Below are 66,461 nucleotides of genomic sequence, written 5' to 3'. Positions count from 1 at the left end.
CGAAAAAGCAGCATTTTATTAGAATATGTTTATATTAGGAAAAACACACATTTATTTATTATAAAGTTAATGAGAACAGTGAGTTGGTTTTCTTGAATCCGTACATTTAAGATCAGGTTACAGATCCTTACTGTGGCTTTACAACCTCAGAATTCCAGTTCATTTCTGTATATTCTTTGGGTTGCAAATATTGTGAAAATTTCAATCCATATGAATAAGTAGTTGCAAAAGGTAGAAGATTTTAGATAGCTGTTTTTACAACTTGGAATGTATTTTAATTAAATAGAGGTGAGAGAAGATTATTCTGAATTTTGCACACAAAGAAATTAGTAGTATGAGTCTGTGTCAGTGGTCTCCCAGATGTGTTAAAATTTGAGTTACTTGAAAGTTAAACTAGAAAAACCTTAGTTTTTAACCACAGTAATATCTTCACAGTTAAAACATTAAATTACAGAAAACTTATAATACAGTTTAGTAGTTCCTTCCTCTAGCTCTTGCCTCCCAATTCCATCTCACCAAATACAACTACTTTTAACCACTTTAAGCTGCTTTTTTGAGTGTTTACCACTACATCTCTAAATAGTCTTGTTCTACTGTTCCTTGAGTCACCTGTTTTAAATATTATCTGCTATGTAATTTCTTTTATGGTGACCCCTCTTATCTTCTACATTATTGCTACCCCTATTATCTTAATGGTACAAAGCTTGGCTAAACTTAGCATTTACATTATAATGACAATGCAAATATTGTTTGCTGCTGACCAGATAGTTTACTATGATCATTTCTGCTACAACCTTTATTTTTCCTTGAGTTGATAATTGCTTTGTTTATTTATTTCATTTACTTAGTTTACTATGTGATTGTTATGGGCTAAATTATGTCCTCCCCAAATATGTATGTTAAAATCTTGGCCCTCAGTACCTCAGAATGTGACTGTATTTGGAGACAGAGACTTTAAAGAGGTGATCAAGTGAAAATGAGGCCATTATAGTGGGCCCTGATCTAGTATGACTGGTGCCCATAAGAAGGAAATTAAGAAATGAGGACACAGATATATACAGAGGAAAGACCACATGAAGGCACAGTGGGAGGGTGGTCGTCTGCAAGCCAAGGAGAGAGGCTTCAGAAGAAACCAGTCCTGCTGACACCTGGGTCTTGGATGTCTAGCCTCTAGAACTGTGAAAAAATATATTTCTGTTTTTTAAGCCCCTTAGTTGGTGGTATTTGTTATGGTAGCCATAGCAAACTAAAGCAATTGACTGATTTTTTCCCCTAAGTGGTCCAATAATTATATCAACAATTTTCCGAAACCCTAAAGAGTTCCAAACATTCTGTCCACTCCTCCTACCTTCTTATCCCACAGCCTTTTTTCAGGGAGGCTACAAGCTAATATGGAACCTTGGGGTACTCGGCCCCCCATCAGACTTGGTGAGCCACGTGTGGGCTGGATTCAGTCCCCTGGAACTTTTGGATGGCGTGTCTGTGGGTAGGACACAGTCTGGACGACCATACTTAGTGCCTCACCTGCAGTTCCCCTGCTATCATCTGCATGACTTTTTTTCCAGGCTCTGGATGAATGACATCCTCCTCTTTCCCCCACTCTCCTTGTCTGTGTCGCTTGTTTCCTAATCCTGTGCTATTCTCTTTTTGGTTTACTCCCTCCTTTTGACAAACCAGCTTCCCAGTGATTTTCCAGAAATGATATATGGGAAGCCACATCTTAAATCCTTAAATAGCTGAAAATTTTTTTATTATACCCTAACTCTTAATCAATAGTTTGGTCAAGTGTGAGGGTATAATAATTTAAGGCTGAGAATAAAATTTCCCTCAGAACTTTGAAGTTACTGCTCTACCATATTCTGTCAGCCAGTGTTGAAAATTTCCATTATATTTCTTTCTTTCTTTTTTCCCTAAGCAAGCAAAGTTTTTTTTTTTTTTTTTTTTTAATATTTATTTACTTGGTTGTGCTGGGTCTTGGGCTTCCCAGGTGGCTCAGTGGTAAAGAATCCACCTATAAATGACAGGATTCTCAGGAGACACAGGTTTGATCCTTGGGTCAGGAAGATCCCCTGGGGGAGGAAATGGCCACCCACTCCAGTATTCTTACTTGGAAAATCCCACCGATAGAGGAGCCTGGCAAGCTATAGTTCACAGGGTCACAAAGAGTTGGGCACAACTTAGCAACGGAGCATTCATGCATGCCAGATCTTAGTTGCAGTATGTGGGATCTTTAGTTGTGGCCTATGGGATCTAGTTCCCTGAGCAGAGATTGAACCTGGGCCCCCTGCATTGGGAGCATGGAGTCTTAGCCGCTGGACCACCATGGAAGTCCCAAGCAAAGCTTTTTATTGAAAGTGACAGCTTTTGCACAAGTGAGTAGGCAGAGGGGAAAAGACGTGCTAGCTGCCCAGGGTATTTCTAATGATCTGATTACCTGTATTGGTACACAAAGAACAATTTTGAAATCCTAAGGAAAGCTCACTTACAAACAGTACTTTGCAATTATATATAGAAAATAATGCAAGAATAACATGATTTTACACTGAGCAATGATACACGTAAAAGCATTTAGAAACTCTGAAGACAAGAAAAAGATTCTTACCATAATTTTGACCCCGGTTGGAGGGTGTTTGCTAATGTGGAAGAGAAAGACTCCTCCAGTGATGTACAATTCTGTTCAATTAGGCTTGATTCAAATTTGGCACAGAGAAATCAGTTATTTTCAGGAAGCATAGAGAAATGGTTTATTTGGTATGATATCTTAGGAGGCTTCATGCTGGAACAGGTCATAAAATTATTGTTGGGGAGAAAAGTGAATATTCTGTGAGTACAAGGAAATTGCCTGATCCAAATTCATTCAACAACAACAAAATTTTTAACAAAGTTTTATTTAATTATTATCATTTTTTGGCCATGCCATGTGGCTTGTAGGATCTTAGTTCCCCGACCAAGGATCAACCCATGGCCCCTGCAGTGGAAGCTGAGAGTCCTAACCACTGGCCCTCCAGGGAATTCCCATCATTCAACAAATGTTCACTAAACACTGCCTTGTGCCAGTTCTGGTGCCGGGGGTTGGGGATGGAGAGCTGAGCCAGATAGACCTGGCGTCTGCAGCCCTAATGTCTGCCCTGAGTGGAGGAAATGGACATTAACAAATCAGAATACATGAAGCAGTTACTTAATTCAACTGAGATGAGGTTTATAGCAGAGAATGTGTGCAGGCAGTAAAGGGAGACTCTGCTGGGGGAGGGTCAGACCCTAGTTCAGGGGTTCATGTGAGTCAGGCCTCTGGAGGAGGTGAGCTTTATCTGAGAGCAAAGAATGCGTGTGGTGAGACATGTGAAGGACATCGGGAAGAGGGCTCCAGCCAGGGGGCATAGTGTCTGCTGGGCAGGGAGAAAAGTGGTATATTTTAGGAACCTAAGAAACATCCATGTGGCTGTACCATGCTGGATGAGAGTTGGGGAGACAAGGATGGAGGGCTCGGCAGAGCCTCAGCTGTGGAGGGGTTTGGTGTTGATCCAAACAACAAGCAGGTATTACAAGCTTTTGCAGAGGGGAGTGACATGACCAGATTCATCTTTTAAAAAGAATGCTTTGAATGGATATGGGAAAGGATGGAGGCAGGGGATCTGTATTGCCATCAAGGGTCGCGATGAGGTAGCCTGAATTTGTGTTGTGGGGTCAAAAGAAGTGGGGGAGATTCTGGAGATACTGGGAGATAGAACTGACTAAGATGCCATTTTATTCTCCTTGAAGAGAGAGGTGTTTTCTGCCACGGGGCTGAGTGTTTGTGGCATGTGGATGAGGGTAGGACAGGGGTGGTGAGACTGTGACAAGGCAGAAGGAATCTGTGGAGACCCATGGGAGTCTCCATTCAGACTGACAGGAGAATCAGGAAATCCTGTGGCAAAGACCCGGGGCTGAATAAGTTTCTGACGTCTGTGTAGACCGCAAGGGGTTGGGGACAGAGCATTAGGAAGACAGTGGTTGGCAAGAAAGTCAGCTCCTGGCCACCGAGAGATGTGAGGTGGCCTTGGTGAGTCTGACTTAGTGGGGTTCTCAGAGCTCTCGATGAGAGTCAGAGTGTCCCACAGAGGGCTGGCCTCACAGAGAGGAAAGGTCAGCAGGAAAATAAAGATTCTCGTCAGCTCTGCTAATTCTGCCCTCAGGATACAGAGATACGGCTCCTCAAAGGTGACTCAGTTCTGCCAATGTGACAGAAAAGCAGTGTTTCCCCAGACCTAGTTCTGTGCACGCTATTCATCAAGGGAATATAGTATGTTCCATTGTTCAGAGGCGTTTGTTCACAGAACCCTGTTTTCCTTGGAGCATCCTATGGAACAGGAAGTGAATTCTCTAGAACTCACTTCGGAAAGTGTGCAACTCGTTAATTACTATTATGGAGATGTGTATGAATTATGGAGGGACTGTGAGGTAAGGGGCAGCCACGCCCACCCCAGGAGGTGAGAGGAGGCAGCATTTCAGATGCAGCTTGGAGGGTAGGCGGGGTCTGCTGGGTGGGTCAGTGTGAGACAGGGAGAAGAGGGCTCCAAGGATGGTGCTGGGTGCAGTGGGACCAGCACACGTGCCCATTACGTAGGATTTATGTGTTTCACCAGCAAAAGATTCACTGTTGTGAATGCAGGGTCTTTGGGCCCTTGTAGTAGAAGATTTCTGAAACAGACTGAGTGAGAAATACAGAAAGATGAAGAAGCTAGGATTAGTTGATAACAGCTAGAAATGTGGACATTTCTCATCCTGTGCACAGCAGGGGGAGAAGGAGCATCACTTAAAGTAGAAGGGGTGTCACTTAGGCCTGCTTGGGTTTGAGGTGTTGTCCTTTCTGGATAGATGAATGGCTTATTAGCATCCCATACGAAACAATCACAGGGGATTGGTTCATGGCCTTTCAGTCTCAAAACTACAAAGTTCCTTTACAAACACTCCAGGTGCTGTTATAAAAATGAAGTGACCGTAAGAGGGCGCCAAAGACAAAAGTATGCTGTTATTTTCCTAAGGCATGAATTCAGCAGAATACTCTCTGAAAACAGGGTATAAAAGGGAAGGAGAGAGATCTAAAGAAGGCAAGGTTTCAAGAATTGGAGAAAGAATGAACTCACTCACGGAGGGTTACAGATTCATTTATAGTTCTAGTAGCAAAGTATGAAAATTACAGAACAAGACAAAATCTATCCATTGTTCAACTAGAACCCGTGTTACAAGATTTTCAAAAGGGACTTAAAAATTTTACTCTAAAGGACAGTTTTGTGCTTTGCCTCCAGACCCCTAAAACTCTGTGGGTGAATAGGCCCTTCTATTTGAAGACAACGCCTGTCTTTCTGTTGTCTCTAAGTGAATATAATCCCTACAGTTTCTACTCCTCAGAGCACAGATCAGGAAGGACTGAACGTTTTTTCCTGCTGTTTCATCCTTGGATGCTTCTAGGGAAAAGATGAAATTCTATTTCAACATGCTTAAATTGTTCAAGAGCCACTTAAACAGTAATTCATGGTTTTTGTTTTTCAGATGATTGAAGCTTGTTTAGTTTCTCTGATTTTATTTCTGCAATGCTAACATATCCACTTGTATAAATAATATTCATGAGTTGAAAGAGCTTTAATAGAGTCATGGAATTTCAAGACTCTTTTGAATTGCTTAAAAATGCTTGTTTGGATGGTGAGAAATTAAATCTTTTTGCCTCTCCCTCCTCAATAGTTTATATTTATGAACAGCTAAAATGCTAACCTTCACTAAAATAAATGAATTTCAAAGAATTCTGTGATCCATGACAGACTATTTGGAGTTTTTATTAAATAGCACATGAATTTATCCTGAAAATTTCTGTTAACCCAGAAGAATAAAGTAAGAATTGTTCCTTGAAGGAAATGGGGTTCTTTCTCTGTGGTGCCAAATTTCCCAATGAAAACAGAGGAATTCAGCTTATAAAAAATCATGCATCAGAAAGTTCAAAGGTCCTGAAAATCTTGGGCTGGCCTGTGGTCCTTGAATACCTAGAAAACTTGAAATATTTCACTCACCAGAGAGTGTAAAAGAATATGTCAGACAGGGAGACTGGTTTCTAGAAAGAGAGCTTGTGCCTTGCTTATCATACAAATATACATATTTTCTCTTTCTTTTTCCTTTTTGGGGAGGGTGTCAAAAGGAAGTTGTATGGTTGTGATGCAGGTAACTGCTTAAGCTTAAAAAACCCCCAGGAAACAATAGATCTCTGAAAGCATTTAACATTGAAAGCTGTTTCCATGGAACTGAGAAGGCCGTTTTTATCTAAGAGAAGAACCGGGGACAGAAACAATCAAGGTTAGGGATAAATGGGTGCCTCGTGGATAGAGAAGTGCTAAAAGTGGGGACCTCTTGGGATTAGTGTTTTGATGCATCTGTAATAAATGACCAGAAAGAGACGAAGGACAAAAACTCTTCAGGTTTGTGGAGGACATCAGATGCACAGAATCACTGCTGGGCTGAAAGTCAAACACACTTAGAAGGGAGGAGAGGAGGCAGAAAAGAGTGTAGTGTAGTGTGTGTGTGTGCATGTGTGTATAGGCCTGTATGGCAGGGTGGGAGATTGTGGACCAGGACTGGACATGCTAAGTTCAAAGTGATGAATGAGGAGGTGCTGCCTGACGTGATAAAGCCAGGGTGTGGCTCTGTGGGCTGTGTGAGAGCTCCTCAGGTAGCCGTCACTGCCAAGTGGAGGATCTGCTCAGCCTGGGCTCCAGAGGGCTTTTATGTGCTCAAAGTTCTGAGTAAACCTTGTAAAATAGATTCTTTGAAATCAAACCAAATGCTCTTCTGCCTTCATAGGCTGTATGAAGAACAAAAGAATACACAGTTGTGTATATATATATATATATATGCATATATATATATATGCATATATACATATGTATATATATAAAACATTTTTTCCCCACTAGCTTTACAGCTGTGAGCATCTCTCAAAGCCCCACAGCATTTGTACTTGGAAGGGATGCAACAAACCCTTGTGTTACTACTGAATGCCAAATGGGTCCCACTGTCCACAGAGGCAGGGAGAACAGGACTCAGGCCTGTGCTGCCTTGCTCCAGCTATCTCATCTCTTTTTGTTTCTATTGTGATGATGTGTGTTCTTTTTGCCTCCCTCCCTCTCTTCTTTCATGAAATATATCAAACGTACAGAAAAAAACTGAGAATAATTTAATGAGAGCATTCGTACCCACCTCTGACATTTCACAATATTAACACTTCATTTGTACTAGATTATTTTTTTGAATACATAAAACATTACATATTCAGTGGAGGACTCCTTGTATCTTAAAATCCTCTTCTCTCTCTCCTTCCTTTTTCTCTTTTCCCAGAATTAACTACTTTTTTCAAAACTGGTGCATATTTCTTCTGACATTAAATTTTTGCTGCATTCCACATGTTTGTTTCAAAAAAGCAATATATGGCTTTTTTGAGGGGGTATTGCTAAAACTTTACTTAAATAGTACAGTGTAGGTGTGATTTTGCTGATTGCTTTTGTCATTCAATACTGTCTTGGAGCAATACCCTGGTTGTATATTTAGATTCAATTTATTCATTTTCATTGCTGTTTTGTATTTCATGATTTAATATAGTAAAATTAAATAATCAAGTCACCTTTGGATGAACATTTAAGTTGTTTACAATTTTTCACCACTCATAAGCAATGTCCTTGTAACACTCTTTGTGATTCCCTTGAGCTTATACAACTAAGAATTTTCCATTCATTCATGGGCCACTAGTCACATTTGGCTGTTGAGCACTTGAAGTGTGGCTAGTCCAAACTGGGCTGTGTTGTAAGTGTAAAAAACATACTGGATTTTGAAGACTTAGTACAAAAAGTAGATTGTAAAAATCTCAGTAATTGAAAACATATGGGCTATAATTTGAAATGGTATCTTAGGTATGTTAAGTAAAATGATTCACTGATATTAGTTTAACCTGTTCCTTTTTATTTGTAGTGTGGCTCCTAGGAAATTTAACATTACACATGTGGCTTGCATTTGTGGCTCATGTATTTCTATCCGACAGTGCTAGTAGTATTAGTATGATTCTCTAGGATTTGGGTTTTGTGTGTTCTTCTCCTTTTCTCTTCACTCCTTCTTTATGTTCTTTAATGGCATTTGATTTTTTGAGCCAGTGCTTACCTATGAAGGAGCTCCTTTCACTGCAAACCCACCAATCATGTCAATCTTCTTGTAATCGGCCCTCTTCCGCTCTCCCTGGCTGTTTAATTTCTGCCTGTGCAGGGTAACTGCTGGGGATACTTGTGTGTTTTCAGATGCTCTGGATGGCTGAAGGTGTTTGATGCTTGACTCTCGGGTAAGGGGAGTGTGTGACTCATTATTTATGGAGTTTTGGGTTATCACAGCACTCCATTACGCCTTCTCAAAATTATTGGTTTGAAATTCTGCTTAAGGACACAGATTTAGCGCTAAGCTATCACGCCCAAACTTATAGTATCTGTGAGTCAGCTTCTCTACCCAAGAAACTGAATAAATCTCTGAAATGCTAATCCATCTTTAAGGAGCACAGTAGTCAGAGTTTCAAGAGAGAGGTTCCCCTCCCTTTCTCCCCCACGAGCCCTGGCCATTATTCTCGCTAAGAAGGCAGGGATTTGAGACACTCTCAATCCTGCTTGAGACAGGGATCCTGTATGCACCATTCTTGCCGCTCTCACAGCAGCCTAAAAGATGGCAGCTAAGTCAAGCTGGAAGGCGCTCTGTTCCCTATAGTGGTGGCTCCCCCGTGTGTGACTCGGCTCTGCTCTCTCGGCATCACCATTTCCAATGAGAAAATAAATTGCCTCTGTGCAGTTGCATGCAAAGCAGAGAGCCCTGTGAGCGGCTGAAGCCGGGAGGCTGATGGAGAGCGGGAGTTCCGCGCACCGATTGTCAGAGGGAAGAGCCACGGACGATTTTTCATTGTCTGCTGAGCTCTGAGCACACCCTCTCGGAGTGGGTCTCAAATTCGAAAACAAATCTTCACAGTGGCTTTTCCAAGCTGCTTGGTTTTAGAAGAATGGCGCTCTGGTCTGAATTCTTCAAAACCCCACAAAGTTGAGCGACACAGCTTAGGCTTTGTCTACACAAACGGAGGGCCTGCGCTGTGGTTAAAATGTGGGCTTTGGGGTCAGGCAGAGCTACATTTGAATTGCAGCTCCACCACTTTCATTAGTCTTGTGAGCTTGGGCAAGGAATGGGTCTCATTTTCCATACGCCCCATTTTCCACAGCTGGATAATGGGAACAACAAGCAACACTCACTTCTCGGTTACTGGAATGATGGTAACTATGAGGACTGTTGTTATACTGTAAACCAGTCTGGAAAGATTTGATTGAATCAAGCAAGTGAATGGATGCTTTGGAACCAATGGGCTGTGTGGTTGACTTTAATCAATTGTTTTCAAGCTTTCTCTGAGATATTTATCTCATGATCATTAAGTCAGTTTTTCCAGGAGAGTGATTTTCCAATGGATACTCTGCCCCCATCTCTAGGATGCTAGATCAGGATATTGAGACAATATGGCCCCCCCGAAAATACATACATTAAATTTTATATTACAGTTTGAATTCAGAAAATTTTATAAAAGCAAAAACTTCTTTATTTTTTCTACCCGTTTATTGCTACCAACCCTCTCCCTGATGCACACATGCTCAGTCATATAATCCCATGGACTACAGCCCGCCAGGCTCCTCTGTCCACGGACTTTTCGAGACAAGAATACTGGAGTGGGTTGCCATTTCCTTCTCCAAAAACTTATTTTTTATTCCACATGACTGTGGCTCAGAAAGTATGACACAGCCTTCTTGGCTGATAAAGCTATGTGGAATATAGACTCTAGGAATGGTCTTCAAGGTGGGGAGAAGGACTTTCCTAGTGGGGAAGTGGATAAGACTCCACGATCCCAAAGCAGGCAGCTGGGGTTTGGTCCCTGGTTAGGGAACTAGATCCTACATACTGCAACTAAGAGTTTGCCTGCTGCAACTAAAAAAATTCTACATGCCACGATAGGGATTGTAGAAGAATCAGTGTGCTGCAACTAACCCGGTGCAAACACACAAACAAAAAGATGAGGAGGGACTTCCATGTGTGATATTTTTGTGATAAACACAAAACCGTTTTAGGGCTGCTTCTCCTAAATAATTTTACTTGTATTCCTGCAGTTCTGTTACTTGCCACTAGATGTACGTGAATGCCATTATAGACTGTCATGATTAGATCAGGATAATAAATCTATTCCTGGCTAATTTACCTGTTGTCCTTGTTCTATAAAAATAGAATTTAATTTAGACTATGGATTGTGGTTACAAGAAGCCATCCGAGGCAAGCTGGGGGAGAAGTGTTAACGGGCCTAGGCTGAGCATCCTTGATGAGCACATCACTCCTAAGGGATTGAAAAACGTTCTTGGGAGGCAACAAAAATGCTGACTCTTTTGACGTAGGCAGCGCAGAGATACATGCATTACACAAACAGATATACAGCAGATCTGTGGCACTGAACTCCATCAGGGGACAATTAGGGAAAAATACCTAAAATGACACCATAGGGGGATTGTAACAGAGGGCGAGAAACACCACCTGGCTTCACCCGGGTCATCTGGGCTCATTCTGATTTAGGGGGAAGTGATGGACCAGTGAGGCCCCAACAGTCACTCTCAGCTCCCCCAGGGGTATGGAGCCTCCAGAATGTGCTCGCCGCCACCCCCCCACCCCACCCCCAGGCCTTCTGCTTAGAGGGGCATGGAGTGAAAACCCTCCAGCAGCTTTTATGCTCCTATACACACATTACCTTAATGTGCTTGCTTACAATAGCTACCTTACCTCATTTTCTTCCTGCTTTTCAGCTTGGCCTTCAAAACCTGTCCCTTTTGTATTTTTTCTGCTGTTGCTATTTAGTTCTAAAAGAAGAGCTTGAGAGAGTCCCACTGATGGGTGCATCTTAGTTTTGCCCCTGACCCCATGACCCTTAACATTCAAACAAGATATAATTAGTTCAATGGGTGAGTTACTGTGTTAATCCCCATTGTGGGCTGTTCTTTCCATTCTTATAACCAACTCCACGCAGTTTTGGGCTCTGCAGGCAATGGAGGTCTTCTCCTCCTCTAGAGGTTGGGGCTGGCTTTTCTTTGGCTCCCCAATCCTCCTGTTCTTTCTTCCACCTGAGGATTTTATTTAGGCCTCTGATGTTTTTGTTCTTATCTCACTGCAGTCAATGGGGTTGCTAAGAGTCAGACATGACTGAGCGTCTTCACTTTCACTTTTCACTTTCATGCATTGGAGAAGGAAATGGCAACCCACTCCAGTGTTCTTGCCTGGAGAGTCCCAGGGATGGGGGAGCCTGGTGGGCTGCCGTCTATGGGGTTGCACAGTTGGACACGACTGAAGCGACTTAGCAGCAGCAGCACTATATGTTACACTATATTTTAAGTGATGCCCCGAATCATACATTGTACACTCCGATCTCCACTTTCTGAGGCGAAGCATTTTCATTTTCATGATTACCTGCATTTCTTTTTTTTTTAACTAGGAAAATTTCACTGAATTTTAGAAATGCTTTTATCAAATAGAGACAGTAATATAAAAGATAGACAATGGAAGAATATTTTGCTCTTTGAGAACACACTGAACTGTATAATGACTTTACTTTTTCTTTGCTGCTCTCTATTTTTTATTAATACAAGTTATTTTTGACTTTGGTTTGGATTTCTGAGGTAATGTAGCCTCAGCTACAATCTACTACTACGTCAGAAAAGGTCAGCACACAGGACTTGGCGCAAGGATCCTCCAAAGGTCAGATGCTGCTGAAACCAGTCTGGGTAGTGGGGACCTTTGCAAGAGAAAGGCAGGAAGTAATCCTAACTGCTGGTTTGGTCTGATTCAGGCACGTCTAGGGGAGTCTTGTCATCACAGGACAAATGGATGAGGGGTTTGGGACTCACTTGATTTTGTTGGAGGAGATAATCATACCCCAGGAGAAAGAGCCACCAGAATTCTGGGAGTGCCTGGGACTGGAGAACCTTTATTTGCTGTCACTGGACTTTCATGTGGGTTTGTGCCAATGAGTGCAGAGGAAAAGCATCTCAGTGTCCAGATTTGTTCACTTGCATGTAAAATTTTTGCTGCTCTCTTCAGATAGATGCACAAAAGGGGGTATAAATATTCTCATAGTATTCTGTGTGTCTGCACATGCTGTTCTTCTACCTGGAATGGCTTTATCCCTACTTGTTTGATAGCTCGATAACTTGGTGAGTTTTTGTGTTTTAATTTACACTTTCCTAAACGTGAACAGGGCTTCATTTCATGTGTTTGTTGGCCATTTGAGTTTCTGCTTTAAGAATTGACTCTCATTGGATTATTCTTGTATTTTTCTTTACATATTTTGATGATACTCATTTGTTGGTTATATATACTTCACATGTTCTCTCATATACAGTAGGAGTTAGCAAATTAATATTGAGATTAATTTTTTATAATAATAATTCATTGTATTTATTATGCAATTGTGGTGTAGGACATAATTCTGGTCAATGAAATATAGGTATATAAGAATTTTGAATATTTAAAAATATAATTTTATAAGGAATTGTCAAATGACCTTTTAAAGTAGTTTTAACAGTTTTTACTTTAGTGAGCAATGCATGAGAATTCCAGTTGCTCCATATCCTTGTCAACACTTAGTATTGTTTGCCTTTAATTTTAGCCTTTCCAATGAATATAAAGTGGTATCTCATCATGATTTTAATTTCTGTTTCATTTCTCTGATGACTAATGATAATAAGCACTTTTTATGTGCTTATTGGCCATTTGGATAACTTATTTTGGGAAGCAGTTAATAGATTTTTAACTGTTAGAACAATCTTTTGAACTGGAGTAAACTCTACTTAGTCATGATCAATTTTTTCATACTTTGTTTACTTTGCTAATATATTTTTTATTTTCATATTTGCTTATAAATGAGATTGGCCTATAATTTTTCCTTCTCACAATCTGTCCTATTCATGAAATGAATTGGGGCACTTTTACTCATTCTTTATTTTGGGGGACGTTTAATAATGCAGGAGTTATCCAAAGCTTGAGGGCTTGATCAAACAATGATAGAGCTGTCAGGATCTAATGCTTTCACTGATTATGGTTCTAACCCAGTATTCTGTTTCATCTTTAGACAGTTTTGGCAATTTATCTTTTTCAGTTCATCTCGATTTTCAGATTGACTGGCATAAAGTTTTCTGTAGCATTTCCTTATGATGTTTAAATATCTACTGAATTTGTAATCGGGTCCTTTAAGAATTTATTTTTATGTTTTTTTTTGGTGGGGGGATTCTCTTTTTATTTTCTTCCTTGATCAATCTTGCTAGAGGTTGGTCTGTTTTATTGCTCTTTCTACTATTTATTTTATTTATTACTATTAATTTTATTATTTATTATTTCTGTCCTTCTACTCTTTGATTTTCTTGTTTCTTCTCCTAACTTGTGACAGATGCTCACTTTGTTGCCTTTAAATTCTTTTCTTTTTAAAAATATGCATTCGAGACTACAAAATCTCCTCTAAGTACCTCTTCAGGCATATCTCACAAATTTTGATATGGAGCTTTTTCATCATTCAGTTCTAAATGTTCCATACTTTGGCATGACCTCTTTGTCCTATGAGTTATTCAGAAATGTTGTATAAATTTCCAAATCCATGTGTCTTTTTGTATGGGGCTTTTTATTAGGTCTTGCCTGGTGGCTTGGATGATAAAGAATCTGCCTGCAATGCAGGAGACACAGGTTTGATACCTGGATCTGGAAGATCCCCTGGAGAAGGGAAAGGCTACCCACTCCAGTATTCTTGCCTGGAGCATTCCATGGACAAAGGAGCCTATAGTCCATGGATCGCAAAGAGTCAGACTCGACTGAGCAACTAACACTATCCTTCTCTTATGAGTTCCAATCTTATTATATTACAGTCAGAACACATGATCTGAGTTGGTTGGTTTGAATGACACACGCATCAGCCTTTCATTCTTAGATCCAAACACTTTGAAATCAGGAAGAACAAGACCAAAAAGAATGAAGAGACCAGACAGAATTAACTTCTTTGATTAACACATGGTAGTGTGTATTTGTCAACGCTACTCTCTCAATTCATCCCACCCTCTCCTTCCCCTGCTATGTCCACAAGTCCATTCTCTAAACAGGTTCATCAATACCACTTTTCTAGATTCCATATGTATGTATTACTATATAATATCTGTTTTTCTCTTTCTGACTTACTTCACTATGTATGACAGGCTCTAGGTCCATCCATATCACAAATGACTCAAATGCATTCCTTTTTATGGCTGAATACTATTCCATTGTATCTATGTACCACATCTTTATCCATTCATCTGTTGATGGACATATGGATGGTTTCCATATCCTGGCTATTGTAAATTATGCTGCTATGAACATTGGGGCACATGTATCTTTTTGAATTTTGGTTTTCTCAGGATATATGCCCAGTAGTGGGATTGCTGGGTCATATGGTATGAGTAACTGAATATTAAAATGGACATTTTAGCTGAAACTCAAAGACAATGAGTGACAGATACTATATGTTACTTTATGATGCCAGTTTGCAGAGAAAATCTTTGGAAAACTAGATTACTCTCTCTCAAGCATACATTCACATCAGCAGTGGAAACAGTTGGGTTTTGGAGATTAGAGAGAATTTTTGAAGAGAAGTTCTTTGTAGAGAGCTTCATCATGAGTAGCCCCTGTCCTCATGATGGGAGGGGTGAGTTATACCCCATTTTGCCTTAAGCCTAGGGAGAGGCGCTTTAACAGGACAACCCAGAGAGTTTTCATGACCCCCACAGAATGGAAAACATAGTGGCTTGGTGTCTGACTCCCACTGAGTACATCTTAGAAGGATGAGAGGTGGGCCAGCTAACTGCTGGTGGATGATTTTGAGGTCACCCTGTGTAGGGGCAAAGGGTCATGAGTGTTTCTAAGGGCTAGATGACTGCGTGTGTGTAAAAGACTTGAGTCGCTTCCAGTAGGGACTTCTGGAGGGTCAATAGGATTCTTCCAACAAAAACTGGAAGTGGACTTCCCAGGGACAGTCCTGGAAGTACTAGGGAAGTATTAGGGAGATTGCAGGAAGTGATTAGTTGTACTAGAAATGAATTTGCTTGGGTCAAGGAGATTGTAGGTGAGAAATCAATAGGAATCTCTGAGTAAATTGTGAAAGTGCTTCACAAGAGGATCAGAGTAGGATCAGAGAATCAGGTACCATCAAGTCATATCTATGGAGCCAGTCAAGTGACAGTCAAGTATCAGCTTTCCTGCTCCCTTCACTCTTTCCTCTGTGAGCCCTCAATCTTGGAATGTCAGAAATGGCAGCTGAGAAAAGGGAAAGAAGCGGAGTAAGAAAGTTGGAAGTCAGTGACTTCCTTTTACCAGGTAGCAAGTCACTCATGGGGTGAGAAAGATCAACTGAACTTTGAATGAAGTTAGAAGATTTGACTATTATGTGGGACTGGACATTCGAATTGCCTCTTTGAAACTGTGTCTGTAGGATTTTTTTTCCTGTAAGTCATTAGAAAAATCATAGGAACAGTCCAAGTTTTACACAGAGGCAGAAGTACATACTCTTGAATCAATGTTAAAGAGATATAGAAAGACAAATATAAAGCTTTTTGATCACATTCCATGAATTGTGATTATTCAATATATAACTTTTATCCAACATAGAGTGGAATTCTTAGGTATTTCAGAAAATTATTTCTTCCTAAGGCTTTGGTGTGAGGAGGCTGATGACCAAAGAGGATAATGGGAAGCAGGTAATAGTATCAGCCTAAGCACACTCTCTTTCATGCCCATCCTTAAGGAGGTGGACTTTTGGGCATCTTTCTAATACTGTTTCTGCATGGAGCCTGCCCCGGGCCACATTAGAGAGGCTCCTAGACCATGACTGATTCTTGAAGCCACCCAATGCCCCTGAATCGTTTCCTCCAAGTAGAGGTAGAGCCCTACACTTGGGCTCTGCACCAGGACACAGAATTGGGGTGACTTGTGACTATGGTGAAACACCATTATTTTGTATTCACTGTAGGAGCCTCTTCTCCTGTGTGCCCATGTGTATACATTCATCATTGTACTTCCTGCATCACATTGTGATTATCTGTTTATGCACTATATTGACTACTTGACTGCCATAACAGAATACCAGAGACTAGGTGACTAACACAAAATAAATTAACTTTCTCACAGTTCTTGAGGCTGGACATCCAAGGCCAAGGTTCCAGGTTTAGTTTTCTGTAAGACAGCTCCCCTTGGTCTGCAGATGGCCGGCACCTTGCTGAGTCCTCATGGCTTTTCCTCTGTGTGCATGCACTGAGAGCAAGAAAGTTCCAGTATCTCTTCTTCTTCTAAGTGAAAAGTGAAAGTGAAAGTCGCTCAGTCGTGTCCGACTCTTTGTGACCCCGTGGACTATAGAGTTCATGGAATTCTCTAGGCCAGAATACTAGAAGATTCCCTTCTCCAGGGGATCTTCCCAACCCGGCATCAAACCTAGGTCTCCTGCATTGCAGGCAGATTCTTTACCATCTTCTTCTAAAGACAGTAGGTATTTGGATTGGGACCCCACCAATATGACCTAAATTTAACCTTAATTCCTTAAATCCTTCCTTAAAGGCCTGGTCTCCAAATGCATTCACCCTGGGGTTAGGGCTTCAACATATGAATTTCAGAGGAACATGATTCAATCTAGAACATGCATCATTTGCTATCATCAGACTACGAGCTCCATGAAGCCAAAGATACAATATATCATTCATTTTGAATCCCCAGGACTTAGCACAAAATCCAACACTTAGTAGTTGCTTTATCAATGTTTGCATGTATGCTGGTCTGATTTCTAGACAGTTTTATCTCCATATGACTACTTCTCCTCATGTCCTTGACTCACACGGACCTGTCACAACAAGTGTCTATACCAAGTGTGGTAGTCGTGGCTGCTGTTTCTAAATATCACCCACTGTCTACTTACTGGACACTTGTAAGAACTGCATTTCTTGGGCTCCGTGTGATTGGATGGGACTTTGGATTAGTACTGAATGAAGAGTTGTGAGTGGAAGTGATGGGAGTCACTTCCAAGATGGAGGATTTAAGTGATGATATAAGACCCTGTAGCCATCTTTTGTTTTCTCTCATGTTGGCAACGTTCCTAATAGAGGCTGCTTCATCACCCTGCATCTTAAAGTGAAAGAGACATGAAGTGGACTCCTCAGTCAAGCATGGTGAACAGGCAGTTAAATAAGATAAGTATTATTTGTAAAATCTACTATATTTTGGGATTGTTTGTTACTATAACATAAACCAGGTGGCTCTGTGTTAAAGAATCTGCCTGCCAATGCAGGAGACACAGGAGAAATGGATTCGATCCCTGGGTTGGGAAGATCCTCTAGAGGAGGAAATGGCAACCCACTCCAGTATTCTTGCTTGGGAAATCCCATGGCCGAGGAGCCAGGTCGGGTGGGGTGGGGTGGCTACAGTCTATGGGGTTGCAAAGAGTTGGACATGACTGGGTGACTAAGCAGGCAAACAAGCCCATTCTGATGGATACATTTTCTCAACCCCTTTAGATCTCTGTGCAATCCAGACAGTGCATGGGCACACTTAGCCAGCTACATACAATGTTTCAGTCAAAGAAAAAGGCCTTGCTATTTCACCCTTTCAGCTTGTTGAAATCTCAGTCACTCTTAAGCTCAGGATAAATTAATTCCTCCTCCATAAAGCCTTCCTCTGCCATAACCACTTGGGATCTGTCCTTCCCTCTTTAGGATCCTACATGACTTTATACTGTAACCTCATCCAGACTTGAAGGGCGGTAGTTTGTGTCATAGTCTGTTTCCGTTCAGACAATGAAGGTGTCTTTCCAATGCGTGTCTTTCCTCACAGAAACTGGCAAAGTTAATAGATGATGGTTAAGCTTTTCCTCCACACTCATCACCAGGCATACTGTTTCCTCTTAGAAATGATGAATTTGGTAGGTATTTCAGCTCCTGAACTGGAAAGAACATGGGATTTGGATTCATACAGATGTATGTTTTAATTTTTGGCTGTGTCATGCACTAGCTATATAGCCTTGGGCAGGTTATTAAACCTTTCTAAGTCTTGGTTTCCCATTTTTAAAATGAGGGGTAATTCTTATGTTACAGATTTGCTATGAAGATTAGATGATGTGTGTCAACCACCCAGGAGTGTCTAGAATGCAACAGGTGCCAGTTAGTGCCAGCTCCTTTTCTTTTTTAATTCATTCACTTGGGAGAGCAGGATTGGATGGTGAGTGAAGGTTTCTGACAGGCTGTGAAGGAGATAGTCTAAAACACTTGGCTTTTGCAGTTTCACTCTAGAAGGACATTTGGGGATCACATAGAATCTTTTTTTTCACTTTTTCTCTAAATTTAGGTAGCCATAAACCTCACACTTGAGCCAGTTAGTGAGGAGTAATGTATGACAATAAAATATTTTGGTGGCATCTGATTAAAAAATGGGCATAGGAGCTGAATAGACATTTTCCATGAAAGACATACAGGTGGTCAACAGGTACACGAACAGTGCTCAACATCACTCATCATAGTGAAATGCAGATCAAAACCATAATGAGTGAGTCATCACCTTAACACTTGTTTAACATGGATATTATCAAAAGACAAGAAATAAGAAGTCTTGGGTGAACCTCCAGTTATAAGGTAAAAGTCCTGGGATGTAATGTACAGCATCATGACTATAATTAACAATGCCATATTGTTTATATTAAAGTTGCTAAGAGAGTAAATCTAAAAAGTTCTCATCACAAGAAAAAATTCTAACCATGGTGGTGGTGGTGTGTGTGTGTGTGTGTGTGCTCAGTTGTGTCTGACTCTGATCCCATGGACTGTAGCCCACAAGGGTCCTCTGTCCCTGGAATTTTCAGGCAAGAATACTGGAGTGGGTTGCCACTTCCGACTCCAGGAGATCTTCCTGACCCAGGGACTAAACCTACATCTCTTGGGTCTCCTGAATTGGCAGGCAGATTCTTTACCACTGGGTCATCTGGGAAGCCCTGTTAATTTATTGTGGTGATCTCTCTCTCCCTCTCTCTCTCTGTTGCATGCCTAATCATTGTTGTAGATGGGGGATGGAAGGAAATTCTGACTGATGAGACTGGATTTCAAGCCCATACTCATGTGATTGAGGGACGAGGAAGGATTGTCCAGTGACTGACAACCTCCCACGTCCTCTTAGACTATGAAAGGGTATCTCTAGAGGAAGAGATACCAGGCCAATAAATAAGATGATTTATTATACAGAACTTCTCAGTTTCCCGTCTTTGCCCTATTTTATTATTCTTTTTTTTTTCTCTAGAGGACTCTTCATTAAGTGTCTTCCTCACATGTGATACATTTTCTTCCACGGTTGTTTTCTACTTGGAGTTTACCAATTATTTAATTAGAATTAAAGGACCTCTTAACCTTTCTCCAATATGTAAGTTCAAATGGTGAACACTTAAGGGATTCCTTGGGAATGTCTCTGAAAGGAAATAATTGAATGTGATAATATCGTCTGAACTGTTAGGATGATTAGTTGCTCATTTTCTAAGCATTTTCTCCAGGATTGAAAAAGTATTTTGGGTAAAGTTTCAGCCTTTATACAGGTAGTGAGGGAGCCAAGCACTGCTGCTCCTGGGGAGCTTGTGGCAGGTGCCGTGACTTTAAGAATATGGGCTTGTGTCTTGGAAACCTAGCGAGAGGACCAATAATGTATTTCTCCCATCCTATAAAGTAAACCTGGTGAAACTCCAATAAGATTTGTGTTATGGGTCAGATTTTTTGGTATATTTAAAAAAATTAATCAGTTGCTAAGTCATGTCTGACTCTGTGACCCAATGGATTGCAGCATGCCAGGCTTCCCTGTCCTTCACCATCTCCCAGAGCTTGCTCAAACTCATGTCCATTGAGTCGGTGATGCTATCCAACTATCTCATCCTTTGGTATATGTTGACAGTGTAACTATATATGCCCAATGCTGCCCTGCCAGTTACCCCTGGTGATGGTTAGTTTTGTGTATCAATTTGACTGGGGCAAATGATGCCCAGATTAAATATTATTTCTGGGTGTATATGTGAGGGTATTTTTGGATGAACATTTGAACCAGTGGATTCGGTAAAGCAGAGTGCCCTCTCCAGTGTGGGTGGATACCAATTAATCCATGGAGGATCTAAATAGAACAAAAGGGCAGAGGAAGGAAGAATTAGCCCCCTTTTTTTTGCTTCTTGCCTGCCTGCTTGAGTTAGCCTGATGGTTCTCTTTCTCTGGAGGACCTTGAGTAGTTACTTACACTGCACACCCTACCCCCGTTGCCCAACAACCCCACTTTATCCCTCAGAACAGCATAAGCAGCTGGCATTTCTATGCAGAGTTCTCTAGAAAAGGATGGATATTATTGCGTGAGGTTGAGACCTAATAAGTTCTACATCTCTAACAAAAACAAAAATCTTGAGATTCTTACCACCCTCTAGTTGGGGATCATATTAATAGCTAGTTCATAGAGTGATTATAGGTTAATTTTGCTATCCAATGAGATAATGTATAAAATACTTAGGACACCTCTGATATCAATGAGTTTTTCTTCTTATTACCAGGGTATTATCATGCCCACATTGAAAAACTAACATTTAAAATGGAATTAGACCTCTTTTACCACTTTCAAAGAAAAATGAAACACTCAACCAAAGGTTGCTCCAGATTTTCTGAATTCTTTCAGTGGCATGTGTTATCCTTTGGGGGAGGCTAATTCCATTTCCTCCGTCCTCCCTCCATTTTTTAATCTGAAGCTCTCAGGCTCTCTTTTCCTTGCTCAAAAATAGAAACTATCTTCTGTTGCATGCAGTTATATTTCCTCAGTATTTATTTATTTGTTCTATCAAATACCATTAGTTCTCTGAGGTAGGTATGTTGCTATCCCTATATTGTAGATGAGGATAGAACTTCCCTGGGCTTCCCAGGTGGTGCAGTGGTAAAGAATCCACCTGCCAAGGCAGGAGACATGGGAAGATCCCCTGGAAGTGGAAATGGCAACCCATTCCAGTATTCTTGCCTGGGAAATCCCATGGACAGAGGATCCTGGCAGGCTACAGTCCATAGAGTTGCAAAAGAGTCATACACAACTGGGCGAGCTGTTGAATGAAAGGAGCTCTCAGACTTCCCTGGAAGTCAAGGGGTTAAGACTCTGAGATTCTACTACAGGGGTCACAGGTTCTATCCCTGGTCCAGGAACTAAGATCCCACATGCTGCAACATGGCCACCCGTGCCCCCCCCCCCACCCCCCCAACCAAAAAATGAGCAGACTGAGCCCAGAGAGTTTAGGAAACTTGCTGAAGGTGCCCAGTTTGTGTGCCATGGCTGAAAGTGAGGGCAGGCTCTCTGCTGCCGAGAGTGGTTGTGCTTACCTGACCCCATGCTGTGGGTGGGTTTGGTCAGCACTGCCGACTGACTTGAGTTGCTTCTCTGTCCTGGATATTCTTTTCGAGGGTTTTGAGTTGAGTATGTCTGGCTGGCTTCAGTCTTCCAAAATCTTCCTCAGGAACTCTGGGAAATGGAGTCTGGCTTGCAGGAAAGATGCACAGAGACAGCCTTTGAGATGTTTCCCTTCACAAAACAACACTTATTTGGACCAATGAAATCATTTTTGGGAAACATGTTATCTATTAAGAAGTTATAGGTACAATCATTTAATTCATATTCTACATCCTGTGAAAGAGCAATTCCCAATCGTCTTTTTCTGTTTTTTTTCTTCTAGCCTCAAAAGTTTTTTTTTTTTTTTACTTCTAAAGGAAAATTTTATTATGTATTTTCCTTCATTTAAAAAATATTTAACAACCGATTTGTGTGTCGCATGGAAGTTACACATTTCCTAAGATTCATTTGCTATTTTATTTTCTTTCATTCAAAAATATGTCAGTAATCTTTTTGTTAACATGAAGATAAAGGATTAGTAATGCAAGATGCAGTTTTCTTGTAACCTTCTTGAAAGCAGACTATAGTTTCTTATCTGGCTGCAACATTCATTTTCCTGAATTGAAAAAAAAAGCGACTTAAAATGAAATAAACCACATTTGATTCCTAAGAACATTGCTAGCAGGGAAATGTACTGTGGAAGCCAGACTTGGTCATATTCCAGAAAGCCCCTCTGCTCCCTAAGTGAGAGAGTTGACTGATTTTGCATTTTAAAGTACAGTTTTTAATGCAGGAAATAATTGTGACTTGTCTTTCATTAATCACTAATCAGAAGAAATATAATTTTATTCCTTGAAAGTTCCAGCTGCTAGAAAAAAAATGAGGTGTAAGTGTTCATAATTTTGGTTTCGAATTTCATTTTATTTATTGAATGCCTCTTCTGAGAAAGGGGCTAATAAACAAGTTGCTGAGAGCCTTCAGAGAGGAAGAGGAGATGGCTCCATCCTTGATGGATGATTTCTACCACCTGCCTTCACTCCTGATGGTGGTGGAGGTATATATTGTGGAGGAAGTAGAATATGTGATTGTCAATTCTCAGCTGCAATGTTGAGGTACAAGCAGAGGGAACTGCTAGATCTCTGATGTGCTTTCGTATGTGGTCTTAGCAAAAGCATTCCTCAACACACCCTTCACCCTTAGTGAAGGTGCATGTGCAGGTGGGGATTCAAGCTGTCTGAAATGCTACCTGAGTGCAGATGGGGATTCTTTTCCCCCAGAGTCTCTTAGATGAATTGATCAGGTTGAGGGGGTTCCTAAAGCTTGTAGTGACCCCTTACCTGTGCCGGTTCCAAAGTATGAATATATAGCTTTGACAGAAACCTGTACATCACCATAAAATATACAGAGCAAACCAGGGTATTTGGTGGTATGTCCGCTAGGACTTTTCCCTCCAGGAGTGGAGATTCTGGACCCTGGAAGGGTGAGTCTCTGGGCAAAGAAGGGGAGTGGAGAGTGTGTGAGGGACATGCCTTCTCCCTGCGGTGTACATTGCTTTCTCTTTTTTTGCAAACCTGGTTTTGATGAAAGTGTTTTTTAAACATTACTTTGAAATGAACCGGAAATTGTCTGGAAGGCAGCTCTGTTAGGCTAGAAAGAGCTCTAAATGTTGATCTGTTTGGGGTAGGAGATGGCTGAATTACGAATAACACCAGTGAGAAGGATCAGAGCAATGAGAGCTGGGAGAGATGAAAACCGGTGTGTCTTGGAAAGAATATTTCCAAAAGGTAATGCCTAACTCCAGGGTGGGTGTTTGACTAATAGTCATTGAATTAAATGGAATTCAGTTTTGACTCCTGGAAGTGGTTGGGCCCCTGGGGGATCTCTGGGCAAGGGCTGTTCTGTGCATAAATTTTGCATCATGTTTACGAGTTCACGAAGCCTCAGCACCTGAGGAGACAGTGTCTTTGCTTTGTGTCTGAATCATGAGCAACTCCTTTGCACACATGTTACCTCTACCAGACTGGGGTTCTCAAGTGTCATCTGGCTTGTTCCCTGTCCCCTGCAGCTTGTAGCCCAGAACCTAGGACATGCTCATTAATGAATCTTGTGCCCAGCGTAGGTTCCATCTTTGAGAATTGGAATTAGAACAAGTAGAGAGGAAGAGAAATCTAGGGGCCAGAAGAGGGTCTGGCTAGGAGGGAGCAGTGGGCTGATTCTATACACCTGTCCATAGAGCTGTGGGTCTGAAACACTTCACAGTCAGTGAGGTCACTGCAGTCAGCAGGCAAGTTCATTCGAGATGCTGAGAGGTGGCATAGTGGGACAAGGGATGTTTTCCAAAGTTTTCTGCCCCTCCCCATGCTATTCCCAGTCTCCTTCATTCCCATTTGCCCCACTTTTCTCAGAATGAGCTTTCTCCATCATCTAGCACAGGTTGCCACTTACACTGAAGGAAGACACAACAAATATAGACAAAAGAGTCAATTCTCTTTTTTTAAACTTCAAAGAGCTAAGCCCTAAAGAAAACTGAATATACAATTCACCATAAACCAGTGGTTTTCAACTGCATCAGACCCAGTAGGCTCCCTTTTTCTTTATTTCAACCTTTCTATTGCCAAAAATTTCAAATATTTCCAACAATTGAGAGAATAGTAAAATGAGCCTGATGTACCTGTCATTAGCTTCAACAATTATTGATCCATCTTGTGTCTTGTTTCATCCCTACCTGGTTCATTCCACCATCCTGATTATTTCAAAGCAAACCATAGCGTTTTATCTGCAAATACTTCTGTTTGCAATCTTTTAAAATAAAAGAGCCTTGTTAGAAAACATAACCCCAATACGATTATTACATCTAAAGATAATTAATGATAATTCCCTAATCACTGTGTTCATATTTCCCTGATGAACTTACACATTTCTAACAATTGGAAGTCCCTTTAATCACTGCTACTTTGCAAAGTCCCCCTTATTTTCCTGAAATGAAAAAAGACACACGTAACCTACCTACATAAACACAAAACAAAAAACCAAACAAAAAACGAACCCGATATACCCTTTCTGAATATAAAGGAGAAATAAAATGCAAGCAACTTAAAATAAAACATATATTTCAATGTTTAAATACTTGGACACTACTACACTAGAGAATATCATGTAGTTTTATTCTTGAACTTGAACTGTGAAAGTGACAGTTTTGAATACAGACTGATATTGGGGTGTCATGTGTTGACAATTACTATAAATAGTGTTGCCATTAGTGACATACTTTTTTGAAATGAACTCTTGAAAAAATTTCTGACAAAAACAGGTTACAGTCTTCCCTTAATTTACAGCATTGTTGCTATACCTCAAAATTCAGCATATAATCAAAGTGTGCAGAAGTCACCTTATTTATAAGTAAAATGAAATTAGGCTCCAGGTATAGATAATTATGCAGCCCTGGTGGTTCAGACCATGGTAAAAAATCTGCTTGCAATGCAAGAGACATAGGTTCAAATCCTGGGTCAGGAAGATCTCCTGGAGAAGAGAATGGCTACTCACTCCAGTATTTTTGCCCAGAGAATTCCATGGACAGAGGAGCCTGACAGGCTACAGTCCATGGGGTCACAGAAAGTTGGACATGACTGAGCGACTAAGACTTTCAGATAATTATAGGTAATACTTTCAGATAATTAGATAGATAATTATAAACTATTTTTATTTTATTTATTTAAAAATTTCATTTGTATTTTATTAATGTTATTATTTGCTTTTAAAACACATTATTGAGGTATGATTGACATATAAAAAGCTGAATATATTTAATGTATATACAACTGATGAGTTTGGACATAAGTGGATTCCTCTAAAATCATCACTACAATCTGTGCCATAAACATATCTACCACCCCTAAAAGTTTCTTCCTATCATATATAAACAATTTATGAAATTGATATGAATGCCTGTAGAAATAGCCAAAAGTCACATGGGACATAGAACAATTTTTTATTGGTGGAACCCTCCCATGAATTTGTGAGATGAGTGTTATTCTTGCTTCCTCTTCTCTGACTTCTATATCTATATGGATGACAGGAGATTCAATACAGCTCAATTCAATGTATGTTCCTTAACTGAATCCTGGGTGGAATTAAAAACTAATTATAAAGAATATTATTGTTATATTTGGAGACTCTTGACTAACAAATGATTATAATAGTTGTACAATAACTATTATATATAATAATTTATTATATATAATACTAATTGTAATAGATAATAGTATTAATGATAAATTTCTCAATCATCTAGATAATTATTATTCTATTATTAGAATTCTTCCAGAGATTTGAAAACTTTGAAAAGATGTTTTGGGGGAGCTGCCTTCACAAATTTTCAAAATTGCCATGAGGGCAGTGCCTCTTGAGAACTAGTGCCCTAAGTGAAAAATCCAGAGGTATGGAGATATAGATGGGGAAGAAAGAAAAGATTAGAAATCGGAGTGAGGTTCTTTCCCATGCACTGCCTTGGGGTGGGTGCAGGGGGGTACCTAGAGATGTCTTTACATGTAGGCTTCCAAGAATAATGACATCTGTTATCCTCTGGGACTTCGGAAGTGGTACACTTGCTAATATTCCACAGGCCACAAAGGCATGGGAGTAGCTTTCCACTGGGAGAGCCTCAGAAAGTCCCCATATCCCTCGAAGTACAGAAATGACTGATCAAGGAAGAAGAGCTCATGCTGGTGATTACAAGCAGATGGGTGAGGATGACTGTGGCCCAGAGGCTTCCTCCATGCCTCCCCAACTCCACCCGTCCTGGGCTCTTGTGCTGTCTCTGGAACTTGGCTGCAACCCTGAATGGAAAGGGAATACAGAAGGGGAGGTGGAATGGAGAACAAGGAACACACATCATTTGATTGAACTAAGCTTAAAATGTCTGAGTGATCAGCAATGTGACTAAACTGTTTGCTGCTGCATCAAATGGAAATGGAGGTTGAGACTGAGTGGAGATGTAGAAAATGAAGTTGTGCTTCTCTAGGTAACTTAAATCTGTTAAAATAGTAAAGTGTCAAAAGTGTCCATGGATGTGAGTATTCACTTTCTGAATTTGATGGGGTGTTCTTTATTTTATTTCATGTTTTTCAGTGTCATTGTTTCAATTCTCAGAGAAGTGGAAAAGTCAGGGGCATCACTGTGTAAATATTATAATAATAAAATGTATCAGAAAGATCATGAGGCAGTAGACAAGACTGTGCGAACACAGAAGTACCATTTTGATGGAGGCAGGGCACTGTTGGGGAGAAGTCATGTCTGAAATTGTGAGGATAGGAAAGTAGCAGAACTCTTTCCCAGTTGTCAAATTAAGAAGCGACGAGGAAGACAATTTGTTCATTTAGTTAAAAAAATCAGTTTGAGAAGAAAATCATATTCCTAAATGAGGTGAATGAAGAATATATGGGCCCCTCTGAAAGAAAACCCTGGTGCCTTCAGCTGTTTCCCTTTGTTTAATCAGGGGATGTGGTAGGTACCAGCAGGGGCAGATGGCCGAGATCCTATCGCGGCAGCCCCAGGAATTAGGAACATTAATTTTAAAGGAGGATTAAAGCACAGAAGAACATTTTTAAAACATCATGCATTTTCATAAGCATCTAGGCATGCTGTCTGGCTAGCTGTTTATATGATGGGTCTTTGGGACAGAACCCGTGACAGAAGCAAGGGGAGTCTACGTGGCAGGGAAACATCAATATTTGTCTTGCTAAAGAACCAGGAGGGATTCTTCTCTTGTCTCAATTTTGGTTGCTTGGCCCAAGGAATGGAGGAAGAGGCTGGCATCAATCCAGCTTGGCAGATCACAGTGTCTCTGGGGATTGAGGCCTCTCTTGAGACACCATGGCTTCTGTGAGGGAGTTCTAGGTATCTAGGAGCAGCAAGGCAGTCTGTCCATCCTGAACCAGCCTTCTACAATATTTCACTGCCCTGCACATGCAACATCAACTGAGTCTGGTGTTGCAGGCTTCAGGCTGGTGAATGCATCCCCGGGGATACGTAGAGACCTTCCATATCACACGAGGGCACGGGATAGCTTAGATGCTCAGACTTCACAGGTCTTCTTTCTTAATATTTATCTGCCTGGGGGCGTGCCTGTGGTCTGCAGATTCTCCTTTCTCATCTCCCCTCCTGCTCTCACTTTAGAAAACATCTGTGTACCTCCCTCCTGCCTCCTCCCTCTTGACCATGGTGCTTTGCCTAATGATGGATAAACACCCAGGTGCAACAAACAAAAGGCACAGCCTTGAGAAAGTGACTGGCTCTGATGGTGGTGGAAAATCCTCTCATTACTTGGCTGGTTTCTGACTCTTCCCTTTCATCAGAGTTGATGTACGTCCCTTGTCCTTGACTTGTGCCTCCTTTATTACCAGGGTAGCATAATTATTATGTCTAAGAGAGCCTTAATGGTGTCTGAAATCAAGGTGTGTCTCATAGTCAATGGCTTCTTGTAATGCCTTCAGTTAGGTTTCTGTCATGAAGTGGTTTTATTGCCTGGCAATTTCAAGTAAGAACCAGAGAGAAGACTTAGAGAATGGCATCCATGTCTTGGAAGAAACTCCCAGAGACAGTAGTGGAACATCATAAGAAATGTTTCTTCTCCAATGTTCTTGATGGCATAGAAGATGATCCTGGGTAGAAAATTGTGGTCATTACATCTCAGTTGAAAATTGATTCATAAGAGCTGGGACTCAAAATGTGAAGATGTAGTAGTACCATAGCAAACTTATTTCATTTATATTACCCTTTTTATGAATGCTTAAGCATAGTGTATAATTACAATCTATGTCTAAAGTCTACAAAGGTTTTCTAATCTAAAAATTAATCCATTGTGATAAAAAAGTCTTGCATCATGGTTTAATTGGCAGGATATTTCCCCACTCTAGGTAAGTAAAAGAATGTATCTTAAAATCAATAATGTATTAGATTCAGAGATACAATATGTTTAATGATTATATATAATAATGTGTAATATATTTCAGTTCAGTTCAGTCGTTCAGTTGTGTCCGACTCTCTGCAACCCCATGGACCACAGCACGCCAGGCCTCCCTGTCCATCGCCAACTCCCGGAGTCCACCCAAACTCATGTCCATTGAGCCGGTGATGCTATCCAACCACCTCATCTTCTGTCATCCCCTTCTCCTTCTGCCCTCAATCTTTCCCAGCATCAGGGACTTTTCAAATGAGTCAACTCTTTGCATCAGGTGGCCAAAGGATTGGAGTTGCAGCTTTATCATCAGTCCTACCAATGAAAACCCAGTACTGATCTCCATTAGGATGGACTGGTTGGATCTCCTTGCAGTCCAAGGGACTCTCAAGAGTTTTCTCCAATACCACAGTTCAAAAGCATCAATTCTTTGGCGCTCAGTTTTCTTTATAGTCCAAATTTCACATCAATACATGACCAATGGAAAAACCATAGCCTTGACTAGACGGACCTTTGTTGACAAAGTAATGTCTCTGCTTTTCAATATGCTGTCTAGGTTGGTCATAACTTTCCTTCCAAGGAGTAAGCGTCTTTTAATTTCATGGCTGCAATCACGATATACAGTGATTTTAGAGCCCAGGGAAATAAAGACAGCCACTGTTTCCCCATCTATTTCCCATGAAGTGATGGGACCAGATGCCATGATCTTAGTTTTCTGAATGTTGAGCTTTAAGCCAACTTTTTCACTTTCCTCTTTCACTTTCATTAAGAGGCTCTTTAGTTCTTCACTTACTGCCATAAGGGTGGTGTCATCTGCATATCTGAGGTTATTGATATTTCTCCTGGCAATCTTGATTCCAGCTTGTGCTTCATCCAGCCCAGCATTTCTCATGATGTATTCTGCATATAAGTTAAATAAGCAGGGTGACAATATACAGACTTGATGTACTCCTTTTCCTGTTTGGAACCAGTCTGTTGCTCCATGTTCAGTTCTAACTGTTGCTTCCTGACCTGCATACAGGTATCTCAAGAGGCAGGTTAGGTGGTCTGGTATTCCCATTTCTTTCAGAATGTTCCACAGTTTATTGTGATCCACACAGTCAAAGGCTTTGACATAGTCAATAAAGCAGAAATAGATGTTATTTTGGAACTCTTTTGCTTTTTCGATGATCCAGCGGGTTTGGCAATTTGATCTCTGGTTCCTCTGCCTTTTCTAAAACCAGCTTGAACATCTGGAAGTTCATGGTTCACGTATTGCTGAAGCCTGGCTTGGAGAATTTTAAGCATTACTTTGCTAGCGTGTGAGATGAGTAGAACTGTGTGGTAGTTTTAGCATTCTTTGGCCTTGCCTTTCTTTGGGACTGGAATGAAAACTGACCTTTTTCCAGTCCTGTGGCCACTGCTGAGTTTTCCAAATTTGCTTGCATATTGAGTGCAGCACTTTCACAGCATCATCTTTCAGGATTTGAAATAGGTCAACTGGAATTCCATCACCTCCACTAGCTTTGTTCAAATAACTATGCTAATAATTGTAATGATAATGTAGCTCAGAAGAAAAATGTTAACACACAACTATATGAGTATAGAAAAACCATCTCTCTCTGTATATACACACAATGTAGTGATAGTATTTTTCACAGTGTCTGACACATGTCCCTGTATTTCCTTGGAAAATTTAAAATATCCACATGTATTTGTTGTAGCACCATGGGGTATCCCAGCACACAGTTTGGGAACCACAACTATAGGGTGTTTTTATGATCTTCTCTACTGATTTAATGAAGTTCAGGCTCTCAGTTTTCTGTGAAGTGGTTAGGACTCTGGCAGCAGCTCAGGATGAAAAGGTCCTGAAACTGGACAAAGAAGAGACCAAAAATAGTCCTAGGGAGACCTTGGACTTGAAAAGAGAGTTTCACTGGGACAAACAGCCATTTGTGTGTTTAATTTTGTCTTTGTGTGTATTCACGCATGTGTGTGTGTATTTAATATTGAGAGGCCTCTTATCCTGACTGGCTGCTAAGGATTTTAACTTTGTCACATGCAATACTTTATCTTCTAATGCAGTCTGAGAAAGCAAAGACTGTGCCTTTTTCAAAATTACATAGGGCACCAAAAATTATGTATAATTTTATATCATGCCCAACACAGTGCCTGGACTTAAGAAGGTACCTAATAAATATTTATTGATCTACAAATAATAAATTAATCAATGGAAAAAAGAAAAACATATCATATCTAGTACTAAATTAAATTCTTTGTACTTCCTTTATTGAAGGAAAGTGGTTAAACATAGTGTTATGTTTTCTTGGGACAGATGCTTATCTACATCAACATGGGTATCAAACCTGGTGTGCAGGTCTGGTTTAAGAAGAGTGCTAAGCTCTGCAGGGAGGGAATGAGGCCAGCCAATATACCTGTCTATCATGGAGATGAATACTGGGCCATGGTGGCCCCATACCTAACAATCCTACTTTTCAAATTTTACTTTTCCTTTGCCTACAAAGTAAGAAAACCCTGGTCTTGGGAAGAGAAAATAAAACTCTCTTTTATATATGCAAAATCTACTCTCTATCTCAATGAAGAGGCTTTGTTTTACTTGCTTGGAAATTAAAACTGAAAGTTTGCAGTTGTGAATTCTCTAAGGCCATTAGAAGTTCTGAGTCCCTGGAGTTTTCTGTTTCTGTGAACCCTCAGATATCTAGCTTGAGCTTTATCCAGCTGTGTCTTGGGTCCCCCATTGCTCCATCCAGCATCAGACCTTCTCTGCTGGGCATTCCAGTCATCACATGTTTGCTGTTTACCCCTGGATTCTGCAGTTCAAGGTGGGAAAGGGGTGGCTGCAGGCCCCAGAGATGAAAAACGGAAGCCTTGGACAAATGCTGCAACATAAAACAACAAGACTTCACTAAAGGGAAAGGAAAGGCCGTGGCGAAGTAAAAATGATGAAGGGGTGTTTTTAGCAACAACTGGTGACCCTGATGCTTATTTCAAAGTCAGTTATTTTGAATGGTTTAAGGCGTTAACCTTGGCCCAGACCAACTGGCTTTTAGCCACAGAGGCTGAAGATGTCCAAAGTGAATTATGCAGAAGGCCATTTAGGCTGAGCCTATTGGCATTCTGAATCGGATGCCATTTTTAAATTTTATTTTCTCAGGGTCACCGCGTGTGTTTGTTTGCAAAAGCAGTTTAGGCCCTGGAATTGCAAGCTGTTTTATTAAGACCAGGGCTGCACTGCTATCTCCTATCTTTGTTCCTCACCTCATTTTGAAGGATTGTTACTCGTTTGTAAGTACAATGGGATTATTTATTCATTGTGTCTGTCCACTCTTTTCTGTGCCACAAAAGGAGAAATAGCCTGCACTGCGACTTAAGAGCTTTCTGACCGCTCCAAAGTCATGACATTTCCTTAGCTTTTTGATGGCTGGCTTTGAAAAGCCGGTGAAGCTGGGTGACAAACTCTGTTGGCTCCGGGAGGGAGATGACTTGTCGTTGTTGTGAAAAAGCATATTTAGTCACTTTAAAAAAGCAAATTGCGGACTTAATAGAGCCACACAGTCTTCTTTGGAGATGGCTACAAGGTGGATTGTCTTGATAAAACATTTGAAGCCAGAAATCCATCAAGCGTCAGAGAGTATAAGCCCTGACCTGAACCTAAGCACACAACATTCTCACCAAACTTCAGTCATTTTTTTTTAAATAGAGAAAGGATAACTGTCCGTTACCTTTCATTTTTGTCTTCTTTGCAATTCTTCCAGTTCCAAATCAAATGAAAGAGTCTGATGATGAACTATTTTGAGTCTATCGGAGACCATATGTGTGGGTATTTGTAGGCTCAGCTTTTCGGCTTTTCTGCAGAAGCTGTGACTGGGCACTTGAAGCTGAGTATTTAGCAGGCTTTTGATGGCCAAGGGCAAATCTCTAGGTGAACAGAACAAATGCCTTCTCAGCATCAACCACTCCCAAGCCCCTCCATCATTATGAGGCTTACTATCACACCTTAGGTGATATTGATAGAGCAGCCCCAAGTCCTGTTGATTTCCTCCTAGGAGCTCACCTGTCTTTGAGGTAGCTGCCACCAGGTGAGGTCTTTAGGTTTGATGGCACTTTGCCAGATGTAATTGAGAGTGACTGAGAGTGAATTGTTACTTCTATGTTTTCTATTAAAGTAATAGCGATACTAAGCAATAATACAAACGGTCAACACTGTTTTAATTACTAGGCCCTCTCCCAATCCATCGTTTCAGGTCAGCTTTCTGAGACTTTGGACTCCTGAAGCACAAATTCATAGGACTATATTGAGAAAGCAAAAGAGCTAAGATTTCAAAAGGGATTTTATTTAAAAAATGAAACATGCACCTCGCAGAATGGTTGTGTTCTGTTGTGAGCAATGGACTGAACAGGCGGAGAGAAGCCTTAGTTTGGGAGGGAGTGATTGGAGCAGGCCCCTGCTTGTCCTGGCCCCTGTTTTCCTGGCCCTGCCATCTAGGCCCTGGGAAAGGCTGTGATTGATGCATTTGTCTTTCTTTTCCCCCTTCTTTCTTTCCTTCCTGGAAAATAAAAATACAGAAAAATAGAAAGATCAATGTAAGATCAGTGCTTGTGTATTTACTATGCAGAATTAACTAATATCCATGCTTAGTCATTTTCGCCTTAGGCTTTTAAAATCATTTAAAAGAAACACAGCCTTATAGATAAAAATGAAGTGCCCTTGGTTTGCCCCCCTCAGTACCAGTGGTGTTCTTCTTTTCTCAGAAAAGGAAACTTTATGACCTTAGTTCCCTCCACATCCCCATTAAAAGCCTCCAGTGTTGCTAGTACCATTCATTTAAACCAAATTCTATCTCCATGTTCATAGTACTTTCATGGCTTTCTCACTCAATGTTTTATTTTCCAAATCTTTCTATGTTGAAATGTATGTGTGTGTGTGTGTGTGTGTTTGTGTTGACTCGTTAAAATATCTCCAAGTATTTAATTGAATGAAAATTTAAAACTCTCCCCTTGATATGGTCAAACACATCAGATATGATCAAACACATCAGGTGTGATGTCAGTCATATTGAAAAGATGTCTATCCTTCCCCAAGAAGAACTGTTGTCTCCTGCACTGACAGTGCATCTGTTATCCTAAGACTTCCCTTTGCCTTTCTTGTATTGGGTTTGTACTTTTCTATCTTCCTCTTTTTTGGTTTACACCTTTGTTTTTGCAGTGACCCTGTTATAGTAGCTTCCTGAAAACTAATGCATAGGAGAGAAACTTTTTGAGAACTTGAATATCTTAAAATGCCTTATTTTGCCCTCCCTTATAATACTTTTGTTGGATGTGTAATTTTAGGTTGAAATAATTGTCTTTAAGACAAATTTTAGAGGTGTTGCTCCCCTGTCTTTTACCTTTCCAAACGTTGTCCTTGACATGATTGTCTGTCTGACGCCTCTGGTTATCGCTTTTCCTCTTTGGAAGTTTGAAGGGTCTTCCGGTGTTTTGACATTTCAAGATGGCACATCCTGATGGGGGTTAATTGCCCACCATGTTCTGGGCAGTAACTGGACCCATTCAATCTGAAAGTACAGGCTCTTTAGTTCTGGGAAATTTCTTGAATTATTTCTTTAATAATTTCATCCTAGGCTTTTATAGCTCCTTTTTTCCCCCAAAGTTTTCTATCTGTTTAGGATTTTGTCCTTCTTTAAGGGATAGTCTTTTAATTTTATTCTTAACCTTCAAAGTGAAGTTTTTCATTTTTGCTATCTTTTTAACTTCCAAATATCTTTAAAAAAGCTTTCTTTTCTTTCTGTTTAAAATAATATCTTATTATTAGTTCATGGATATACAATATTTTAGGTCTGAAATGATGCTACTATTTTTAAATTTTTCATTCTTCTCACATGAAGACTGTTCCTTCAAATTGCCTTGTTAGCTCCTATCTTTCAATCAGAGGATCAGAGGACTTCTTCAAATACCTGGGGATCCTTGTTTGTCCCCTTGTAATTGAGCAGGACATTAAGCCCGCCTGGGACATGAAGCTAACTGGAGGCTTCATGTAGGCAGTTCCAATGGTGCCATTTGGTTTAGAAACTCCCCATGTAATTTTCTTTAGACCTTTAGATCTTTTTCTCAAGATTTTCCACTAGGAAAGGCTTTTCATGCTCTTGATTGGAATATACATATCTGCCTGTCAGAATTTTAGGAACCAAGTTGAGAAAAAAATGCTGGGAGTGTCAAACTTCAGAATTAAACCTTTTACTTTAGTCTCTCTATTTTCCTAAGGTACCCTTGCTGTCAACTAGGCTGGTGTCCCCCAACCCACAGACCTCCGCAGAGAATAAACTGTGGGGTCAAGAAAGGGTGTTTCCTCATTAGACAAAGTAAGGATGGAGGTTTGGGGGTCTCAATGCTTCTTAAACATACTTTAACCGATATTCTTGTTTATAGCTCACTTTTACCTTCATGTCCATTGGTACTGGCAAAACCAATTGATAAATCTTTTGGCAATTCTGTTCAGTATATCAAGTTACTTCTTGATTTCTACACTGACAGTTTAGAATTTGACTTTCTGGGTGTCTGTTAACTAAGTTACTGCTCATCCTTCTGCTTTTTATATTGCAGATTTTGCTGCTGTTGTTTGTTCTTCTATTCCTTTTGTTTCTGTGGTTTTAATATCTTAGAAATCCTTTGACGGTTATTTTACTGCAACCTAAGGAGCAAGGAAAGACTAACACATGCCTTTGAATTTCTTTCTTTAAATGGAGGCCAATTATTTTTTTTTTCTCCTGTAGTTTAAAGTTTTGATTTTTATAATTGTAGCTTTTTTTTGAGATTTTTTTTTTTGGATGTAGACCATTTAAAAAGTTTTTATTGAATTTGTTACAATAATGTTTCTGTTTTATGTTTTGGTTTTTGGCTGAGAGGGATCCCAGCTCCCGGATAAGGGATTGAATCCTCACCTCCTGCATTGGACCACCAGAGAAGTCTCTGTATTTATACCTTTAATTCACTTAGAATGTATTTTTATATGTAATACTGTTTATTCTCTAGGTATGCTGTGGTTAGTCACTCAATCATGTCTGACTCTTTGCGACCCCATGGACTATAGCCCACCAGGCTCCTCTGTCCATGGGGATTATCCAGGCAAGAATACTGGAATGGGTTGCCATGCCCTCCTCCAGGGGATCTTCCCAATCCAGGGATTGAACCCAGGCCTCTGGCATTGTAGGTGGATTCTTTACCATCTGACCCACCAGGGAAGCCCAAGAATGTTGGAGTGTATAGCCCATCCCTTCTCCAGGGGATCTTCCCGACCCAGGAATCCAACCGGTGTCTCCTCTCCTGCATTGCAGGCAGATTCTTTATCAGCTGAGCTACCAGGGAAAGTATTGTGTTAGTTGCTCAGTTGTGTCCGACCCTTTGTGACCCATGGACTGTAGCGCTGGGTCTGTAGCCCACCAGGCTCCTCTGTCCATGGGATTTCCCAGGCAAGAATACTGGAGTGGGTTGCCAGTTCCGCCTCCAGGGGATATTCCCAACCTAGGGATCAAACCCGTCTCCTGTGTCTCCTGCATTGCAGGGAGATTCTTTACCCACTAGCCATCAGGGAAGATTTTGAGCTACCAGGGAAGCCCTAGCCAAATTTTCCAACATTATTAACTGAATACTGTATCCTTTTCCTTCTACTGTGTAAGCCAATCTCTATCATATTTTGTATTTTCAGCCTTTCTATTCTGTTTCATTAATCTATCTGTCTTTTTACTAATACCATACTGTTTTCATTACTGTAAAGGTTATGATATTTTGATATCTATCAGAACTACTATCTTTGTTCTTTTTAGAATTACATTGACTTTTCTTGGAACTCTGCTCTTTCATACGAACTGCAGAATCATTTTGCTAAATTCTGCTTTGTCAACTGAGATTAGAATCACATTAGTCTTATTGGAAAAAAAAATACATCTTTATTCAGTGTCCCATCCATGAACAAGGTACATCTTATTTATCCAAGACTTCTTTTATGTCCTTTCATAATATTAAGAATTTTCTCTTAAAACTTTTTCTTAGATTTATTTCTGGTTTTAAAAAAAAGTTTTGCTGCTATTGTAAGTTATATGTACATACATATAATGCTCTTTATTTGGCTGGAAGTGAAACATTCAGGAACTCAAGGGAAGCTCAATGAATATAATAAGCATGGAAATTTTCTCTACAAGAAATCAGTCATCAGTCAAAACTCATAGAGAAATCTCTGATGTTTATTGTATACGGATAGTATTTCGGTCCTCATTGGATATTAGAGGACTCACACAGGAGGTAAATCTTTGAAATTAATCACTTATGAACAGTCTTTTAGCAAGACTTACTCAGTGGGTATTAGGAATTTACACAGGAAAAACAAATCCTGTGAAGGTAATGGATGAAGAAGACTTTTCTATTGCAAGGCAACCTTCGACTTAATTATGCACTTTTAATGCAAAAACTATCAGTATATAAACATGTTGGACTTCCCAGGTGGTGCTATTGGTAAAGAACTGCCTGCCAGTGCAGGAGACATAAGAAACGTGGGTTTGATCCCTGGGTCAGGAAGATCCCCTGGAAAAGGGCATGGCAATCCACTCCAGTATTCCTGCCTGGAGAATCCCATGGACAGAAGAGGCTGGTGGGCTATGATCCATAGGGTCACAAAGAGTTGGACACGACTGAAGCGACTTAGAACACAGCATGCATGTGTATACATACCCTATTGACTTTTTTTTGGATTTTTTTGACATGGGTCATTTTTTAAAAGTCTTTTTATTGAATTTGTTACAATATTGCTTCTGTTTTCTGTTTTGTTCTTTTGGCCCTGAGGCATATAAGATCTTAGTTCCCTGACTGTGGACCGAACCTGCACTCTCCTGCATTGGAAGGCGAAGTCTTAACCACTGGACCAGCAGGGAATCCCTCTATTGCATTTTAAAATAGTTATTGCTGGTGTACAGAGATGTTAGTGATTTAGTATGTTGGTTTTGTAACTAGCAAACCTCTTTTATTGCTTCGAATAGGTGGGTCTGGGGATTACCTTGCATTTATAAGTGGGAAATAATAATAAAAAAAATAGTAGCAACTTAATGTATTTCTTTCCAAGCTTCTTGCTATTCTTTCCCTTTTCTTACTGTTATGTAGCACTTTTACAATGATGTTCATGCAGGGAAGCAGCTGTCTTTATTTTATTTCTGATTTTAATGGTGATATTTCTAAATTGTCATCATTATGTGTTATGTTTGGTCTAGGTTTTTGGTGAATTTTTAAATTGTATTAAGAAAATTATCTCCTACTCATAGCTCACTAAAAGCATTTTAAAAGAGACACATGAGTGCTTAATTTTAACTAGTGATTTGTTAATATCTACTGAGGTTTTTCCCTCTTTATTTCATTAATGTGAATTTATGCTTTAGTAGATTCTGATGTTGAATTTTCTTTGCATCTTGTACTAAATCCCAAATTATTATGATATAATTTAAAGAAATATACCATTGGGATTGATTTGTTAATATTTTAGGACTCTTCCATCTATGTTAACAATTGATAGGTTATAACTGTCTATCTTGTACTTCTCTAGTTTTGTTATTAAATTTGTAACTAACTTCATAAAATTAGTTAGTGACCTTCCTTTCTTTCATCCTTGAAACAATTTCCATAGGATGGAGTATCCCTTCCTTAATACTTTGGCTCTGGTAAGTCAAAAATTTGACCCCTAATTCCATTTTTTATTTCCAGTTTATGGCAAGACTCTGAAAGCATTGCTTTGTGATTTACCAAAGCTGGTTTACCATTGAGTAAACTAACTAGAAACAAATCTGTGTTTAGGTTTCAAAAGGAAGATGCTCTTCCCCAGGCTTTCCTGGTGGTTGTCATGTACACCTTTTTTTTCAAGTGTGCTAAAAAGTATGTATTACCATAAAAAAGGAAAGGAAAAAGATATTAATAAATATCAATGCCTTACAATGGTCCCCAATGATGTTAGGTTTGCTCTCTAATGTAAATGTGCATTATTTTATAAAAGTAACACTGTATATCATCTGGATAACTATGGTCCCACAGTTTTTAAGCTAAACAAATGGAATACTCTCCAATATCCTTTGTAGTCTTGGGAGAAGATTACTCTGTTGTTCTATAAATAGAATTAATCTCAGAGCTGCAATTATGTGAAACTTGTATTGGGCAAAGGGTTGCTTTTGGAAATTATCTTAGGAGAAGCCACATTTTCCTGAGATTTTTCCTTTTCAAAGTAAAGCTTAAAACATTTCAAAGAACATTCATTTTTAATCACGTGGCTCCCTCTGTTTAAGTAAAACTTTCCCTTGAAATAAATACATGCCTATCTTGGGAATTACTTTCCAAATCTTAAAGAACTTAGATAAGCTTCCTTCTTCAATTCTCTTTTGAAGAGAAACAAGTAATGGCTTTTGAAGTATTGATACTTAATGTATTAGAAATGAGTGGCAATGGGAAATAAATTTCCTTTATTTTAAAACATTTTATTTTAAAAACATAGGTACAGATCTGACTAAAGGAAAGTCTTTCTGAGTGTATCAGTTGTCTTATCTAAACACAAGGGTATGCATTGGAAATTGGGTCAGAAGAACACAAAGTTTATCTCTTGTTAATTCAGTATGCTAAAAACACCTGCTGGAGGAAGGGCATCCTGTTAAGGCCCATTAGTTAATTGCCAAGTAAAGCTGGATTTTGCTTAGTTTGTCATTTTAACCCATGGGGAACTCATTTTTACAAGCAAATAAATTAATTCTCAGTCTTTTAAAAAGAACCTTAAAATGATATGATTGGGTTTCTTGTCTCTTATTGCAGGAGTAGTAGAAGAACCTGACCTTGTGTGAGAATCTCAGCAAAGCAGGAAAAATGACACTTTGCTATTAGTTGGGCTTTTTCCTCAAACCCTAGAATGGATTCCCAGGACATGAGGCTAATCTGGTGGGGGAACTGCATTAGTGTATACCAGGTAGGCCTAAGTGGCCTCAAAGCAAAGCACTTTTTCCCTGAATGATATGGATGTTTTTCTGTTCAGATAAATGGATGTTTCCATCTTGATGCACTTTATTCAGAGGTGACCATAAGTCTCATACACAGTGAAGCAGAGCAAGGAGATATTCGAACAGTTCATTGTAAGAGCTTCTCCTGTTCTCCTCTGGACAGAGCTTTTCCAGCTCATGTTGGTGGAATCTCTGCCCATGTGCTTTCTTGTTCTGCTCTAGGCACATAATTCTGCATCCTCTCCATTGGAGATGACTGTTTCGTTCTCAGTTGTCTTGATGGTCTGCCAGTCACTTATGTCTCTTTTTGATGTCTGACTTTTTTTTTTTTCACTTTTCTACTTTTCAATTGTGGATTCCACAGAGAGACAGACAGAGAGACAGAGAGAGAGAAAAAGAGGTCTTAACATTATTTTATGGTAGAAGTTTAGAGGTGTGATGTGATAAAGGATCTCATATTTGGAACTTTGAAGATAGATGGCTGGGGCATTGAGGTAAGCAAGACAGTAATTGCTGGACTGTGCTATGGCTTATCCATCATGGGAGCTAAGCCAGAGCAGTGCTACAGAATTCAGTTTGGTGCCATGCTATTTGAAAGCAAACTCTAACCTTCCTTTATCAGTAGTATGAGTATAGTGCTGGTACCTAGTAAATGATTAAGACATATTTGGTTTTTAGTTGATTGACACCATATTAAAGACACCTCAATAGAAATATAAACACTCTAGTGTTGTGTATCTTGTACAGGTCACTGGCTAAAGCTCTGCTCATGTTTTGCCCTGTGGAGTGTCTGGGCTGCACTGAAGGATTCTGTGTGAGGACAAAATCATGTTTATTATTCTGATGCTATAAGCTGTGAATACCTGCTTATTAAGCTGCTATTGCTCCTTTTTATAATTTTCTGAGATGCTCCGCAGTGGCACTGAAACAGCCATAAGGGAACAAATTCTGTCAATCTGGTTTAGAATTTTTAGGTTTACATTATTCTAATATTATTTTTGTGAGTTCTCCAGTTCCCTGCTGAGTGGATTTCATGATATTTAAAAAATAGAATTAATGGATGCTTTAGCTCACTGGAGCTGCAGCTCTAGGAGCAAGAGGAGGAGAATGAGTCTACCACAGATAGAGGAGTTGTTTTAAATTTAATTTTGTAGTGTCTAGTTGCTATGGCTAGCCTGGGAAAATGGATGAACAGTGAATAAAGAGAATGAACAGATAAATCAATATTAATGTTTTCCATTCTGTGTCTCAGAATCTATCATAAGACTGTGGCTGGGTCCCAATTTTTGGCACCAATCAAAATGACAACCTTGGTTTCTGGGACCATTCCATGATGCATTTGTTTTTGGAGGGCAGAGATAAACTACGGAAAGATGGAATGCTGTATTTTTCCACCAGAGACATTGTTTGTGTTGTTCTTGTCCTTCTCTTTTTAAAAGAGGCCAAGGAGGCCCTTTGCTGCAGGGCCATGTGCTAATGCCCCCAGAGTTACTGCCGCGCGGCTCAGAGCACAAATGGACACGGCACCTCCTTCTCCAAAGGGTCCAAGCGTTCTTCCAATGTCAGCCGTCTCAACCTTCCCCTCAAAACATCCCACCTGGAGACTTCCTTTATAATGTGGTAGCAGGTGAGTGGAGAGCAGTGTCAGCAGCATTAGCTGCATGATACATGGGGGTGGATGGATTTTCGTCTCTAAGTCGTGTCCAACCCTTGCGACTTCATGGACTCTAGCCTGCCAGGCTCCTCTGTCCATGAGATTTTCCAGGCAAGAATACTGGAGTGGGTTGCCATTTCCTTCTCCAGGGTATCTTCCTAACCCAGGGATAGAACCTGGGTCTCCTGCATTGCAGGAAGATTCTTTACTGACTGAGTTATGCCCAGTGTGACATGGAAACCAGGGGACCCTGGTTTAAGCTAGGATGTTAAGACAGGGAAGCAGAGCATTAAACCAAGAGCAAACCTCTTCTGAGAAACTACACAGATCGCCAACATGCCCATGAAACTGGCCTTGATTACCAGGAGTTTGTCTTCTTGAAAGGATGCTTAATCTAGAGACACAACATCTCAGAAGGAGAGGCAGCCACAGCCAGAGACTTCCTCCATGCCTTCTTTTTCTTTTCTTCTCTTGTCTGGTGAGGCTGTTTCTCCCACTAATCTCTGGCATTTCTGCCCCAAACTCCAGGTCATCTCCCTGCTTACCTGCTCCTTTCTCCCAACCTTTTCTTGCTCCCAGGTTGTGTCATCACTGGCAAAAATGTTCAAGGTGTCTCTGACAATTGTTGGCTCCTTTCTCTTTCTCTCCACACCTGTTGCTGTGATTTCAGAATCTGGCCTCAGATACTCAGAATCCTGCTGTCTCTCTCCCCCCACTCCTCTCACTCTGGTCCAAGCCACCAGGATCTCTTGCTTGTAGGATTGTCATGCAACAGTCTCTGAGCTAGCCTGCCTTCCTCCCCTCGGCTGCACCCTCCAGCTTGTGCTAAAATAGCAGAGCATGTCTGTCCTCTCCTCACATCTCTCCAGTGGCTTCATCTGGCTCAGGACCTTGTGTCCTAATCTTCTACTATGCTTCCACTGGAGCCACCTTGTTTTTCTTAGAAAGATGCCCTTTCCTGGGCATGTTTGCACAAGGGCCTTTGTGGAATGCTCTCCCCTCAGGTAACCCTGGTGACTCCCTGCCTCCCAGTCTCCAGGTCTTTAAATGACTCCTTAGAACTACACACTCCCCTATAGCTTCCTTATACGGCTTAACGCTGTTTCATATTTCATTTTTGTCCTTAGCACTTACCACCATTGGCCATGTGATATGTTTACTCATGTAATATATACGATATGTATTGCCTGAATTCTCCTACTAGAAAAACCTCATGAAGGCAGGGATTTTTCCCTGTTCCCCTGTGCACCCCCAGTACCTAGAATGGTGCCTGGTATATAGCAGATGCTCACTTATCATTGGCAGAAGGATGAATCTTTGCTAGAATCAGGCTTCCTTTGATATTTCCTGCTGTATTTCAAAGCTGTTGGGCCTTGGCCTGCTTTAACCAGTTGGATATCACTTCCTAAATATCTACACTTGCTCCTCATTCATTTATTCAGAAATGTGCTGAGAGCTGTGAATACAGGAGTAAAACAGAGAATGGCTTCGTGGTGTTTACATGCTAGGGACAGCAAAGCAAAAAAAAAAAAAAAAAAAAAAGAAGAACATAAAGCAAAAGACAATACTTCAGGTGATTGTGACAACGGTATGGTGTTTGGGAGAGTAATAACCTTATGTCTGGTGGCCTAGAAATTCTTCTGTGGGGGTGAAGGTAACATCTGAGATGTGACCTGAATGATAAGGAGCCACAAGGTGAGAATCTGCTGGAAGAGCTTTCCAAATCACAGAAAGCAAGTACAGCCAAGGAGCAGAAAGAAGCCATTGCAACTGAAGTGTGGCAGAGAGGTAGCAATGAGGTCAGGGAGACAGGATGATGTGGGTGTTACCATCTAGGGTTCTTGGTCTTCCCCAATAAGTAGAAATTGATAAGAGGCCAGACAGGAAATTCTGGCAAGGCTTTCTTGGGATTCCGGCTGCAGCAGGAAGGACCAAGAACAAGCAACAGTTTCCCTTGCTTGCTCTCTGAGGTGAGGCTGGGCGGTTCTTTATACAGGGTGAGAGTAGGGGTGGGTCCAGGGATCTGACCAGAGAGGTAGCTTAGGTGGTTTGCACACCCCTTTGGATGGTATTGCGTGCAGGGGGGCATGCACAGTACCCTGATTTTGCTTCCGACACCCTGTTTTTTCCCAGTTCTTCAGAAATGGCAGTTGGGTTTTTGGTCTTCTTGTATTAATACCTCATTGTCCATAATTTCCTCCAACTGCACACACATGCAGTTATTTTTAGTCCCTTATAGTTTCTTTGTATTTTGCTTGCTGGAGGAGACGTTTGTCCAGATGCGGCAGGAAAGGGGACACTTTCCAGGGCCCTAGAGTGGATTCTTGCCTAACACTTGGAAGTGAATCGTCTGAGGAGACACATGTGCTGACAAAGCAAGAGACTTTATTGGAAAGGGGTGCCTGGGCGGAGGCAGCAGGGTGCGAGAACTCAGGAGAACAGCTCTGACATGTGGCTCACCGTCTGAGGTTTTACAGTAATGGGGTTAGCTTCTGAGTTGTCTCTGGCCAATCATTTTGACTCAGGGTCCTTCATGGTGTTACACACACTCAGCCAAGATGGATTTCAGGAGAAGGATGCTGGGAGGTTGGTCGATATATGGACTGGCATCACTTCTCTCCTTTTAGCCTTCCCTGAGTTCTTACATGGTTGGTAGTAGCTTGTTAGTTCTGGATTCCTTACCAGGACCTCCTGTTGTAAGGTAACTCATGCAAGTGATTACCACGATGCCTGGCCAGAATGGAGGGCCTGGCCATTTTGGTTAGTGGTTCTCCTAACACAGGTGCAAGCACTGCAGTAAAGTGTCCTGGGTCCCAGATCCCAACCAGCCTTGGGTGGACCTTGCAAGTCTGGTAAGCAGTGGGAATTTTCATCTAGGTTCTAGAATCTGTGGTAGAAAGCAACTCTCTTCTGTCTCTCAGGCTTCAAGTGCCCTGGACACTGATGCTTGTGTTCTCTGGAGCACAGATCATGGTCACCGGAGATAGGTGGACTTCAGTCCTAATTCCATTTCTATTATTTACCTAGGACATGACTCTGGGTTTGGTTTTCAGAGTGGAGCACTACTCAGTTAGCAAATGTTTGCTGGTATTTCCTGTGTCCCTGGAGGACACTCTGCTGTGCTAGGGGTTAACTCTTCAGTTCCTGGATCTGAGGAGATCAGGGGAATTCTTGAGGAAGAGACTTGAGGCAGTGGCCTGTTACCAACTGTGCAGAAGTATTTTTGGAGTGTCATATTTTAGCTGGGTATTGTCAGAGACCAAAACCAGTGAAGAGGATGCAAGATGGTGACATGTAGTCCCTTTCTGTTCTGTGCTTAGTCACTCAGTCATGTCCAGCTCTTTGCGATTCTATGGACTGTAGCCCTCTCCTCTGTCCATGTGGATTCTCCAGGCAAGAATCCTGGAGTGGGTTGCCATGACCTCTTCCAGGGGATCTTCCCAACCCAGGGATGGAACCCAGGTCTCCTGCATTGCAGGCGGATTCTTTACCATCTGAGCCACCAGGGAAGCCCAGTCCCTTTCTACCTGACACCTATAGTCTGGGAGTTGGTCAGGGGGATATAAATCCTTGACATATATTGTTTTTTTTTAGTTTTCATATAATCCGAGTTAGGAAGCAGTACAGCATGCTAGTCAAGAGTGTAGGCTCCAAATAGCTCTCTATGTTCAAATCCAGGCTGGTCACCTTCTTAGTTATGTGTCCTTGAGTAAGTTATGTACCCTCTCTGTGCCCCAGTCTCCTCTTCCATAAAAAGGAGATAATAATTATCTGTAGATGATATCAGCTTCCTAGGGTTGGTGTGAGGATTGACAGTGTTCATACAAATAAGTAAATACAACAGTGTCTGAGGCATATCACACGATCCACATTTATAGAAGAGAAAGCCAAGGCTTGGCGATTCATGAGCCTTTGCAAATTCACACTGATGGGAGTGGAGAAGCCAGGACTGAAACCCAGATTCTTCAGTATAATACTGCTTTCTTTCTATTCCAAACTAGTGCTTCCTAAGGGGGCTACTAGTGAAATTTTATGTGGAGGTCTATATGGGTAATACCCCTTAACTCAATACTAAGTTAAGATTGTTTAGAAAATACATAAAAATTTTTATCATAAAACTAATATAACCTCATCAGAGAAAACCTAGAAGTAGAAGAAGAAAAGCTATCTATCTCGTTATACTTCAACAGGTCTGTTGCTCTAGGTGGATGAGATAAGCTCTGAGCAATAATAGCAGGAGTGGCAGAAAATGGGATGGGTCAGAACCTATGACCTGCCACTGGTCACATTCTAACTTGCCCATGTTTGGGAATGCCTCCAGTGTGGGGGAGTGTCCCAGGGGAAACTGCTCCCCAATGTCTTTAAAGGAGGTCTCTGTTTGGTGGTTGTCACTACCTGGAGAAGAGAGGGTGTCCTGGGTCACTGGTGTAAGGAGTATAAGAGGTAGCATTTCAGGCATTGGATTCCACTGTGGAAGATTCCCAATGCTCAAGGTCGTGGTAAAGGCTCCAGAGTCAAGTAGCATGGCACATAAGATGTGGTGCTTCAGTGAACTGTTCTGACTTATTTTGTAATGGATTAAAAATATATAATTATCATACTTACCTGGTGACACAGTGGATAAGAATCCGCCTGCTGACAGGGGACACAGGTTTGATCCCCGGTCCGGTAAGATTCCACAAGTTGCAGAGTAACGAAGCCTGTGGGCCACAACTACTGATAACCTGCACACACTGGAGCAGCGGTTCGCAGCTACTGAGCCCTTGTGCCGCAACTGCTGAAACACGCGTGCCTACAGCCGGTGCCCTGCAGTAAGAGAAGCCTGCTCACTGCACCTAGAGAGTAGCTCCCACTCTCTGCAACTGGACAAAGCCTGTGTGCAGCAATGAAGACCCAGCATAGCAAAAAATAAATAAAAACAAATAGATAAACATAGCAGTGCTAAGTTTCTTCAGTCGTGTCTGACGCTCTTTGTGGCCCTATGGATTATAATCTGCAAGTCTCCTCTCTCCATGGGATTCTCCAGGCAAGAATGCTGAATTGAGTTGCCATGCCCTCCTTCAGGGTATCTTCCTGGTCTGGGAATCGAACGTGGGTCTCTTATGTCTCCTGCATTGGGAGGTGGGTTCTTTACCACTGGCGCCGTTTGGGAAGCCCATAGCGGTGTGTACATGTGAAAAAAAATCTTAAATATATATAAATGTATATATATATAATTATACAGCAACATCCCAAGCATTTGGATCCTGTACAGTGTGCTTTGGGAAATGCTTCACCGAATGGCAAGGAAATATGTTGTTTTGAGAAAAATGTTCAGAGACAATGAAACAGGGGCCAGGGTTGGAAAAAAAAAAATTCTTCTTAAGATACTGACTTAGGGACCCAGAATAGGACTAAAGAATTCACCTGAAAACGAAAGACCTGGTGATGAAGCAGGGGCATATGAGTGAAATGAGCAGCCCCGTTACTCGTGTATGTGTCTGTGGGTCTGCATGGCCATGTGTGTAAATACTTTGTACCAACATCCTCATTCCTCTCATCACTAAAGACATCACTTTTAAGAAAACTGTATGAAAGCATGTATGTTAGATACTTTTTTTTTTCTCTTGGCATCCGTTTCCCTCTCCTGTTTTTTTGGTGCCTCTATTTCCTTTGGCGGGGATCTCTCCTTCCCCGTTCTCTGTCCTTGTGGTTTTATAAGGGCTCTCCCTTCTCTGGCTCTATGGGTGGGGTCATGATACTTAAATCATCATATCCCCAAATACTAAAGACCAGTGACTGGCTCAGGAGAACCAAAGAGAAGCATGGCACTCTTGCTGGCAGTGTTGGAGCAAGAGTGTTCTCTGTCTACACACATGCAACAGATGTTCCTGGTCTTGCTACTCTATTCTATTAATTGATTCGTTGATCCCTGTGCTCTGTCTTCGTTACTATAGTTTATAAAATGTCATAATATTTGGACAGTTTCCTCAAACTCAGTGTTTAGGAGTATCTTGGGACACTTTTGCTTTTATGTATAAATTTTGGAATTGATTGGCCAGTTTCCTTTGAAAATTTTGATTGGAGTTTGCAAGTGAATCCATAGATCGTTTTGGAGGTAACTGGTGTTGTTACAATTTGGAGCATTTGTGCTCACTTTTGGCACAAATGAAAAAGACTTGCAGTTTTCTTAGAAAGATACACAAAAAGAGCAATTTTTTTTTTTTTGCCTAGCAAGAATGCATTTTCTCTCTTTAGAAGATGATGTCTTCTCATTAAGGATGAAAATCTCATTTAAAAGACCATTTGAGACCTGAAGTTCATTTTCTGAAGTTCTTTACTGACATTCTCCTGGCAGAACACTATCAAAGTTTGTTTAGATGAAAGATAATTTTGCCTAGTATAGGTCTAGGTTGACAGTCATTTTCTCTCAGCAGCTTAAGGATATCCTTTCCCTAACTTCAGGGTTCCAAGAATGCTGTTGGAAAATCAGCTTTGTTTATTTGCTGTTCTTTTGTGGGTGATCTGGTTTTCTGTTCTTTGAATGACTTTAAAATCTTCTCATTGTCTTTGGTGGTTCGAATTTCATCATTATGTATCCGTGGATTTAGTTTTATTTGTCCTGTTTAGTACATGTTGTGCTTCCTGTTTCTGAAGACTATGCTTTTCATCAGGTTTAGAAAATTCTAAGCCCTTTTCTAGTCAATATTTCTTTCCTCCATTCTCTCTGTTCTTTTCTCTGGTACTCTGAATGCTTGCTGCTGTCTTGCCCACATCCCTTAAGCTTTTATGTTTTCATCTTTTCATTTTTCTGTGCTATAACTGGGATAATTTATTCACCACCATGTTTCAGTTCACAGTTGTTTTTTCAGCTGTTACTAACCTGCTGTTCAACTCATCCATTAGATTTTAATTTCAACTATTATATTTTTACTTCTAAAAGCTTTTTTGCCCTTTGAAAAGCCTATTAGGTCATCTTTAATACCTTCTAGTTACTCATCACTGTTAAAATTCTATCTTTTATTTCTTTAAATAATGCATAATAGCTATTTTAAATTCTTCTTTTGAGAATATTTAAGATTCTTGGGTGTCAACTCTGTTTATGCTGATTCTTATTCAGACTTACTTGTTTCCTTGCGTGAGTTTTGTAAGTTTTTTATGTGAACACATATGTTGTCTTTAATCTGTGGGACTTCTGAGGGTCCATTACATGGAAAGTGTCTTTCCACAGGGAAATTTTCTTTGTATCTGTTTGGAGCCAGGGAGAAATGATTGAACTAGTAACACTTTAATTTCCTTTGAACATCCTGGAATAATTCTTAAATTTCAGCATCAGCACTTTAATGAGGACCAAGGATCAGTTTTCCTATAGCAGACTTGATGTTAGTAATTTAACATTTTCACTCTTTTGTATTTAATTATTGCCCAAATTCCCAACACTGGGTTCAATTTGCCGTCTCTTTTTCCTTTTCTTTGAGATTTTTCTAGGTTCAGCAGAATCTAGTAACTTAAAAACTGTATTTGCTGAAGTTTATCCAGGATTGAGCTGTATTTTAGAATGAGAGACCTTCTGAATATCTACTCTGCCACATTTCTGGAAGTTGACAACTGAAACAACTTTATGCGTCTCTCATGCATTGCAGTTTATAATGAAATTTCATATATGATATCTATTTGATCCTCACAACTTTTAAAATAAAACTATTCAATTTCATCTAAATTTTTAACTAAATTTAAAGATACATGTGGGAAAATTCTGGTTGTAGAAACAGTTTTTTCATGCTCAAATGCTTTTACCTAAGTATTCAAATGTAAGTATACATATTCCTTGAGACATAGAGATTTTTGTGGAGCATAGTTAAAAATGATTTTGAGCTGCTTATGTTTCCATACATTTTGTTTTCTTACAGAAATCTTCAAAGGAGGTGAAATAATCAAATGAATTAGAGGAGGTAGCAGTGTAAAAATATAGTTGCCAAGTGTTACTTAGTTGGAAGAGAGACACATACGAGTTTTAAGACGTCGGGGAGAATGGCAGAGATTATCTTTCTGCCCTGCTTTCGTCTTCAGGTCTCCAAAGTCAAAGAAAGGGAAAAACTGATTGCTCATTAGCCAAAAGGGTCTTGAGTGAGCCCAAAAGACATGGGACTTGGATTTCTGACTTGCAGAGGGAGGTAGAATGAAAGTTATTGGATCTGAGAGTAAAATTTGAGATTCACTGAGAAAAAGTACCTGTGAAGTAAACTTCATTCTTCAAGTTTTAAAAATAATCTCTCCTTTTTGATTCTCTTAACAATGTATTTGATAAGTAAATTAAAAAATTTTGATGAGGAATAATTTATCAATTTTTTTCATTTATGATTAATGCTTTTTGTATATTGTCCAAGGTTTTGAAGATTTTCTCCAATTTTTAAAAAATTTATATTGTTTAAATTTTTACTTTTAGAGCTATTATCCATCTCTAATTTTTATGTAAGGTGTGAGGTAGGAATTTTTTCCCCCATACATTAAATTTTCCAGTATCATTTGTTGAAAATATTTTCTTTTCCTGTTGAATTACTTTGGCACCCTTTGTTAAGAATTAATTGATCATATTTATGTAGGCCAATTTCAGTTGGACTTAAGATTTGTGTGTTATCATTTATGACAATTATACCTCAACCACAAATGATGTAATAATAAAAAATCTTTTTCTATATCTAGGTTATGTTTGCCAAAGAAAGATAATAATTAGTGAATTAGGAAACATGTGCCTTCACGCCAACATGTCTACTTTCTATAGAAGTCTATCTACTCATTCATTCGTTCAATATGGACTTATTTAAGAGCTATTACCTGCTAGATACTGTGGGGGCCTCTGGGCACACAGAACAAGCAACCCATTGCCCTTGTTCATGAGAAGCTCAGGACTGTGAGAAGAGATGGACATGAAATTGAAAATAACAACATAGTGTGGTGGGAGTTGTGAGGCAGGTAAATGTAGGGCATTGCATGAGCCAGAGTGAGCCATCCAGCCCAACTTAGAGAGGTTAAATTGGGCAAAGAGTTTTCAAAGAGCTTGTGAACTATTTACATTCAAGATTGGTGAGAGCTGGCTTGGCATAAAGTACCACCCATGATTACAGTGATACTGAGATCAGAAACTAAAGTCCTTGACCTGGAATCATTCAGCTGGTGAATGTGGAGTCTGGATTTGAAACCAAGTCATTCCAAAGGCTGAGCTTTTTGTTTTTTCATCACTGTTTCATGTCAAAGAGCTTGTGAGTTAGTTTTGTTCAAAGCAAGATAGGTAAAAAGCTTATCTCTATAGTTACTTACCTGAATTTTGTATATAATAAAAATTTTTTCCCCCAGAAAATTGTGCTGCATATATTTTTAAAAAATTAATTAATCTATTTAATTGGAGGCTAATTACTTTACAATATTGTGGTGGTTTTTGCCACACATCAACATGAATCAACCATGGGTATACATGTGTCCCACCATCCCAAACCCCCCTCCCATCTCCCTCCCCACCCCATCCCTCTGGGTTGTCCCAGAGCACCAGCTTTGAGTGCCCTGCTTCATGCATCAAACCTGCACTGGTCATCTGTTTTACATATGATAATATACATGTTTCAATGCCATTTTCCCACATTGTCCCACCCTCACCTTCTCCTACATAGTCTAAAAATCTGTTCTTTACATCTGTGTCTCTTTCGCTGTCTTGCACACAGGGACGTCATCACCATCTTTCTAAATTCCATATATATGCCTTAATATATTGTATTGGTGTTTCTCTTTCTGGTTTACTTCACTCTCTATAATAGGTTCCAGTTTCATTCACCTCGTTAGAACTGACTCAAATGTGTTCTTTTTTTTTTTATAGCTGAGTAATATTCCATTGTGTATATGTACCAGAACTTCCTTATCCATTTGTCTGCTGATAGACACCTAGATTGCTTCCATGTCCTAGCTATTGTAAACAGTGCTGTAATGAACATTGGGGTACATGTGTCTCTTTTAATTCTTATTTCCTTGGAATGTATGCCCAGCAGTGGAGTTGCTGGGTCGTATGGTAGTTCTATTTCCAGTTTTTTAAGGAATCTCTACACTGTTCTCCATAGTGGCTGTACTAGTTTGCATTCCCACCAACAGTGTAAGAGGGTTCCCTTTTCTCCACACCCTCTCCAGCATTTATTGTTTGTTGACTTTTGATGGCATCCATTCTGATCCAGGGATGGAGGAGCCTGGTGGGCAGCTGTCTATGGGGTCTCACAGAGTTGGACACGACAGACGTGACTTAGCAGCAACAGCAGCATTCTGACTGGCATGAGATGGTACCTCATTGTGGTTTTGATTTGCATTTCTCTGACAATGAGTGATGTTGAGAGTCTTTTGATGTGTTTGTCAGCCATCTGCATGTCTTCTTTGGAGAAATGTCTGTTTAGTTCTTTGGCCCATTTTTTGATTGGGTCGTTTATTTTTCTGGTATTGAGCTGCATGAGCTGCTTGTATATTTTGGAGATTAATTCTTTGTCAGTTGCTTCATTTGCTATTATTTTCTCCCATTCTGAAGGCTGCCTTTTCACCTTGCTTATAGTTTTCTTTTTTGTGCAAAAAAGCTTTTAAGTTTAATTAGATTCCATTTGTTTAATTTTGTTTTTATTTCCATTACTCTAGGAGGTGGGTCATAGAGGATCTTGCTGTGATTTATGTCAGAGAGTGTTCTGCCTATGTTTTCCTCTAAGAGTTTTATAGTTTCTGGCCTTACATTTAGATCTTTAATCCATTTTGAGTTTATTTATGTGTATAGTGTTAGAAAGTGTTCTAATTTCATTCTTTTACAGGTGGTTGACCAGTTTTCCCAGCACCACTTGTTAAAGAGATTGTCTTTTCTCCATTGTATATTCTTGCCTCCTTTGTCAAAGATAAGGTGTCCATAGGTGCCTGGATTTATTTCTGGGCTTTCTATTTTGTTCCATTGATCTATATTTCCATCTTTGTGCCAGTAACATACTGTCTTGATGACTGTTATGCTGCATATTTTTAATTTGTAAAACAAACTTCATTTTACTGTGAAAAACCATCCCACTCTTTGAAGTAGTTCATGGTTGGACCAGGGCAGGGGTGATTCATGAGTACTCCTCAGAGCAAGACACTTCTGAGGACAGAAAGCCAGGGAGAGTGATATGGCTTCTGCCAGAACCCCAGCCAATGAGTCACAAACATTTTCTCACTGGTTAAATATTCTTTGATACCCTTAACTCTATTTATGAAAGCTGGAAAATGTCAGTAAAAGCAGCATTTTCAACATAGATAGTGTTTAAAAAAACATAAGATATGTTTTGATCATTCTGAGAAAAATGGTCAATGAATATTATTAAATAAAATGTTTATAAAAGGGCCCAGCAAATACTCATAATCTCAGTGATATTACATTCTGATAGTTGCTTTCAAGGTAGACTTTTTCCTTGGTAATATCTGAGGTCATCTCACCAAATATATATTTGATGGTACACTTACTTGTTAGAGAGATTTGTTCATTTATGTTTTGATATGCCTACTATTCTCATTTTAAATAGTATATTTGTAAGACTTTGGTTTTAAAAAAATTGTCACTGTTTATAGTTCCATATTTTCTAAAAGTATTTGCCTATTTTCTCATAGTGGTTTGGAATGCCCAAGAATTGGACTATGTATTTTTACATGAGTTCTTTTCATTTTCTTCTGTCTTGAAATGTGAACATCGTGTACCAGGGCTCAGACAACTGAGAAGAGTTGGAATTTAGAGTGAGACCTGTCCCCTGAGGGAGAGTACTTGAGTATAGACCCATCTGCACTGGCTAAGAGAACAGCAGAGAACATCACACAGTGGGATACTGCCTTGATTAGAATACAGCCAGTATCAAGCAGTGGAGGAGTAAGTGATGCATCCAACTAAAGGATTCTGAGTTCTGAGAGGCATGTGCACCAACCAGGATGTTGGTGCACATGTGTTTCTACCACAGTAGAAAACACGAACACAGTAGGTGTAGGCCAGAAAGAAACTCATTTGGTCATGTAACCGGAATTCCAGAGGCAGAATTGGCTTCAGGGTTGACTTTATCCAATGGTTTGGACTGCCTTTCTATTTTTTTCATTCTGTTTCTCTTGCATCATCCTGAGATGGATGATAAGGTGGCTAACCACTCCCACTCACCGTGTGTGGATATGATCATGCCCAGAAGAGTGAGAGTGTCCCTCTGGAAACCCCTATAACCCTCATGGGCTCATACTTGAACCAGTCACCATCAAGGAAGACGATAGATTTCCTCTGAATTCATTTGGCCTGTTGCTGGAGTTGGAGTAGCTGTCAGCTTCTGAGGCAGATGGCCACTGTAGGAGAGAATACTTTGTGGGGGATGAGTTGGTGAATGCATGCAGAGTAGACTATCTGATATCCATAACAACAAGGAATCCAGAAACAACATATCAGAAATTTAGATATGTTATCAGCATTAGGGTACATTGAGAGCAGCTAGGCCCCAGATAAGGGTTGACATTATTAAGGGAACAGGAATCAGGCCCACGGTCTATGGAAACCCAGCCAAAAATCCAGATGGGAGAACCGGAACTCAAGACTAGGTCTAGATCAGCAGCAGTGTGAACTGGTGGCTGGGGTCAGGATTGGCATGAGTAGGCCAGTAGAATTCAGGAACAAGAGTGCATGCACTGTGCTGTGCTTAGTCGCTCCGTCATGTCTGACTATCTGTGAGCCCGTGGACTGTAGCCTGCCAGGCTCCTCTGTCCATGGGGATTCTCCAGACAAGAATGCTGGAGTGGGTTGCCATGCCTTCCTCCAGGAGATCTTCCCAACCTAGGGATTGAACCCAGGAGCATGGATTAGGTAAGAGTAAATAAGAGGAGGAAATCAGGCTGATCCAGGAAAGGGAGCTGTTGCCTAAATGGCAGACCAAGGTGGGGCAGGACCTTCCCCTTGACTGGGGGTAGAATCACATAGTAAGAAGAAAGGCCAGGTGAGGAGGGAGGGGTGGGTGGGATGAAGGAAAGGGTAGTTAAGTGCTCGAGGGCAGAGAGCCAAGACAGAGCCACTGGGGGCAGGGGAGGGTATCAGTTCAGTTCAGTTCAGCCGCTCAGTTGTGTCTGACTCTTTGCGACCCCATGAATCGCAGTCCGCCAGGCCTCCCTGTCCATCACCAACTCCGGGAGTTTACTCAAACTCATGTCCATCGAGTCGGTGATGCCATCCAGCCATCTCATCCTCTGTCGTCCCCTTCTCCTCCTGCCCCCAATCCCTCCCAGCATCAGGGTCTTTTCCAATGAGTCAACTCTTTGCATCAGGTGGCCAAAGTATTGGAGTTTTAGTTTCAGCATCAGTCCTTCCAATGAACACCCAGGACTGATCTCCTTTAGGATGGACTGGTTGGATCTCCTTGCAGTCCAAGGGACTCTCAAGAGTCTTCTCCAACACCATAGTTCAAAGGCATGAATTCTTCGGCACTCAGCTTTCTTCACAGTCCAACTCTCACATCCATACATGACCAATGGAAAAACCATAGCCTTGACTAGACAGACATTTGTTGGCAAAGTAATGTCTCTGCTTTTTAATATGCTATCTAGGTTGGTCATAACTTTTCCTTCCAAGGAGTAAGCATCTTTTAATTTCATGGCTGCAATCACCATCTGCAGTTATTTTGGAGCCCCCCAAAAATAAAGTGTGACACTGTTTCCACTGTTTCCCCATCTATTTCCCATGAAGTGATGGGACCAGATGCCATGATCTTAGTTTTCTGAATGTTGAGCTTTAAGCCAACTTTTTCACTCTCCTCTTTCACTTTCATCAAGAGGCTTTTTAGTTTCTCTTCACTTTCTGCCATAAGGGTGGTGTCATCTGCATATCTGAGGTTATTGATATTTCTCCCAGCAATCTTGATTCCAGCTTGTGCTTCTTCCAGCCCAGCATTTCTCATGATGTACTCTGCATATAAGTTAAATAAGCAGGGTGACAATATACAGCCTTGATGTTCTCCTTTTTCCTATTTGGAACTAGTCTGTTGTTCCATGTCCAATTCTAACTGTTGCTTCCTGACCTGCATACAGGTTTATCAAGAGGCAGGTCAGGTGGTCTGGTATTCCCATCTCTTTCAGAATGTTCCACAGTTTATTGTGATCCACACAGTCAAAGCTTTGGCATAGTCAATAAAGCAGAAATAGATGTTTTTCTGGAACTCTCTTGCTTTTTCAATGATCCAGCGGATGTTGGCAATTTGATCTCTGGTTCCTCTGCCTGTTCTAAAACCAGCTTGAACATCTGGAAGTTCATGGTTCACGTATTGCTGAAGTCTGGCTTGGAGAATTTTGAGCGAGGGTATAGTTACTACTTATTGCAAGCTCCTTGGTAGCTATGCTGCCATGTTTATGCTTAAAGTAATAGTGCTCATCCATTGCTACTGGTCATGTGGTATCAGTGGGGGGTGAGGAAGAAAGGAGAGGCTGTGGAGCTAGTTCTCTGTGTGAAAACAGAGAAACTGGATGGTGCTGATACCTTTTTGAGTGTCGTTGACACCCAGGTTTCTTAATGAAGAGAAAAAAAATCTTCCAACTGAAAATCTGTTCTCAGGTCAATGAGAAAGGTGACAGATAATATGTTACTAGCTTTTCTGTCAATTATCCATTATGTTATGAGGATTGTATGTTGAAACACTGCAGATAAAGTGTCTCAATTAAGACTATAATTTAGATTTAATAAGAATTATTATATGTTAATAAAACATCAATTAGCAGTTAAATAGCCATTGATCCAGGTACAATAAGTATGTCAGAAAGACATCAAGTTGTCACTGAAATAACTGGAAATTGCATGAGCAACATGTGAGCAATTAGATTCTCAATATATTCGGCCTATAATGAATGTCAATACATCTAATTACCATTTAACAGGAAAGCTTAATGTAAAGTCTCATGCCATTAACTCACATACCTGTTAAGTTCCTCAATAGATAACGTTTATTCAGTGGTTCATTCAACAAATATTTAATTAAGCACACATCAGGTGAAGGGAGAGAAACATGAATATTAAGTACATTTGATTCCCTGTCTTCAAAGAACTTAAAATCTAGTATTGAAATCTAGACTCTCCTACATGGAGGAATAAAGGGACTAGATAGAGCACAGTGTATTTTTCACATATTTTCTAATTAAGTTCTAGTTATCACCGTCATCAACTGAAATTTCTCACATGTTGAAAGAAAACTTTGTTGGTAGAAACTGCTGAGTTTAGGGGATGCTTTTACCACAGCACAATGTAGGGGTGCTGATGAATACAGTGAATAGATGAGTGATTGACTGAATCAGGCCAGAGATGTGTGTTCTGGTATGATGTTGACATAGAAGGAGCTAATGCTTTATCATCCTGGATATTTGGAGAGGGGTGTTTGAAAAGTACATTAGCTTTCAGTATGGCAAGTGAGCATTTATAAGTAAAATTATTTATGGCATTTTCATGCTCAGTCTCCAAGAATCTCAATTTCTCTGGGACCATAGAAGGATCTGGAAGGGAAGTAGCCACTAATATCTGAAAAAAAAAAAGATTAAAATGATGAATTTTATGTTGTGGAATTTTATCTCAATAAAAAGATACATAATCATATATAATTTTCTTTTATGTGTGTATGGCTTTTCCATTAGTCACATACGGATGTGAGAGTTGGACTATAAGGAAAGCTGAGCACCAAAGAATTGATGCTTTTGAACTGTGGTGTTGGAGAAGACTCTTGAGAGTCCCTTGGACTGCAAGGAGATCCAACCAGTCCATCCTAATGGAGATCAGTCCAGGGAGTTCATTGGAGGGACTGATGTTGAAGGTGAAACTCCAATACTTTGGCCACCTGATGTGGAGAGCTGACTCATTTGAAAAGACCCTGGTGCTGGGAAAGATTGAAGGCAGGAGGAGAAGAGTTTGACAAAGGATGAGACGGTTGGATGGCATCACCGATACAATGAACATGGGTTTGGGTGGACTCTGGGAGTTGGTGATGGACAGGGAGGCCTGGCGTGCTGTGGTTCATGGTGTGCAGAGTCAGACATGACAGCGACTGAACTGAACTGAACTGATGGAAATGACACCTGAATTATAATTGTAAGAAAACCAGATGAATAAAAAAGGAATGCTCTGCTCAAGAATTGGAAAATTTAGGCACATATTTCAAAGATGGGTTAGAAGTTGTTTCTAATTTCAATATTTTTGCTTCATCTCAATTTTCACTTAGGTTAGTTTCTATCTATCAACAGAGTTAAACTTTAGCTTTAGAAGCTACTTTTAATTAATCATGTCTTTAAAAATACTAATTTATTCCTTTAGCTGCATTGGGTCTTAGTTGTGGCACATGGGATCTTTAGTTGTGGCATGAGAACTCTGAGTTGTGGCACGTCAAACTGGTTCTCTGACCTGGGATCGAACCCTGGGCCCCTTGCATTGGAATCCTAGCCACTGGACCACCAGGGAAGTCCCTAATTAGTTGTGCCTTAAGAAATGACTTTCTAGAATCTGCTGTTTGTATCCATTACTCCTGCAGCAGGAGGAATTCTGCTGTTGTCACTCTGGGAGGCGGGCTAAGATAGACTGAGGTTTCACCCTAGATATACATGTTTCGATGCTGTTCTCTTGAAACATCCCGCCCTCGCCTTCTCCCACAGAGTCCACAAGTCTGTTCTATACATCTGAGTCTCTTTTTCTTTTTTTGCATATAAGGTTATCGTGGGTGAAACAGATCACCAGCCCAGGTTGGATGCATGAGACAAGTGCTCAGGCCTGGTGCACTGGGAAGACCCAGAGGGATGGGGTGGAGAGGGAGGTGGGAGGGGGGACCGGGATGGGGAATACATGTAAATCCATGGCTAATTCATTTCAATGTATGACAAAAACCACTGCAATGTTGTAAAGTAATTAGCCTCCAACAAATAAAAATAAATGGAAGAAAAAAAAAATAAAATGAATGGACTGACAAAAAAAAAAAAAAAAAAGATAGACTGAGGTTAGAGCTGGAGGGGAGCGCAGCCCTGGGTAGCGAGGGGGCGGAGGCGCAGAGGCAGACAAAGGATTGTTTCAGTACCTGGACAGCTCCAAGTGCGGAGCTAGGCCAGTGTCTTCTTTATGTCCGAATCTTATTTTATTGGATAACTAAATAGATGAAGGGATTGCACAGAGTAATTATTTTACAGTCAAGCTGACTCCCCACTTTTGGCAAGGGGATGAAAGAGAAAATAAATGAACAGGGGTGATGGACAGTTTTTGTGCTTCTTTGCTTGAACTTTCCCTTCCCCGAGAGGAGTCTGGGTTGGAACAAGCCCGACATCCCTGAGTAAATTAATCCTGACCATAGGCGGCAAGGGAAGCTTCCACCAGCTCCCTCCCACATACAAACGATAGGCTTAAAGGAAGTAAAAAGGCGATTTGAATGGCAAGTACTTAAAAAGACTCCCTTGTTCTCCACCTTCAGGTCTAATAGCCCTCCCCAGAGCAGACACAGAGTGTTCTAAGAGAAATGAAAATATCCTGCCTAAACACACACGAGCACATAACAAAAGCCAAGTTAAGAAGGTTAGCGACTTAGTTGTCTCAGCAACATGCCATCAAGTTGAGATGAGCAGGAAACGCAGATAACACAGGGAAGAAGGAAAACATCATAAGCCCACAAAGAGGGGATAGCTGGGATGCTGAGAAGAAAAGCAAAGCCCCTTTTCTTGCTGTTTCATTAAGGGGAACTTAACTTTTAAACAGCCTCTCAAAAAGCTAAAATAGAATCTGCTTTTGTGTAACCTGTGTACTTGGTGTGTGTTAAGAAATTGTGTTATCAGCATTTCCTGTGTGGCACCACATTCAAAAGCAAAATTGTTATGAATGTTTGCATAATTCCACAGGGAAACAAGATGGTGTCATGTTAAAATGGGATTTGATTTTTTTATTAGAAATTAGCAGTCTGGGATAAATGTACAGAAATGGCCAAATGTAGATTGCTTTGCCTACTTGAACCAAAACTCATCATAATATTACAGCACAAAATGAGACAAATGAGCATTTGAGGGCCTGATTCTTTCTCTTCTAAGATTGTATTCAGAAAATTGCTGACATTTGGTTCCTAGGAGAGGGACATTTCTGATCATGGAAATACAACATCTATACTTTTCAGCGAGGGTTGTAAAATTGTTATTGGAACAGGAGCATGGGGGTAGGAGGGAAGTTAAAGAAAGTCAGGAAAAGAGGTATGATGAAGTGGGAGACAATCAGCCCATTCTTTTGTTATATGTGCTAAGTTGCTTCAGTTGTGTCTGACTTTTTGTGACCCTATGAACTGTAGCCTGCCACACTCCTCTGTCCATGGGATTCTCCAGGCAAGAATACTGGAGTGGGTTACCATGTCTTCCTCCAGGGGATCTTCCTGACCCAGAGATAGAACCCACATCTCATAGGTCTCCTGCACTGGCAGGCGTGTTCTTTGCCACTAGTGCCACCTGGAAAACACCTCTAGTTATTAGAAAAATGTGTTTTAATGTTGAATCAAAGTATATCACCAGGTAACTTCTCATATCCTGTAATCTGGAGACATGCAGAACAAATCAGCTTTCTCTGGTTACATTAATTCTTTAGATATTTGAGTGATAGCATTTCTTCCCTTGATCTCTTTTCTGGGCCAGGGTTTCTCAAAGTGTGGTCCTCCATCTGTGACATCAGCATCATCGGGAAACTTGTTAGAAATGCAAATTCTCAGCTCCTCTCCCCCTCCTAGGGCATAGGTCCCAGTGATCTGTGGTTCAATAATTCTCCAGGTGATTTCAATGCAGGCTCAAATTTGAGAACCACTGCTGTAGGCTGAGTTGTTCACTCAACTCTCTCATTTCAATTCACTCATTCATTCATCCGTCCATTCATTCATACATCTAATACTCATAGGCTAAACACATTATAAACTGGGACTAGGGATAAAGACATGAAAGTTTGTGTACTCAGACAAGAGATGGTTTCAAGATCTCTCTTCATCCTAACTGTTCTCTGGTTGCCTGGTTGGTTGTAATTCTCAAATGTGATCAATCAGAGCATGTAGCATAGCAGGACTGCTTCATTCCTAAATACAACATTTATCCCACATTTCATCCATTGTGGACATGAAAGAAGTTGTTCAGTGCCTCACTGAATCCGAGAGATGAGTGAGCAAGGGCTACCACCCTGAACGCGCCCGATCTCGTCTGATCTCGGAAGCTAAGCAGGGTCGGGCCTGGTTAGTACTTGGATGGGAGACCGCCTGGGAATACCGGGTGCTGTAGGCTTTTGGGGCTTCCCTGGTGGCTCAAAGGATAAAGCGTCTGCCTGCAATGCAGGGGACCTGGGTTCGATCCCTGGGTCGGGAAGATCCCCTGGAGAAGGAAATGGCAACCCATTCCAGTATTCTTGCCTGGAGAATCCCATGGATGGAGGAGCCTGGTGGGCTACAGTCCATGGGGTTGCAAAGAGTCGGACGTGACTGAGCGACTTAACTTTCACTTTCACTTTGGGGAAGATTAATCTGGGAATAGTAGTTAGAACTGAATTAGGAGGTGATGTAGATTACTCCTCCTAATTGACTTTTAGTGAATCAGCCTCCCACTATCTAGGCTCTTGGGTTGTTCGCGCCCACGATTCATGCTAGACTTGGTCATGTGACTTGCTTTGGCCAATGGGGTGTCAACATCCATAAAATAAGCAGAAGTTTGTTATGTGCATTAGAGCTTGCCCTCTTAGAATACAGCTTCCACCTTGTTGTGCAAGTCCTGCTTAGTATGGTCCCCTTGAGGGATAAAAGAATATATGAAAAGAGAGGCCCAGAAATCCTGAGGGCTGTCCTCACTGCCCTGGATGCAACAAGTTTTCCGCAGACCTCTGTATTAGCCCATATGACACCAACAAAGAACTGCTCAACCAATCTCCCTAATTATCAAATATGATATACCCATGGTGCTTTTAGCCATTAAGTTCTGGGATGGTTTATTGCACAGTCATAGATGATTAATACTGAAGAATACTAAAGACAAAAGGGGGCTTTGAGGACTAGGGTAATCAGTATTCTGATGGGGTAGGACCAGGGAGATGGTCAAAGGAGGAGATCTCATATGAGAGGCAATTTCCCTGTAGAAGAAGCTCATCTTTGGAAGGTAAGTAATGGTTCTGAGATTTCAGAAGCGTAGAGAATGACAGAGACAGAGCCTAAACAAAATATATTTTTATTCTTGGTAAGTATCTCTATTATATGTTCTTAAGAGGGACCAAATGGCATTTTGGAGATTATCTCTATTATCTCTAGTAGTAGAGGCTGTCATTAGAGAGTATGGTGAACCCTTTGTCCAGACGCTTTGATAGATTCCTGTTAGAACTATGATTTTAGATGTATTTGCTGCCTATGGCTATGTTACAAGTAACCCCCCAAAATAGCAACTTAAAACAACAAACATTTATTTTCTTACAGTTTTTGTGGGTCATCCATGTGTGTTTTTCCTGGGATCAGGGTCTCTTGCAAGAATGCAATTAAGGCACTGACTAGGACTGCAGTAATCTCAAGGCTCCACTAGGGAAGGTTCACTTCCTAAACCCCACACAAGGCTTTTGAGAGGATTAAGATCCTCATGGGCTGTTGGACTGTGGGATCCCAGCTCATTGCTTGCTATTGACTAGAACCTTCCCTTCGTTTCTTGTCACGTGGGCCTCCCCAAAGGGCAGATCACAGTATGGCATCTGGCTTCATGAGAGCAAGCAAGAGGACAAACACAATAGGTAGCTAAAATCCTTTTGGGACCTAATCTTGAAAGTGACAACCCATCACTTTTAGGACCTAATCTTGGAAGTGACATGTTTTATTTGTAACAAGTGAGTTTGTAGGTTAGCCTACACTCAAGAGGAGGGCATTAGGCAAGGACATGCATACCAGAAGGTGAAGATCACTGGAACCATTTTGATATTGTCTCCTATTCTGGGATTTTGGGGTAAGTGGTACTTCTGACTGCGCAGCACATACGTGGCTACAGCCTGGATATCTTGGGGCAGAATTTCCATCTTCTTGAATGGGGAAGATTGAAAACCATCCTAGAGCCACTCTCTAGACTTTAGAGTCTCTGAATCATTCACATAGAGGAATTTATTTTCTGAAATAAGCTCATTCCTCCTTTGCTGAGAGAAGATCTGGACCAGTGATGGAATGGCACTGTTTTCTCTCCATTTCACCCCAGGACATCAGTCTTTATATCCAACTGCTGGTCTTCCTTCTATTCAAACTCAAGTTCTCTCTCTTCAACAAACCTGCTACCTTAATAAAGCCTTTACTTGATTCAGCTGCTTCCTGTGTTTGCCAGCCTATTCCTTTCCTACTTATGACATCCAAACTTTCTAGCTAAGTGGCCTTCTAACCCCTGTACTCACTTTCTCCCCCTTGCTCCATGTACAAAATTCACTATCTGCATCCACTTCCAGCTCCCTACTAAAATTACACTCTCCAGAGCAGTCAAAGACTCTCTTCTTTCCTTGCAACCACTGGCCCTTTGTCAGACTCATTCCCTTTGACTTCCTTATAGCATTTGACTACCCCTACCCCCTGTTTCTTGCAGAGTTTTCCTTTGGTTTCTAGTGTAGGTATACTGTTCAGGTTATAGTAGACACTCAAAAAATATTTGTGGCTGAATGAGTACACTGCTAGTGTCTTCTTATTTATTTAAATATATCTTTATTTTTGGTTGTGCTGGGCCCTCACTGCTGCATGTGGCTTTCTCTAGATGTGGCGAGTGTGGGCTACTCTCTAGTTGTGGTGTGCGGGCTTCTTGTTGTGGTAGCTTCTCTTGTTGTGGAACACAAGTTCTAGGGTGCGTGAGCTTCAGTAGTTGTGGCCCATGGATTTAATTTCCTTGCACATGGGATCTTCCTGGACCAGGAATGAAACCTGTGTCTCCTGCATTGGTAGGTGGATTTTTCACTACCAGGGAAGTCTCTGCTAGTATCTTCTGTTTCCAGGGTTTTTCCATATCTGTTTCCTCTCTTGGCTCCATTTCCTTTTCTTTCTCCTATAAATATGGATTTGATATTTGATTCTATGTGAGGTATTTATCTCCCTGAGAAGGTTTATCTCTTTCTTAGAAAAAGTCTTGCTGGAATATGTTTTTCATAATATTAGTTGGTAGATATGAGTGACCCTCCTTTCTCCTTTCCAGGAGACCTCCTGGCATCTGCTAGACCCTATGCTTAGAGAAGCTGTCCCCTTTCAGACCCAGAGGGTGAAGTTGGTCACTGTAGCCTCATTTTGTTTGCCAGGGAGTGGTTTAGACATGAACATATAGTAGTTTTGGCCTTTGGAATTTGTTCTTATAATTTTATTTCCTTTATATTTCTTTAATGTCAACTCAGTGGGCTTGGGGAGACAAATGCATGTGCTCAGTCTTTCATTTAAATTAAATGCCTGATTATGGTTTAACACACTCAGCCTATGTTAACATGTATCTATCTATCTATCCATCTATTGCCATGTAATAAGCCACCTCAAAACTAGCACCTTGAAACGATGGCTGTTTTATTTGCTCACTGTTTGGTGAGGCAGCAATTTGAGTTGAGCTCATCTGGACTGCTCTTCCACTAGTTCATCTGGGCTCACTTAATGGGCACGGTCATTTGGCAGCTGTGCTGAAGCTCCGTGGTCTCAGGTGTCCTCATTTCACACATGTGGTAGTTGGTGCTGATGGTCAGTTGGTGAGTCTATAGGGCTTTGACTGCTCAACTCTGCTATGCAGACTTGCCTCCTTCACAAAGTCAGCCAGGATTTCATCATGTGGCAGTTTCAGGGAAATGTTTCAGTAAGGTAAGAGGAGCTGCTGAAAAGTTCTTTTAAAGCCTCTGTTTTGAAGCCGTGTGTTATTTCTGCCACATTCTATTGGATAGAACAAATCAAGTCACAGGCCACTTCATATACAAGGGATGGGGAAACTGAATTTACCCTTTGATGGTGCAGCTGCAAAGTCATACTGCAAAGGAGATATACAGAAATGGGAGGATTTTGTGATCAGTCTTTGCAATCTGGTATTTATGTACTAAAGATCAAATGACTTTTTTGTTCTCATGTGATATTTGTTAAGCATAAGATAAGCAAAAAGTAAAAGAGGAGAACAAAAATACTGCTTCAAATTCTGTCAAGAAGTAACCTAATAACTTCAGGTGAATATCATTCCAGGTAGCTCTTTAAGTGTGTAAATGTAATGAAAATGCAGAATAATTTTGTAAAAATTGGGTCTTACTATATATTTTCAGAAAAATAAAAAGCATTAAATTGAATTTTTCTTGAATTTAACAATTGGAAAAGAAACCAAAGAAAAACCAAAGGAATTATGGAGCTTCAGATCATTTTTTTTTTTAACCACAGATATATTAGATCCCAAACGTGTTCCCTAAGGTTATAAAGAAAGATTATTAAAAAATTAGAAAAGTTAGATTAAAAAAAAGATCCATGTTTAATTTTAGACATATTGATTGACTCTCTGCTATGAAAGATAAGGAAATTAAAACTTTTAATCTTCTTCTCACCTCATTTTCCACTCCCCTCATCTTATGAGTTTTTACTAACATTATTTTAAAAAATGTTGGAGTACAAAGAATTTATATTACATATCTATAATTCTATAATTCAATAATTATCATGGTTTAGTCTTACATCTATAATTAAATGAATTTGCTGCTTACTGCCTGACCTTGTAGTACAGTTTCTGCTATTCTGAATTATTTATTTTTAAAAATTGAGATTTAATTTTAGTTTGCCACATTTCCTTGTCAAGCATTTTTCCAGATGAACTCCCGGTATTTGCTCTCTTGAAAATTTTGTTGGTTTCCTCCACATTGACCTGGATGGGTATAAAGTTTTGTGTCCCAGCCTCTTTCCCGTAAAACTGTAGGTATTGTTCCTGTAGGTATTGTAGGTATTGTTCACTGCCTTTAGATACTGAATTTCACACTGTTCCATTTATCACTGGTCCTTGATTCATGCTTGATTAGGTTTTACAAGAAGGATTCTTGAATGCCTTTTTCTCCAAGTTCTTTCATATTAATATTTGCCTGTCACCTTTGTGTGTCTGATATTTGCCTCTTTATAGGTGATTCTATATGTTTTTCAAGAGTTCTGAATGCTTGAATAATTATTTCACAGTCTTTGAATTTCAGTAATGCAGGATGGTGATGGCTTGTTGATAATTCCATATTGTAATTTTCTGGCACATGGTATTAGTGCTTCCTTTATAGCAGAGAATTTTCTTGTGTTATATCTCTAAACTACATTTCTATTCTGGTTTTGGGCTCTTCTACAGGAACAATCTGTATGTTGGATGGCTTTTGTCTTTTCTATCTATTATTTTATAAGTGCCTTAAAACTCCTTATCTGTTTTTCCCAAAATTTATTTTTGGCTATCTAATATTATTCCTCAATCAGTGAAACCTGGATTGTTCACTGATGTTTCTAATTTGATTATTAGTTCTTTAATGATGTGATTTTGGTCTTCAAGATAGTTCATTAGCTATATAATTTCTCTTTTGGTTTCATTCTCTTGTTAAGTAATTTCACCTTCATATTTTTGATTGTTGATTTCATGTTTCTATTAAATTTTTCTATAATCCAAATCACTATAGAAAATGTTCTTCTAAAATGGATATTTTGTCATTAGCATGCTATATTCTTTTAGATGTGATCAATTTGATAATTGCCATACCTTTTCTTTTTATCTTGTTAAGGTAGGCAGCCTTTCTGTTACTCTGATTGAGTATGGATGAAATCTTCTTGGCTCCCTTCTCTGTGTAGCTGAGATCTGTTTTTCTCCTCAGCTACTTTTTAAAGCCTGAGATATTGAAGGTTTATTCACTTTTCAGTTTACTCAAGGGCACAGCCAGGAACTGGGGAGGTGGTGAAGGAAAGTCTTCTGGAGCTTTAGACTGGCTTTGCTGTATGACCTGGGATCTGGGCTGTCTTTTGGAATTTTGATAAATGCTCCATTCTGAATTTATGCCTCCTTGTCAGGGTGTCTTTGATTCCTGGAGGTTTCAGATCATCCCCACAATTCATCATGGTACCCTGGGAGACCATTTTATTGCTTTTACCAATATCCCAAGATTCTACTGTGTGTAGTTCAGTTCAGTTCAGTTTAGTCGCTCAGTCGTGTCTGACTCTTTGCGACCCCATGAACCGCAGCACGCCAGGCCTCCCTGTCCATCAGCAATTCCCAGAGTCCACTCAAACCCATGTCCATTGTAGTAGGGGCCTTTTATCTCCAGGGTTTTAACCATGATATTTCCTTGACTCAAACTCTAGTCTTCTCTCCAGACTCAAGGCTGTTGGAAGAAGTC

At 40.4% G+C, this 66,461-nt stretch overlaps 1 pseudogene; it reads left to right on the top strand.

Annotated features, from left to right (window-relative positions):
• Window positions 1-60,280: 60,280 nt before the first annotated feature.
• On the top strand, window positions 60,281-60,397 carry LOC139034871 (5S ribosomal RNA; annotated as a pseudogene).
• The last annotated feature ends 6,064 nt before the right edge of the window (window positions 60,398-66,461 follow it).

Source organism: Odocoileus virginianus, chromosome 4, assembly GCF_023699985.2.
Source record: "Odocoileus virginianus isolate 20LAN1187 ecotype Illinois chromosome 4, Ovbor_1.2, whole genome shotgun sequence".
Classification (NCBI taxonomy): Eukaryota; Metazoa; Chordata; class Mammalia; order Artiodactyla; family Cervidae; genus Odocoileus; species Odocoileus virginianus.
The sequence above is the reverse complement of the archived record's forward strand: the minus strand, read 5'-3'. Positions and strand labels throughout refer to the sequence as shown.